We start from the raw sequence: 72,089 nt of genomic DNA, 5'->3' as shown, positions 1-72,089 counted from the left end.
AAAGCACTGTGCTATAAGTTTGTGAGAGTACAATAGAATTAGTAGATAAGATCCTTGTCCTCAAGGAGATTGCACTCTAGCAAGGCACATGGACACAAAATGAATTATGGAGAGGAGGAAGGAAGAAAAGGGTTTATGCACATGAATTAATAGTACCTAAGAATGAGGGGCTCACCTTCCTTCTACATCACGGGCTTTCCAGAACTGGTTGAATGAATTTAGTAAACTAGGGAAATAATATCAATGTCTTCTTTTTCAGTTTTTTAGTTTTCTTCAACTCCCTTCTACACTGCCCTGACTTGCTCCCTTTATCCACCCCACCCCGCCCCCCGCCCAGCCCCACAGAACTTAGGTACATATCAGTAATTTATTTATGTATATTCATGTCTGACTCCCCCTTTGTGCGCAGGGAATTTATCTATCTTGTTATTTTGAACTCTCCCAAGCACTTAGTATAGTATTGTGCACACAGTAAGTGCTCAAAAAATACAACCGATTGACTGATGGTGTCTGCTTACAGGACATTGCCCACTTGAAAAGCCAGACCTGGCCTTCTCCTCTAACCTTCCGGTTCTTTCTGAGAGTTGTATTGTTCTGGAGGTGGTATTACTGCCCAGGGCATACGAAGGAAAGGGAGGGATAGAGGTGACTTCTATTCCCCCGTCTCTTTGAAAAGGAATGGGACAGTGGCTGTAGAATGTTTGGACCATGTGAAAGACAGCTGTGATGTAGGTGAAGAGGAGAAGTCATGGAAAAAAGTGACAAGTGAAACATTGGAACTTTTCTTAGAGTAAGAAGGGAAAATAGAGTCTGGAGATCAGAAATTTAGAGGTGCAGTTTTAGGATTTTTTTTTTTATATATCAGAAGACCTCAAAACACTTAATTAAACCTCAAAGCTCACAAGAGGAAGGTAAAAACTATACTTAAATTAATTGTTCAGAAGGATAAAATAAAACTTAAAGATCCAAGGCTATCCAGAGACTCAGTGGCAGAATAAGACGTGAAACCTCTACAACTTGACTTTCTATCGCTACTCCAATGATGAGGCAGCTGTTTCATGTTGTTGCTGGTTTTTTCAAAAACTAGAAAATATTTTAAGTGCAGACAAGTAAGTAAACTTAAGGGAGAACCTTGGAAGCCAGAAAGCTCAACTCCTGGGATAGTTAGGAGGAAGTAGGCAATGATTTATCCAACTCTGAGTTTTTCAGCAAAATGGAGGGGAAAACTCATAGGAATGAGAGATAATTACCAAATTATAACTGCTAGTTATACTATATACATGTGTAAATCTAGAAATCACACTTCCGTAAATATTTCTATACAACATAGCAGAAAACACTGCCAATGCTATGTAACTGTATACTAAATACTAGGCACTATATATACAGCCACCCATCGTGTTCAAAGACAATACTACCAGTGGTGAAATTTCATCTTTGTGCTGTATGGACCAAATAAAAGTTTCTCCCACACGGTATCCATATCTGTACACTTACAAGGCAGCAACACCTTTTCTAGCCATATGATAGAGTAGGTCATTTCTGCTGCTGCCTCCCCAGGAATCAATCAAGCAATCAATACTATTTATTGAGCGCTTACTGCGTGCAGACGTCCCTGCCCATGGTGGTCTAGAACTGCATTTTGTTTTGGGTTGGAGCTGGAGTAAGGGAGAGGAGCCAAGGGGAAGTCCTACCATCTGCAGAACAAGTGCTTAAATTGGTTTTCCATTTTAGGTGATAGGTTCATTCATTTATTCATTCATTCATTCACTCACCAGGACTTATTGAGTGCCAACTGTGTACAGAACACCGAGCACTGAGGAAGCATACAAGGATGATAAATGGACATGATCCTTGGCCAATGGGGAGCCCCCAGTCTAAGAACAAAAGGGTAGGGGGATTGGCATCAGATTGAAGTGGTGAAATCAGCACAAGAAAATAAGAAGCTAAGAATAACAATAAAAATAATGAGTGACAGTATATTGTGGTCAAAGGGGAGGTTTTCACAAATGACACCACAATAAGGGGGCTGTCCATAGTCTAGCAGTCACAACCGGTACAGTCTTCTAAGTGTACTAAATTTGGGCCAGCAGTGAGCCTTATGCTTACCCCAGTCCAGTGGGAAAGTTCATAACCACCCCCAAGATGGTGTGGGGCATAGGAGGGTGGTATGTTTCTGCTGCCTCAGACCCTTCAGTGGAAGAGGAGTTGGCCAGGCCTCATGGCTGCCGCTGTGCCTTCAGCATGCCCTGCTCCAGGACCCCTCTGGTTGCCGGGGGGGATGGCAGAGGGTGGCATCTCTCCTGCTGGTCCATCACCTCCCATCCCCACAGCACATATTGATATATCTGTACATCTGTAATTTATTTATTTATTTATCTATTTATTTATTTATATTAATGTCTGTCTCCCCCTCTAGATTATGAGCTCGTTGTGGGCAGGAACGTGTCTGTTCGTTGTTGTACTGAACTCTTCCAAGTGCTTAGTACAGTGCTTTGCAAATGGTAAGCGTTTAATAAATATGATTGAATGAACGAATGAGCTGCCAAGTCTGCATAATAATGTTGGTATTTGTTAAGCGCTTACTATGTGCAAAGCACTGTTCTAAGCGCTGGGGGGATACAAGGTGATCAGGTTGCCCTACGTGGGGCTCACAGTCTTAATTCCCATTTTACAGATGCGGGAACTGAGGCACAGAGAAGTTAAGTGACTTGCCCAAAGTCACACAGCTGACATTTGGTAGAGCCGGGATGGTTGACACTTCTTTTTCTGCCTGTGAAGGTTCTACTCTCTTCTTTGACCTCAACCTCCCTAGGGACTCTGACCCCATGAGTTTGATTCTTGCTTTTTGGTAACTGCTTTAATACATCTCAAATTGGATTTCTCTCAGAGCAATGGGTGTCAGCCTCTAGCCTTCTTTAGGGCTTTGTCTCTATGTTGTCACGCACACCTTGTCGGAGATATCTTTCTTCATCTAGGTTGACTAGGATGAAATGGACCCTATTTATTCTACTGAAGCCTTAAGTGGGGCCTGTTTTGGATAATAATGATGGCATTTATTAAGCACTTACTATGTGCAAAGCACTGTTCTAAGCACTGGGAAGGTTACAAGTGATCAGGTTGTCCCACAGGGGGCTCACAGTCAATCCCCATTTTACAGATGAGGTACCTGAGGCACAGAGAAGTTAAGTGACTTGTCCAAAGTCACACAGCTGACAATTGGCGGAGCCGGGATTTGAACCCATGACCACTGACTCCAAAGCTCGTGCTCTTTCCACTGAGCCACGCTGCTTCTCTAAGGTCTTTGGATGACCTATCTTAGGCTTTCTTTGGGCAGAGAGTGGCAGGAAGCCATCCAACCTCTCTCTCCTGATCTTCATGTGGCAGACAAAATGCATTAGAAGAGAATGAATGGGCAGAGGTTGCAGATGTGGACTGTAATCATTGAACAACAACAAATCAATCAATGAGTCAATAAACCATATTTATTCAACATTATTAATGGTATTTATTGAGTGCTTACTGTGTGCAGAGGATTGCCCTAAGCCCTTGGGAGAGTCATCAATATAACATCATCTTATATTGATAAGAGAGTCGGTAGATGTGTTTGTTCCTTGCCCACAAGGAGCTTATATCTCTGTAAGACTCCTCACCTGTTTCATTAGCAATTATTGAGTGTGTTGGGCCATTGGAAAGAACATACCTCTGTGATTCAGGAAGCCTGGACCCTAGTCCAGTTCTTGACTGCTGAAGCTATGCCATCAGTCGTGAAAATTTTTGGCCAAAGAAGCTTCTAGGGCAGTCCACAAAATGGACATGGACAAAAAGGAATCCTGAAAAATAGACATCATGACCCAGAACTCTGCCCTGTCTTCTGCCTGGAAAAATTATTTCTCCCTTTATTGACACATGCCCTCACCCTCACCCTCCGGATGTGTAACTCCCTCCTCAAACACCCTGTATCCCCACCTCCCCCATTCCTTGCCCCTAATGATATGGCCATGTACTTGATTTCAAAAATTGACACCACCAGGCATGATCTCCCTAAAGTCTTCCCGGCCCCTTCCCTGTCCCTTCCCCTCCTGCACCTTCTTCAACTCTCCCATCTTTCCCAGGAGTATCTCTTGAGATCTCCTGGCTTCTCTCAAAATCCACTCCCTTCACCTTCACACCTTGTCAAACTCTTGCCCCTTCCCTTCTTCCCTCCCTAACTGCTCTCTTTGACTGTTCACTCTCGAATGGCTTCTTTCCCACAGCTTTCAAACACACCCACCCCGTCTTTCCTATCCTAAAAAACCCTCCCTTGACCCCACACCTCCCTCCAGTTATCATCCCACCTCCCTCCAGTTATCATCCCACCTCCCTCCTACCTTTCCTCTCTAAACTCCTTGAGGGAGTTGTCAACATCCGCTGTCTCCACTTTCTCTGTCTCCACTTTCTCTCCTGAAATTTTTTCTTTGACTCCCTCCAATCTAGCTTCCACCTCCCATCACTCCACAGAAACCATCCTCTCAAAAGCCACCGATGACCTCCTTCTCGCCAAATCCAATAGCCTCTATTCCATCCTAATCCTCCTCAACCTCTTAGTTGCCTTTGACGCTGTGGACCACTCCCTTCTGGAAACATTATCCAACTTTGGCTTCATTGACACCATCCTCTCCTAGTTCTTCTCCTATCTCTCTGGACACTCATTTTCAGTCTCTCCTGTGGGCTCTTCTTCTGCCTACCCCCAACCTGAAACTGTGTGGGTCTCTCAAGGTTCAGTTCTGGGTCCCCTTCTGTTCTCCATCAACCCACTCCCTTGGAGAACTCCTTCGCTCCCATGGCTTCAACTATCACTATAACTCTGCAGATGATACCCAGTCCAAACATCTACTCATTCATTGCATTCGGTACCCCAAAAGAAACATTAATGGCAAAAATGAGAGGGTGTAAGAGATTCATTCATTCATTCATCATATTTATTAAGCACTTACCGTGCACAAAGCACTGTAGTAAGCACTTGGGAAAGTACAGTACAACAATGAACAATGACAATCCCTGCCCATAACAAGCTCACAGCCTTGGGGGTGAGGGGTGGAGACAGACATCAACTCAAATAAACAGACAACAATACACCAGCACCAGAAATGTCTCCTTTGTGCAGGTGAGAAAAGCAGCATGGCTCAGTGGAAAGAGCACAGGCTTTGGAGTCAGAGGTCATGGGTTCAAATCCCCACTCTGCCAACTGTCAGCTTTGGGCAAGTCACTTAACTTCTCTGTGCCTCCAGTTCCCTCATCTGTAAAATAGGTATTAAGACTGTGAGCCCCCCGTGAGACAACTTGATCACCTTGTAACCACCCCAGCGCTTAGAACAGTGTTTTGCATATAGTAAGTGCTTAATAAATGCCATCATTATTATTATTATTAGTCCCGGGACTGAGGCTCATCATCTGTCGTTCACAACGGTAATGACATAATTTCTGTCCGAACCAAGGACTGGGGCCTTCGCTTCTTTCTAGAATTAGCTGAATTGAATTCGCAAACACTAGGTGGGTATGTAATGTCACTGGGATGGAGAGCTACCCCAAATCATCATTATCCGGAGGACTTGAAACATTGGAATCAATCATTCAGTCATATCTATTAAGCGCTTACCCTGAGCAGAGCACTTTACTGAGCTCTTGAGAGAGTTCAATATAACAATGTAACAGACATTCCCTGACCACAATGAGCTTACAGTCTGAAGGGGCGCATTTTTATAAGGCGTGTAGGAGCTTCATGCACACATTAGCACCAAGCAAGTTTTCTTTCTTGAAAAGAAATTAGCAGAAAGGCAGAGTCAACCTAGAGCCTTTCTGCTCTTGAACATACCAAATCTGTCCTGGTGAACAGAGCCTCAACCAGGATTCAGAAACACACAACTCTAACGCTGCTATATATGGTAGAGTAGGGCCATGGCAGATGGTGGGAAGTCTCTGTTATAGATAAAATCTTCATGTTGCAGGAGCTACAACTCACCAAAGTCAGTACACTTAGGACCAGAAGCCTAAGTTAAATAATGACTCCTTCCTTTACAAAGAGATGCAACGCTTTCAAATCAGAAGTAGATTTTGTTAAGATAAATTCTATAGTAGAAAATAGCCACATTTTAATTTCACCTGTTCTTCTTGGCAGATGCCAATCTGACCTTATCTAAGGTCTGTAAGGAGGCAGATTAGCAGTGAGTATGGCTAGCTAGGGAGAGGAAAAGATAGTATGGATAAGGGTGGGAAGGGTCAACCCCAAACAAATTTAGCAGGCCAAATTGGATTTTGGCAACCTAATTACATTTTTAAAGCTCTGCTATGTGAACTTCAGAAGGGCAGGGATACAGACTCCACAGGGGCCATTGCTCCGGTCTCTCCAGAACATAGCTGTGCCTCAGCCCAATCTTAGCTCTGCCACTCAGGATTTGTTCAACTGACTGCAGAAACAGTGAGCAACCAGGGAGAGCCTATCCCCTCCAGATCCTAAAGTAATTCCAAACGCGCAAAAGGGAACAGGACTCGGCTGTATACCTGACCACCAGGGAAAGTAGTAAAACTTCCTTCTAGCTGTGTTTCTCCTATCAGTCTGAAGGGAAATGAAAAGCAGAGTGGGGCTTGAATCTTACGGCATTAAATGTAATGTAAAACAAGAGTGTGTGTATGTGTGTTTATGGAGGTGGATAGCAGAGGAGGGAGCAAAAAGTTACTCTCTCTGTTTATGTTTCTGTTTTTTATATCTTCGTCCTATGTATGTCACTTCTGCCAGTTTCACTCTTCTCTGGGTTTTCCTTTTTATGCATTTCTTATACCCGCCTGCTTCTCTCTCGTTGGTACCCATGACTCACTGACTTTGTGTCCAGCTCTCTGGCTGCTTCCAACATTCTTCCCAGTTTTTTTCTCCCTTTGAACCTTTGAAAGACCCAGATCTTTAGTAGCCCTGCCCTCAAAATGAAAAGTTGACACCCACGTGTGGAAATTGAGAAGTAAAAGAAAATTAATTAGAGTGAATGCTGGTTATATGGAAAAGTATTTCTACTATCACACTGTCATACTCTCTTCTGGATTATCTACATATTCAGATCTGCAACCTCTGGACATTTGATATTCACTCCACCTCCAACCCCACAGCACTTGAGTACATATAATACATATGATTGATTAATTGATTGGTATCTGTAAATTATATATTATAAATTATTTATTCAAATTTTTGTCTCCCCCTATAGACAGTAAGCTCATTATGGGCAGGGACTGAGTCTGCTAATTCTGTTGTATTTATTGTTCATTCATTCATTCATTCAATCATATTTACTGAGCACTTACTGTGTGCAAAGCAATGTACTAAGCAGTTAGAAAGTACACCTTGGCTACAAATAGAGACAATCCCTACCCAACAACGGGCTCACAGTCTAGAAGTACTAGTATTGTACTCTCAGGCCCTTAGTACAGTGTGCTTAGTACAGTGTACAGTGTACTTAGTACAGCACATAGCAAGTGCAAAGTAAATACCATTGGTTGATTGATACTATTGCCTGCCTTAGACACTGTGGATCACTCCTTTCTTCTGGAAGCACTCATCTGGGCTTCTCTGACACACAAAAGACAAGTTCCCCTCCCAGTTCCCCTTCTACTTCACTGGCTGATCCTTCTCAGTCTTCTTTACTGGCTCTTCCTCTGCGTCCAATTCCCAAGAAAACACACACACACATACACATACACATATATGCTATTGGGTACTTCCATACTCACATTTCATCACACTTCATAGCACTTTTGTACATATTTATAGTCTACTGCTTCCTGCTGCCTACAATTTATTTTATAAACTTTCTTCCCCACTAGATTTAAACTATTTGAAGGGAAGGGAAGTAGTGTGGCCTAGTGAAAACAGCATAGGCCTGGGCATCAGAGGCCCTGGGTTCTTTTCCTGGCTTCACCACTTATCTGCTGTGTGATCTTGGGCAAGTCACTTGCCTTATCTCTTTGTGTCTCACTTCCCCCATCTGCAGAATTTGAATTCAATACTTGTTTTCCCTCCAACCTACTCTGTGAGTCCCATTTGTGTTTTGATTATCCTGTATTTACCCTGTAATTTAGAACAGTGCTCTGCAGATAGTAAGCACTTAACAAATATCAATTATTATTATTATTAAGAAGAAGAGGAAGAATCATGTCTACCAATTCTATTGGACTCTCTCAACCACTTGGTACAGTGCTCTAGAGGCAATACTACTGATTGATCAAAGTTCAGTTCTGAGACTCATTCTCTTCTCAATCTACACTTTTTCTCTTGCAGAGTTTAATTTACTACCTCTGCCTGTAGAGGATGACTCTCAAATCTACCTTAGTAGTCCTCATCTCTTTTCCGGGGTCTCTCTTTTCCTCCTGCCTTCAGAAAACCTCAATTTCAACCCCAAATAGAACTCCTCATCTTCCTTCCCAAATCCAAACTTTTCTATCACTATTGACAACACCGCTATCCTCAAGCCCATAACCTTGGAATTATCTTTGACTCCTGCTTTTTCAGGCTCCATATTCAGTCTGTCACAAAATCCTGTCCGTTTCTCCTCCACAGCTGCTCCTTCTTCTACATCCAAATTGCAATCTTGCCGGTCCAAGCGCTTGTCATATTCATTCATTCATTCAATCGTATTTATTGAGCGCTTACTGTGTGCGGAGCACTGTACTAAGCGCTTGGAAAGCACAAGTTGGCAATGTATAGAGACAGTCCCTACCCAACAGCGGGCTCACAGTCTAGAAGGGGGAGACAGACAACAAAACAAAACACGTGGTCAGGTGTCAAGTAATCAAAATAAATAAAAGTAAGGCTAGATGCACCTCATTGACAAAATAAATAGAATAGTAAATATATACAAGTAAAATAGTGTAATAAATCTGTACAAACATATATACAGGTGCTGTGGGGAGGGGAAGGAGGTAGGGTGGGGGGGATGGGGATGGGGAGACGAAAAGGGGGCTCAATCTGGGAAGGCCTCCTGGAGTCATATCCCAATTCGACTTCTACATCAGCCTCTTCTCTAGTCCATATTGCACCCTACTGCTTGGAACACTTTCCCAACACTTAATTCTGTAAGTCTCCCCATTCCTCAAAAACTTCCAATAGTTGCCAATCCATCTTCACATCAAGCTGAAACATGTGACAACTGGCTTTAAGGCACTCAGCTCTCTTCCTCCTACTTATCCTCTCTCTTCACCTACTAAACCCCCACTCACATGTTGTATTCCTCTCCAGGCAACCATATCACTGTTCCTCGTTCTCATTTCTACCACGGTTAAACTTTTGCTCTAACCCTCCTTCCTGCCTGGAACTTACTCCCCATTTACAAATGACAGATCACAACTCTCCCTATATTCAAAGTCTTTTGAAATCACATCTCCACCAGGATGTCTTCCATGAGTAATCTCACTCTACTTCCACTCCAACTGCCACTTTGGCATTTCTACATGACCTAAGCACTTAGGGTACTTGCATGCCCCTCCCTGACCATAAAGAATACATGTATATATGCTATGATCTCCGCTTTTCTGTAATTTATTTTAATGGCTATCTTTCTTGTTAGATTATGAGCTCCTTTTCAATCAAATAACCAGTCAATCAATAGTAACTTATTGAAAGCTCACTATGTTCGGAGCACTGTATAAAATGCTGGGGAGAGTACAGTACAATAGAATAGCAGATACATTTCCTTCCCATAATGAACTACTGACTAGAGGGGGAGACTGACATTAATATGAATGTCAGTAATTTATAATATATAATTTATAATGTATATAATGTGGTATTAAAAATATGTACATATCCTTGTGGGCTGCATTCATGCCTATTTCACTTGTACTCTTCCAACTGTTTAGAACCCAGTGCTCAATAAATACTGTGGATAGATAGACTGATTATATGGCAATATTGCCTGTTTCCTCTATTACTATTGCAAGATTTCACCTTTGTGTCAAAATTTAAGCCAGAGTGGGCCTGATTCTTCGACAAGGAATGTATTTGTCTGATCTCCTTCATGGAAGATGGCTTGCTCTCAGTCTCTGGGAGGCTTTGGAGGCAGAGGTCATGGGTTCGAATCCCTGCTCTACTACTTGACAGCTGTGGGACCTTGGGCAAGCCACTTAACTTCTCTGAGCCTCAGTTACTTCATCTTTTAAATGGGGATGAAGCCTGTGAGCGCCCCGTGGGACAACCTGATCACCTTGTATCCCTCCTAGTGCTTAGGACAGTGCTTTGCATATAGTGAGTGCTTAACAAATACCATCATCATCATGAAATGAACATATGTTCAAACCTCCTATCCCCCGGCTCCCACCATCTCTTTCCCCTAATGACCTGGCCACATAACTGAAATTATCAGGCGTGATGTCTCTAAAATCTTCCCTGCTCCTCTGCCATCCAACCTCTTCCTCCCCATTCTTCGACCCTCCTTACATTCCCTGCAGTAACTAGAGAAGAGATATCTCGCTCCTTCGCTAAATCTACCCCTTCCACCTGTGCTTCTGATGCCATCCCTTCATGCCTTTTTAAAACACTTGGCCCCTCCCTTCTTCCCTCCTTGACTAACATCTTCAACTGCTCATTTTTCAATACTTATTTATTTATTTATGTATATTTATTAATATTTATCTCCTTCTCTAGACTGTGAGCTTGTTGTGGGCAGGGAATGTGTCTATTTATCTTTATATTGTACTCCCCCAAGCGCTCAGTACACTGCTTTGCACAGAGTAAGCACTCAATAAATATGATTGAATGAAAGGACTTCCCCCCACCGCTTTCAAACGTGTTTATCTTATCCCTATCCCAAAAACCCCCACCATGCTTGAGTCCATGGCTCCCTCCAGTTATCACCCCATCTCTCTCCTATGTTTCCTCTCCAAACTTCTTGAGAGTCGTTTACACCTGTTGTTCCACTTCCATGCCTCCAATTCTCCCCTTAATCCCCTCAGATCTGACTTCCACCCCCTTCACTCCACAGAAACAGCCCTCTCTAAGGTAACCAACGACTTTCTTCTCGCCAAATCTAACAGCCTCTACTCTATCCTAAAAGTCCCCGACCTCTAGATGTCCTTGATACTGAAGACCACCCACTTCCTGAAACTTTACCCAACCTTGGGTCCACTGACTCTTTCCTCTCTTGATTCTCCTCCTATCGCTCCCTCTCAGTTTCTACTGGTAGCTCAATCACTCAACGGACAGGTGATGGTATTTACTGACCACTTACTATGTGCAGAGCACTGTACTAAGCATTTGGTAGAATACAATTCAAGAGAATTCATAGACACATTCCCAGCCCAAAATGAGCTGCTCCCCCTCTGCCTCCCACCCTCAGACTGTGGGGGTCCCTCAAGGCTCAGTTCAAGGTCCCCTTCTATTCTCCATCTACACACGCTAACTTGGAGAACTCATTCATGGCTCCAACTACCATATCTCTGGGGATGATTTCAAAATCTACATCTCTAGCCTTGACCTCTCTCCTTTCTGCAATCTCCCATTTCCTCCTGCCTTCAGGACATCTCCACCCGGATGCCCCGACGACACTGCAAACAAAACTTTGTCCAAAACTGAGCTCCTTATCTTTCCACCCTCACCGTGTCTTCCCTCTGTCTTTCCCATCACTATATACAATAGCCCATCCTCCCTATCTCACAAGCCTGTAACCTTGGTCTTATCCTCGGCTCATCTCACCCAGATATTCAATCTGTCACCAAATCCTGTTGGATCTACCTTCACAGCATTGCTAAAATCTGCCCTTTCCCCTCCATCCAAACTGCTACCAGGCTGATCTTACGGACTTATCCTATCCCGGCTTGACTACTGTGTCTGCTTCCTCGCTGACCTCCCTTTCTCCTGCCTCTTGCCACTCCTGTTCATACTTCACATACTTTGCTGTGTGGATAATTTCTCTGAAAAACAGTTGAGTCTAAGTCTCCCCACCCTTCAAGAACCTCCGATGGCTGTCCATTCAGCCCCGCATCAAATAGAAACTCCTGATAGCACTCAATCAGCTCGCCCCATCCTATTCCAGCTCAATGATCCCCTACTACAGCCCAGTCCACACACTTTGCTCCTCTAGGGCCAGCTTACTCACTGTGCCCCAGTCTCGCCTATCTTGCTGCCGACCCTTTTCCCCCATCTTCCCTCTTCAAATACGCCATACCACCACTTTCCCCCGCTTCAAAACATTATGGTCACATCTCCTCCAAGAAGCCATCCCTGATTAACTCCTCTTTTCCCTGGCTTCCTCTCCTTTCTGCCCCTTGGATCTGTGACCTTTGGGCATTTGATATTTGCTCCACCCTCAACCCCATATCACTTACGTACTTATTTTTAAATTGTAGATTATAAATTATTCATTTATATTAACGTCCGCCTGCACCTCTAGACTGTAAGCTCGTTGAGGGCAGGGAACGTGTCTGCTAACTCCGTTGCACTGAACTCTCCCGAGTTCTTAGTACGGTGCTCTGCATGTAGTAAGTTCTCAATAAATATCATCGATTGAACTACATCCCAGTAGAAGAGCCAGCCAAAGTCAAGCGAAGTAGTCTCATCTCTGCTCAGGTTCTCCCTTGGGCCACTCTTCCCCCCCCCCCCCCCCCCCCTTTGGTAGATGAACTAAACTGGTGCATAGGATTGGGTGGGGTGAACAATTTAGGAAAATGTGTGGTTTTGTGGAAAAAGCACAGGACTGGAACTCAGGAGTCCTGGCTCTGTCACTTGCCCACTGTATGACCTTGGGCAAGTCATGTAGCTTCTCTATGCCTCAGTTTCCTCATGCGTAAAATGGGAAGAAAATACTCATTTTCCTTCCCCCCTTAAACTGTGAGCCCCAGGTGGGATGGGGACCATGCCTGATGTGAAGTACCTACTCCAGTACTTGACACATAGTCAGTGGTTAATACTATTACTATTATTGTTGCTATTATTAGCATTAGTTTTCACTTTCTAACTGACTCCTGAAAGCACACAAAAGGACACCGGCTTCAGCCCAAGATCTTCCACGCTCTCCTGCTGACCTTTGGCCTCCAGGATTTTTGGACACATTAAATGCTATTTTCAATCACTGAGCAAATAGCATGAGCTTAAGATACATGTGGCCTATCAGATCATTTAGCTACTGCTGTATCTGGCAAAGTCAGACAATGGATCTTAGAACCAAATGTTCTAATTTTATCCCTCTGCGATAGAACCTAAAATTGTCTTGTGGCTGTTTTTCCCTTTCAGCTAAATTTCCCTGGTTTCCATTTGAAAATATCAGAACTTCAAAAAAAAAAAATCAAATAATCCCTTGAAATGAGGCACGGAGTTGAAATAAAGGCAGTAAGTTTCAATAGTTTATGCCAATGAACAAAAATGAGTATTTCCCAAAACTAATGGTGAAGAAACTTTGAAAAATGCATATTGTTGGCTTCACAGATATTTTTGGGTGCTCTTACAGTGACATCAGTGTGTCACCGACGTACAAATGTTTAAGAAAATGTTTAAATGAACATTACAGATTTAATAGACCAGGTAATCCATTCTGTGCAGCAACCCCTTCCCGCCCCCCCGGGCCCCTCCCACATAGAAAAATGACAAGGCCTGTGATGACGATGCCTGTATTCACAAAATCTTTATGGTAGAAATGAGTGTTTCTTAGTACCCAGAAGACACTTGTGTTCGTGAAATAATTTATTACGTTTCTCAATTCCCCTAGCTATCCTAGACTTTTAGTTCCTAATTGCTTAAAGGCCCACAAGTCTTTGGAGAGATTCACATAAATTTTTGCTGTGATTTGGAAAAGCGATCTGAAAATCCCCAAACCACTGTTTGATCCATCGGCAGGCGGAATGAATGGAAAACAAAGACGGACTGCCAAATAGGGTCCAGGGTTTCATGCGGACATTTCATTGGGGTTTGGAGGTAGAGAGGGGCAAGATTTTCTGACAGGAGACATTGGGTCCATGTAGACGGGTTAAGCTAAGCTTGTGACTGAGTTCTTGTCGTGTTAAAACCTGAGCTATGGAATCCCGAAAACGGGTTTTATCCTCAAACACCGTGGTATTATAGGACAGGCCTAAGGAGTAAAGCAAGTGCAATGCAAATCACACCCGGGCGCGTCTGTTAATCAATGTTCCAAGTAGAGTTCTCAAAGTTTGGAAGTAGTCCCCCTTCAAGGGAAATCTGGAAATGGAGGAGTGTTTAGGGTCACGGTCCTTATAAGGGGGCGGGGGAGAGGGATGAAGAGACGGAGAGAGGAGAAGAGGAAAGTGGGAGAGGGGAAATAGGCAAGCCAACACCCCAAATTCAACTAGACCCTGCTCTAATTAGGTTAAAGCGCTGAATTTCCATCCGCGGCTCCCCTCTCCATTCCTCCTTCCCACCCCTGAGGGGGGAGAAAAACCACCCTAAACCCTCGGTGGAGCCCTAGGCCGAAAGAAAATGGTTCAGGAGAGGGACGAGCTTGGGTGCGGATGAGCGGCCCCCTCCTCCCCCGCTGGGCTCTCCTTTCTCCAGCCAGCCGGCCAAACCCAGACAAGTTTATTTAACGCCCCCCCGGCACTGCCAAGCCACCGGCGGGCGGGCGGGCGGGCGGCGGAAAAGCCCTATTTGCCGTTCCTTCCGAACAATTAGGAGGAGAAGGGGCGGGGGGGAACCGTCCACGGCCAGGCCCGGCCTCCATGCCGGCTGAGGCGGCGGGGGGAGGCGGGAGGGAGCGCGAGGCGAGGAGGGGAGCGCGAGGCGAGGAGGGGAGCGCGAGGCAATGAAGGGAGGGAGGGAGCGCGCGCGCTTGCGGCGGTGGGGGAGGGGGCGGCTCGGTGAGGAGAAGCGGAGGCCCGCGTGCGCCTCTTGCTCCCCGTGTAATTTGCAGCCAATCAGCAGCGGGGGGCCGCGTCCCTGCGTCCTCCTCACCTCGGCGCCAATCACCCCCCCCTCCCCCCTCAGGCCTCCCTCCCCTTTCCCTCGCTCCCCTCCCCCAGCAATCACAGAGCGAGCGAGCGAGCGAGCGAGCGACTCCCCTGCTCCCTCCCTCCTCCCTCGCACACAGCGACTGGAGACGGACGAGGAGCAGCGCGTAGGGAGCGACCACCGCCAACCACCCACCGCTCTCACAGTCCTCTCCTGTGCCCCCCCTCCATCACCCCACCACTAACACCATCTCCTCTCCGCAACGAGAAAAAAAAATTACACACATCCGCAGGTATTTTTTTTCTGCAAGGGGGGGGGTCAATCCGTGTATTTATTCTGTCCCCCCCACCCACCCGTGTAGTTTGTTTGCAAGTATTAAAGTTCTAGTTGGGAGCTGCCAAGGACCCATCTGGATTTGTATTTCTTTGTGTTAGGGGGTGATGTGCAACTAATTAAAGGCAGGCTGGCAGTGTCTGCAATTCCTAAGGCTCCCTAAATAAAAAAGAGACTGGTAAGTGATTGTTCTTTCTCCTTCTCGGGCTTTTTGTTTTCTCTCTCCGAAATGTTTGCCGTCCGCTGGGATTGTAAAAGTAGATTGATAATGCGGGACTTGAGCGGCAAAAAGCGCCGCTGTATTAATTTATTAATTAATCTGCACCCGCCCCTCCTCCTGAATGTTAAATATGACCTTTGATCTCCGTGTCTCCGCTAGACCAGGCACGCAATATTAAGCAGGTCTGGCCACATCGGTTTAAGCAAAAACGGGATCTGGAAGTACAGCCGTCTGATTTTGGCTTAATTGTCGGGATGGAGTTATTCGTGTCTTTAGGCGTTTTGAAAAGGAACTGGGGGAGTAGGGGGACGGGGCGGGGGGTGGAGGGGGAAACGACCCAAAACAATAGCTGGGGCTCGGGCACCCTTTTCGCGTCCAGAGATGCATTCGTTGAGCGCTGATGACCTGGAGGGTGGGCACTCTCTCCTTTTCTCCAGTTTCTTCCGGCCTTATACCTTGGAGAGGGGAAAGGGAACCAGCACGAAGAGCTTCGGTGGACAAATACCACTTTAATACTTTTAAAAGACGGGGCATTGAATAACCGCCTTATTCGGAACACAATCAGGAGACGAAAATATTGATATTCCGTCTCCCGCCCCCCCCCCCCCCTTGCCAAATGGGTGGATTTTGAAGCCACGGTTGGCAAACTAGTTTTATTGAGTAGCTGTGATTATGGATATGCAATTACGATTTCATTCGGAGAGACTGAAGCTCTAAGCATATCCCGGGTGCGCTTTCCGCCCTCTTCCCTCCTCCCTTTTCCCCTCCCATCTCCTCCCCTCCTTCTCTCCTCAAGAATATATTTAGCCTGGAGCTTTTGGGGGGGCACCCTTTGTATTGCCATTAGACCTCTGAACAGAGCAATCCTCATTCAGCTTTCCCCTCATGCCCAAAATGGAGAGGTGGTGCTGGGTGATTAGGACTTTTTTGTGATTGAAAGATGTACATGTTGGTTCCTGATGCAGACCCGAGTGAGATTTGATTATCCTTTTTTTAATCTTCATATATCCCAACCGACCTTAACGGGGTTCCGTTTCACATAAATCCTCCTTTTTAATGTACGGAGTCGGTCGGGAAAGAAGTTTTTACACTTGTAAATTGGGCGAGAAATGGTTCGTTAATCTAATTATAAGCATAATTGCTGTAATTGATAACCATTTTGAACTATGCATATTTGAGACCAGATCTGTACTCGGCCTCATTTTTGTAATCTCCCAACTAGACATTTCTGTCCAATGGCCAATCTGAAAGACGACAAAAAAAAAAAAATGGCCCAGAAACCAATATTCTGGTAAAGAATCTGGAAAAATCTGGAAACAAAGAGAGACACCGTGTTGGGGGTTAATATATAGTATGTGTCTTTTCCTTTATTTCCCCAAAGGCCGTGAGAGACTTCTCCCCACTCTCATAAACCACGAAAATATCCCTTCCTCAAGCATGATAATGGCCTGTTTGCGAGAAAATGAACGCACATCTCGGTGAACATTCAACTTTACGTTCAGAGGAAAAAATAACTTTAAAACCCTTTTAATGTCCAGTTTACAGGAAAACGGCTCCTGGACCTTCATTTTTACCCCCCTTCAGTATAGGTGTATTTCCCTCCTTTTTTTACCCCCCTCCTGTTTGTTCCCGAGCATCCCCTTCATCTAGCCTTGGAGGTGGATAGGGCTGTCCAGTGGGAGTGACTGGGAATCTTTACACCTTAGAGCAGCTGCGGATTCTTGGAAGAAACCCTGGGAAATTTTCGCTCCTAAATGTCTGTAAAAAAAAAAAAAAAAGCCTAGGCCTACCTCTCCCCCTCCCCTTTTCATCTTGATAAGAGGAACACCAACCTTCTTCCCCCACCAAGCAACACCACCGAATGGCCCGTACAATTGAGACCTGTCGTTGGTCGGTTGAATTAGGACCCCAACAGAGCCAGCTGTGCTGGGATTCAAACTAATGACCGTCAGACCCAGAAGGGCACTGTGGCAGCTGGTAGCTCCTTTCCCCCGCTCTCCCCCTCCTCTTTGGTTCGTCTCGTCTGCGGGCGGTCTCCCGGTTGCCCTGCCTGTGCTTGACGGTTTGGCCTCTGATGGTGGGCAGACTTTCCCGGGACTTGTCTTGCTAATTTCCCGTCGGTTCTCTCCTCTCGAGCGCCGCGCACATCCGCCCCCCCCCCCCCCCCCCCGCCTTGTTCACACATTTCCCCATTTCTCAGGGCCTCCGGGTCGAGGACGGGTCGCCCTCCGCCCCCCTCGTCCGCCCGTCCCGCCGGGGGCCCTTTTCCCCCGTCCCCTTCTCGGATCGGTGGGGACCCCCCCTCTCTCCCTGGGCGGGGGGGTGAGGGTGGGCAGGGACGGGGGCGGCGTCCCGGGCCCTCGGTGCCCTCCCCGGTGCGTGACCGTGTGTATGTGTGTGTGTTTCGGTTGTGAACAGCTGGAGGAGGATGCCCAGGGAGCCGCTGCCCGGACGGTCGGCGTCGGTGGAGATGCGCCCGGAGCAGCAGCAGCAGCAGCAGCAGCAGCAGGAGGAGGAGGAGGAGGCGGAGTAGAGCCGTTGGCCACCATCCCCTTCCACGGGCGCCCGGCCCCCGCCGCCCCCGCCTTCCCGGCCTTCCCCCGGGCCCCGGCCCCGGCCCCGGCGGGCCCCGCGTCCACCCTGCACCCCTTCTTCCCGCCCTGCCCCATGAACACCAATGTCTGCGTGGAGCCCGGGCCGGGCCCGGAGGCGCCGGGCCTGCCCAAGGAGAGCCACCTGCCCGACGGGGCGCTCAACGGCCTTGTGGATTACAACTCGGAGATGGAGCGCTACCGCTCCTTCGCCAGCTCCTTCTACAAGAGCAACGGCGGCGCCTTCCCGCAGGCGGCCAAGATCGCGCGCATCACCACGCCCATCTTCCCCGGCAGCGCCGCCGCCGCCGCCGCCGCCGCCCGCATCGGCATGGCCCCCTGGAGCTGCGACAACGCCGCCACCGCCGCCGCCGCCACCGCCATGCTCTGGGGGGGCGGGGGAGGAGCCGGACCCGGAGGACCCGGAGGAGGGGCGGGAGGGGCGGCGGGAGGAGGAGCCGGAGCGGCGGCGGCGGCGGCGGCGGCGGCGGCAGGAGGCGGGGGAGGGGTCGCCGGCGGAGCCAGGAAATCCACCGCCACCTCCACCTCCTCCTCCTCCTCCTCCTCCACCGCCGGCGCATCCTCCGCCTCCTCCTCCTCCGCCTCCTCCACCGCCAGCTCCGCCGTCCACGGCGGCAGGACGGGCCTGCACCACCGCAACGACTCCCCCCGGCTGGGCAAAGCTGGCTGCCCGCCAGAGCCCGCCCTGCAGATGGCCAACACCAATTTCCTGTCCCCCCTGTCCCCCGACCACTGCAGACCTCTGGCGGGGGAGTGCATGAACAAGCTCAAGTGCGGCGCCGCCGAAGCGGAGCTCATGAACCTCCCCGAACGCGTGGGCACCTTCTCCGCCATCCCGGCGCTGGGGGGCATCTCCTTACCCCCGGGGGTCATCGTCATGACGGCCCTCCACTCCCCCGCCGCCGCCTCGGCGGCCGTCACGGACAGCGCGTTTCAGATCGCCAACCTGGCGGACTGCCCGCAGAGCCACTCCTCCTCCTCCTCCTCCTCCTCCTCCTCCTCCTCCGCCGGGGGGGCCGGCGGGGCCAACCCGGCCAAGAAGAAGAGGAAACGGTGCGGGGTCTGCGTGCCCTGCAAAAGGCTCATCAACTGCGGAGTCTGCAGCAGTTGCAGGAACCGCAAAACGGGACACCAGATCTGCAAATTTAGGAAATGTGAAGAGCTTAAGAAAAAACCGGGCACTTCACTAGAGGTCAGAGGAGACGATTTCTTCTTCCCCAGCCTCCCCCCGGCCCTCCTCCCTCCGCTCCCCTCTCCCCTCCAGTGCTTTTTGGCCAACTTCAAGATGCACTGCCCCTTCTCCGAAGCCTCTTTCGGGTTGTGAAGCCGGGCTGCTAAGAGGGGGGCTCTGCCTCCCCCTCGCCCCCGACGACACCCCTCTCCCGGCCCGTCCCTCTCCGTGCCCGGCCTCTGTTGGCATCGCGGCCAGACCCTCGTTTGGGCCAAACACTCACCCTGCCGGGCTCGCCCGCACTACCACCTCCCAAGGGGATCAGTGGAGTTTATGGGGGATGGTGGGGGGGGAGGGGGATCAGAGGATTCGGGATCCGCCCCATTCCCCAGCCAGCGGGGTCACGGCTGCTCCTATTAACCCTCCCCCCAACACAGTTCTGGGTGATGACCCGGAATCGCTCCTGCCCCCCACAGACATCTCAGCCTTTAGGGAAATAGTGGAACTGAACGTTTGACACCTGGATACGATCAAGGATTTCATCCCCCCCTCAATTTTTCTATCCCCCTTCCCTTCTTTTTGCCATCGTTCCCTCCCGGTTCATACCTACTGGATTTTTTTTTTCCACCTGGCCATCGTTGGTCGAGGAAACAGAAAAAGTACAAGTGCTAGTTAAACACCTACAGTTTGGGTTTTTTTTTTTGGAGTGGGGGGGATCCGTTCGGAAGAAAGGCAGAGTTCCAGGGTAGCTCGTGATGATTTGGTTCAAAGAGAATAAGCGGTTGGAGAGTTTAAATTCTGAAATGAATGGTTTAGGAAATGGGCTGAAGAAAGAATGGGCGCTGCGTTTTGATAAAGTGACCATTCTGTATTATCTTAAAATGGGGCTAAACACAAACAAGCGCAGGTTAGACCCACCTCCCATCTTATTGCATAGACAGTGCATTGATTTTTCCCCTACAGTCCCAAAACTGACAGTGGATTGGATATTGCCTAAGATGCAAAGCCAGATTTTCAAGTCGGTTAAGCAAAACAAAACAAAAAGATAGCCACGTCGGAAGGAAATGGGATTCGTGCACTGAACAAAGCAAGCACTGGTGCGGGGGTGGGGGGATCGAAAAAACAAACCACCAACATATAAAATGGTAAAATGAAGTGGGTGGTACGTTTAGCCAAGAGAGATGAACGGTCATATTTAATCCCTCGTTCTTATTAAAATCCTGGCAATGCTGGTTAGATGAATGAACGTGTGTGGCTGGATTGAGGAGCGCTGGCTGGCCCCAGTGGTAGACTGAGTTTTGCAATCCCAGATGGTAGCACCGGAGAGAGCGATCGTGCCGTTACATTTTAAGGTGATGACGGCTGGGAAGAGTTTTCTGTAGGAAGGAGTGAAGGAGATTTTAAGGCACCAAACCAAAAGAAATCTGGGTGGCAGTTTGTTGAATGCCAACTGAACACGCAAGTTATTGGTATTAATAAGATTCTTAAACTGGCATTTGGGTTTCTTCAAAATCAGCAGTTTACTGACATAATGATTCATTGTGTTTAGTCACATGAAAACATTTCATTTATTCCTCCCCGAAAGAGCAAGCCTCCCTTTTTAAAAGTTTGATCCTTCGTTCAGAGTCATTCCATTTTAACTCCTGTGAGTGTAGAGAATAACAAGTGTTATCAAATGTCATCTCCTTGCGTATTTTCTCAGGTGGCAGAAATTGGCTTCTGGATGCTGGGTTTTAGCTGCCATTTTTAGTTGACTAACTTCGTTCACTTTTAGAGAGACTGGTGAAGGTATCTATAGCAGAAGAGCCTGGGAATTTTTTTCTAAAAGAAACAACGTTAAGCCGAAATTTCCCATCGGTCCACAATTAATAAGGAATCAGTAACCTTTGAGGAGTTGAGCAGCATCCGTATAATTCATCAAGAGCTGATAAACTCTAGATGATGCCGCTGAAATTGGAATTTCATCTAGGCGTGAGGTTCAGCTTATCGCTGTAATTCAGCATGGACGGTGCATAGGTCACCGATTTCTATGACAGGGAGGCGATCCTGAGGAGTCTGGTTTGTGTAGCGCTTAGTTTTGCTTTGCCCACAGTGAGTGCTCAATAAATACGAGTGAATGAGTGAATGAGCTCTCTCAAGTCAAGTCTTAGGCCCCAGTTGCTGGGCACATATGTGTCTTAAAACAAGTTTTATGGATTTCCTTCCGTGTGCTCGAGGTGTGCCAAAGTCTTAAAAATTCTTCAGGCATGTAAGCAGGCATGCACAATGTTAACATTGTTTCACCATTGTGGCTAATAAAAACCATCGTTTTATTAGTCACATATGCACTTGTAGAGCCACCTGCCTCATCTCGCTTCATGGGTCTACAGACTTCCGGTGATTTTTTTCCATAATTGAAAAAAAGCAGATCCCTCTGCAACTGAGAAATCAGCAGGTCTTCTCTTCAATGCAGATTCACATCCAGTCAGAGAATGTGTCACTGTCTGTGGCCAGAATCTTGATTGGGGCCTGATATTGGGCAGGAAGACAGGAAATCGGTCATTTCTAGCTGGGTCATTTTTTTTTCTCCCCTCATTGAAAAAAAATGTAAATAAGGTATAACCGCGCGATTGCCTGAAGCACAAGGGCAGCAACACTATTTTGGTCGTAAGAAAACCAGCTGGAAGCGTGTCAGAGAGTGACAGGGCATGACTGAGTTGAAGCAGCAGCAGCAGTTGCAGGTGGGTGAAAAGTCTCCCCACCAGACTGGCTTCCCCATAGAGCTGGTCCTGTGGCCTCCGTAGGTCATCCCCCCTTCCGAGGTGATGACTCGGAGTTCAGCTGGGCCTCTTACCCAGAGTAGAGGGGCTGACGCCTCATCATGACAGATATCAGTGAAGTTCTGGTGTCCCCTCAACGGCTGGTCAATTTGACAGCCTCAAAACATGGAAAAAACTGGCAGCCGAATCAAATCGTATAAAAAGACAAAACGTTTGTCTTCCACGGAACGCATCGCCTCTCCTTGCCGATGCACCTTAAGGCGTGGTCAGATTCTCAACCTTAGTCAGTGAAACTCGAGTCCATTCACATTCATCCTTTTAGGTTCCCGACCCTTACATTTTGAATGAAATGCCTCCTCCCGTTATTCCTACCTTAATCGCATCCCTCTTTTCCAAAATTTCTCTATATTAATCCTGTTTTGAGACCATTCTCATGTTCCTTTGAGAGAATTACCTCACAATAATAGCCTATAGATGATGTACATAAAAGAATAAAATTAATTTCATACGCTGTTGTGCACTGCATATTTGCATACACACTGTTCATTTAGGCTCTAATTGGTTTACAAAAACATAAGCGGTATGTAGCCGTAGAGAGAAGTAGCGACCCCACATTCCTTTTCCAGTACTTGATATAGATTTCTGAAATCATTGACTGCTGAGTTAAAGGTCAATATTAAATTCCTGGATGTTTGGGCATGGTGTTGAGATAACCAGGAGATATCTTGCATTTTTTTCAGTTCTATGCCGCAGTCATTCAGGGGACTGCCTTTTCAGAGAAATCTTCAGCTTTTCTCTCCACCAACCGCATGTCCCAATCCAAGTTTTAAATATTTAAACCATCCAGCCTGACAAGAGCCACGGTAAATAGCTCTCCCAGGGGTAACCTCGGCCCCCGAATCTCTAAACGTTGCTCAGGTGCCATGATTGATCTCTGTGGGACAGCATTAGGGACCACACAGATCTGGTTTCCCTGCCATTAGTTGATTTATGGGCCGACATTAGCCAGCCGCTCCTCCGGAGGTTTCTCCCCCCGCCCCCACCCTTTGCTCTCCTTGCTCAGAGTTACGCACCGTGAAAGCATTTCAGCCTGTAGTACTCGAAACTGGGTAATGGAAGCCTTGGAGGAAGAGATGGAGCAGGAGAGGGTAAAGACTGGTAAAGCAGTAAAGGAACTGAAAAATCACGTTCCAGGTCCTCCCCGAACTCTCGTCCCCGCTGAGGGAGAGAGTTAACAGTGGGCACTATAGTCCCCTCAAGAGAGAGGGTCAGCATCTCGGGAACACCATCTGCTTTGAAATCCAGATGGAAATAGTCCAGGACACCCTTCCCACCTCCCGACTCTCACAGCGTCCATTTGCTTTTAATGTTGATCATCTTGTAAATATCCTAGCAGATCCTGAGGCCATGCATGCGACCGCCTGTAAAAAATGAAACACAGTGTGGGCTTCCTGTACACATTAGGCACTGTCCAGAGTTTACAGAATAAAGTTCCTGTCCACTAAGGGTGTGTAACCTGTGGTTGCAAACATAGATGAAGTAAACGTGTAGCGAGACGTCGGCATGCTACCTTCTGATACAGGTTTTCCATTTTCGTCGCTTTGGAGAGGCTACGATGCTTCAACGTTTTAAATTGAAAACGGGATCAAATGCAGTTGTTTTCCATTATAATTTCAACTTGAGGCTAAACAGCACAGTACCAGTGCTTCATTTGGATTGAAAATATTGCACCCCTATAGTTCAGTCTGGGTGAAACTGAAGGGTAGTTACTAGCAACATCTACAAACAGTAACGCAAGGACGTAACTCTTTGAAAGAAATCCAATATTTTTAATACTTCTGAAACCAAATTGGCCTGGCCCACCCTCCTAAACCTGTTGACGCTCAGATATCAGTGAGCCTTTTAAAGACAACTAGAAATGGTACAGTTATATAAAGCCAAGCATATCATTTACAAGCAGGAAAACTCTGCGAGTCTGAAATTTTTGGGATTAGCAAGAATTGAACTATTAACTTTTTTATTAAAGAACCGTGGGGCATGTAGTCAACTAATGAAGGATACTCCAAATTATATACTATTTTAAAGAAATCAATATTCACTTAAGAAGTACGATTGTACTTTTTTGTTCAAAAATCTGTTCCTCTTCTGTTGGGAGTGGACAAGCCCTTGGTCTATTCTTGGTTTAAATTTAACAACAGCACTTAAGGATTTATTTATTTTTATTTATTTATTATAGTATTAAGTGCTTACTATATGTCAAGCACTCTTCTAAGCGCTGGCGTAGATGCAAGGTAATCGGGGTAGACGCGATCCCTGTCCCACCTGGGGTTTACAGTCTAAATAGGAGGGAGAACAGGTATCGAATCCCCATTTTGCAGTTGAGGAAACTGAGGCACAGAGAAGTTAAGTAACCCACCCAAAGTCACATAGCATACAACTGGCAGAGCCAGGATTAGAACCCAGTTCCTCTGACTCCCAGGTTTTTGCTCTTTCCATGCTGCTTCCCAAGCATCCTAGATAGTTCTGAATGTACCTGTTTCATCTACTGTCAGGAGTAAATGCTGAAGTAAATACGGAGCCTTCAAACACTTGTAAAGTTACTGCCTGAACAGTGATCTTGAAAGGGTGTAGATTTTCTCCGTCTCAACTTCATGGTTGCATCCACCTTGGCGCAGTCACCTGGAGGACTGCGTGAATTAATCTGGATAATTCAGCCAAAGATGCTATTGAGGATGCTACTGGGGAGCGGAGGAGATGTAGGGGTGAATTATTCAGATTGGCTGTCTGAACTGATAAGTTGCCCAAGATAATTACTCTATTTTACACCTCCCTTGCCTGTTTAAACAGCCTATGAGTAGATTTGCACAAATACTCGGAGTGCCTCCAAATAGGTGCAATTCCTTAAATTATCAGTTCCACTTCATACAGAATATCCTTTAAACGTTCTTGGTACGGTCACCGTTGGGCTAACTAATCTCAGAACACATAGAAATCCCCGCAAAATGAGCACTGAAATTTTGACACACATGGTTAGAATTTCCATTCTCTTCCGCCTGTTTGCCCATCTTTAAAATTTTCCTTAGTTGTGAGAAATGACTGCTTAAAAATATGTATTTAATGCCAACCTAGAACTCAGACCAGCAGATATAATGAAGAGGTTAAGTATTCAATCACTGAATGGATTTTAGGGTGACCAGTGATAAAAGAGCCTTTAAGTTGGGCAATATCATTTTAGCACAATATGCCTTTTTTACTCAAAGCGTGGATTTTCAGTGTCGTCGATATCATATTTTGAGGAGCCCACCTGAAACTAATCTTGTCTTCTCAAAACCATAGTGTACTTGAGTACTAATGGCCATTTTAGTGGATATGGATATTGTTTCAGTGGACACTGCATTGTGGAACTTGGGAGCTCAAGTTTTTCAACACAGTCGATTCGATGGGATGGTGGTTTTTTCTGTTTTTGTTTTTTTTAATTCTTCAGTCCTATCTCGTTTCATCACATGCAGACACCTGTCCTGAAAATCCGTTATTCTGCAGGATAATCTCAAGCCTCCCCCCATTTGACATCGTATGTTTTCTGTTGATTATTGAGTTATGTTGCACCATACTTCAGATGCGACAGCCATTTAATAATGTTGAAGCTTTAGCTCTGCAGGGGCTAGAAAGATCCCCGCAGGCTTGTTAACTTCTACTCTCAAACATGACGGGAAATATTTTCTCTTCTGTGGAACTCCTAGGCATTTTCTTAATTTATTTTAAGACTATAAAAGTCCATTGTCAGATCCTATTGAATTTTTGCAGTTTGGGGAAGTTTCATTATGTCTTAATATTTAGTCAGCCAATGTCATATTGTACGCCTTTAACTTAAAGGAAGGCAGCATAGTCAGCAATCAGTTTTAAAAATTGGTAGTTTCGCTATCTACAACAGTACAAACTCAGATTAGCAAAATGTTTACAAATCAATTTGTTTAATTTGTATTTGTTCAATCTTAACCAGTTTTAATTTAATGATGCGATATTTATTTTGACCCCCAGACCTGGCCTGCACTAGCAAAATAAAGTAGTAGGGCCATTATTTGGATAATTCAGATGAAAAGCCTGTTTCTACCTGGACACTCCAGATCTTGGATTGCTGGTGTTTTGGTGTTGCTTGGATCGTTACCCGAATTCTCAGTTTAGACTTGGTTTGTGCCTGCCTGCAAAGACTTGAATCTCAGTTGAGTTCTTCAAGTCTGTGTCCATAGAAGCCAAGTGAATCGGAGAGTTAGACCGTTTTCTAATGAATTTGACCATGGTGTGCATGATCAGTGAAATCAATGGAAATCATAAAAGCAAAAGCATATTTTCCATAATATAATTATTCTTGGCCTGAGGTTTTGAGGAAATTCACCCCATGCTCTACACATCACTTTGCCTAGTGATGTAGCCAGGATGTATATAGAGGGAAGATCCTTAGTAGGGTTAGAAAGGTGTTCCCATCAGAGAGCATGTGGGGACCCTAGAGACAAGGGTAAGACTAACAGAGAAGTCCAAATAGGTAAGGGAACAGAGAGGTGGGAAGTGTGGGAGTTGGTAAAGTGAGTCCCTGGGTAGTTTTTAAAAAGCGGGAGCGTCATGTGAATTGGATTTGGATCTAGGAAAGGCGACAGAATGAGATTTGTTTGAACCCTCTTCCCGGACGAAAGAAAAGTTGGGGAAATCCATGAAGTTCAGACTGCTGATTTTGGAGGACCTTGAAAGAGATAGCTGTACTAGAGAAACCCAGAAGTGATGCTACCCTGAATTAAGCCTTGCCTAGAGACTCTGGAGAAGTTGGATGTTCATTTTGCCAAGTTTGAGGTTTTGTCCAATGAAAAAACATATGAGGGGAAGAAAGACTGAGTTTAGGGTTTAGCTCAACGTATTTGTCTTTGAGAGCAAAGTTGATTTAAGAGTGGCGTGACATCAGAATAAGAAGCCCCAGTCGAGTTATTTTTTTAGTTCATTCATTCACTCAATCGTATTTATTGAGCGCTTACTGTGCGCAGAGCACTGTACTAAGCACTTGGGAAGTACAAGTTGGCAACATATAGAGACGGTCCCTACCCAACAACGGACTCACAGTCTAGAAGGGGGAGACAGACAACTAAACAAAACATGTGGACAGGTGTCAAGTCATCAGAACAAATAGAATTAAATAAATGCTTTTAAAGCTTAGTGTATTTTATTTGACCGAAAGCCTTTCAGGTGTTCAGTTGGAAGATGATAGAGTGTAAGAAGAAGTGATCAGAGTCAAAACTGGCAAACAGATGGAATGGAGGAGGATCAGATTTGGACGTTAACCTGCATCAAAATTGATGTTTGGAGTAAAAAGTAGAAATGAGTCATCCCAGAGAGAACAGACAGTTAAAGAAGAGGGTCAAACTAGGAGAAAAGAATGCTGGACAATCTACTCATAATTATAATAGTAAGTGGATTATATCCATTATATGCTAAGCACTGGGGTAGATTCAGAAAAGCAGATCAGACACAGTCCTTTTCCCATATGGGCCTCACTGCGGAGGTTCTGGATTCCTGCTCCAGGGCTCCTAAAAGACAGAATGAGAGAATTAAAACCTCCCCGGAAAACAAGTAGGTTGAGCAGAGAAAGGGTTTCTGTCTACAGTCCAGAAATGTAGCACTAATTCCCTGAAAAAAAGAGGCAGTACCTATATGGAAAAAGATGAAAACAAGTGAAGTCTTTCAGCAGTGCCAGGAGGTGGAGCAAAAGAGGGTCTCCTTCTGCTAGAACTCTAGAGCTTCAATTGAAGAAAAGGAGTTGAAGTGATTTTGTTTATAATTATTTGAAGAACAAACCAATTTTATTGTAATTAGAAAGGTTAAGATGTGATTGATAGTAATGCCAAAGCAGCAATAGACTACTGGTTGGAGAAGCGGATCTGACAAACCCTTGGAGGGTGACTTTCCCTCACCTTTAGGCAGATTTGTATTTTCTCAGTGAAAGTAAGCACTGATTGAACTGAAAGCAAAACAAAAGAAAAAACAGTGGAAGTTGCCCCGAGGGAATAATGTAATCTTTCAGTGACATTTCCTGAGAATTTACTATGTGCAGAACACTGTACTAAGTACTTGGGAGGGTGCAGTTAAGTAGATGTGATTGCTGCCCTCAAGAATCATACAGTGTATCAAGGGAAATGGACGCTAAAATAAATTCCAGGTAGGAGAAGCAGCAGAGTATAAGAGTCTCTACCCAAGTGCTTAGGGGTTTTGGCATCAAGTGGTTAGTGACAGTGGGGAGGGAAAATATGATGGGGAGATGAAAAATTAGTCAGTGAAGACTTTAGAGGAGAATGTAGAGGCAGGATGGGGATTATTGTAATCAAGGTAACACCAAGACACCTTCATACACTAGCAATGAGCAATGAGAAGTCTCAAGGTTTTGAGTATTTTGCTTTTGAATTTACTTGCTATCCTGAAAAAATTACAATGCTGTTTCAAGTTAAAATAGCAATGAGCAATGAGAAGTCTCAAGGTTGTTACCTTGTAATCCGTGTACATCAGGCATGATTTGGCATGGCTTTATATCTCTAAGGTTCTTCGATGGCACCGGGGAGAAAGAGTTAGTGGTCTTCACTGAAGACCACAGCAGAGTGAAGACTAATAATAATAATAATGTTGGTATTTGTTAAGCCCTTACTATGTGCCAAGCACTGTTCTAAGCACTGGGGTAGATACAGGGTAATCAGGTTGCCCCACGTGGGGCGCACAGTCTTAATCCCCATTTTACAGATGAGGTAACTGAGGCACAGAAAAGTTAATTGGCATTCATTCATTCATTCATTCAATCATATTTATTGAGCGCTTACTGTGTGCAGAGCCCTGTACTAAGTGCTTGGGAAGTACAAGTCGGCAACACATAGAGACAGTCCCCACCCAACAACAGGCTTACAGTCTAGAAGGGGGAGGACAGATAACAAAACAAAACAGGTAGACAGGTGTCAAAATCGCCAGAACAAACAGAATTAAAGCTATATGCACATCATTAACAAAATAAATAGAATAGTATGGAGGAGACAGGGTTAGAACCCACATCCTCTGAATGACCAAGCCCGTTCTCTTTCCACTAAGCTGTGCAGCTTCTCTGATTAGACTTGATTTGATTTGATTCTCTGCTTCAACTTGATTAGGTTGTACGTACCCCAGCACTCAGTACAATGCCTGGCAAATAGTAAGTACTTAACAAAGACCCTTTAAAAATATAATCCAAGCATCAATAAGCATTTCTTGAGATAGCCTTATGGCCAAAGTAGAAAAAAATCAATTATTTCAGGAGGTGGGCTTTCCATATATATGTTTAAACGTAGAGAAAGGAGACAGAAGGGGCCAGAAGAGTTCATAATAATAATAATAATAATGATGGTAATTGTTAAGTGCTTACAATGTGCAAAGCACTGTTCTAAGTGTTAGGAAGTTACAAGGTGAACAGGTTATCCCACGGGGGGCTCACAGTTTTAATCCCTATTTTATAGATGAGGTAACTGAGGCCCAGAGAAGTTATCCAAACCTAGCTCTGGGCATCTGAGCCAGATCAGGGCTGTGCAAAAATTCAAACTTTCTGCAAGTTGTTTATAAAAGGACACTAGTCATGTCTGCAGGGGGAAGTGTGAAAGTGTGTTTTAATGTATTTTTTTTTCTTTTTGTAGAATGTAATCTGGGGTCCAGTCTTCACTCTAAGCACCAACCCACCATTAGTGGAATCTTGACAATAGTGGCAAGATTCTGTAAAGAGCCCCCATATCCAGTGCACTCAAATCAGACCCTGCCCGTCCGGCACAGGGTGTATCAGGCTTTTTCCACATCTTTTCATCCTGCTGTCACCCTAGTGGATGGGTGGGTACCGACTGCCAGGGGTAAAACGGATAATAGGGCTCCATTTCTCTCAGTAGTTGGGATATGTTTATACTGACCAGGAGGCTTGCACAAATCTCCCATCTAACTAGCGTGGCAAAAATGTGTCGCCTTCACAGCCTCAGTGTATTACTTTTTATCCATGATGTGTTGAATTACTACAGAAAATTCACATTTGAGCAAATCCCCAGGGACCAGCCAAATCCATTCATCATTGGGAGAGTTCTTAATACAGAATATGCATTAAAAGGGGCAAAACCAATCCAACCACAAAGATGCTTTAATAGGTAAAATAAAATAACAAGTCATGCAAAAATCACTTAATTGCTCAGGATAAAGCAATCCATGGCCCCTGCTCTTGAGCACCCTAAAGTGGCACTGTCCTTTGGTAAAGGAGAAAGCCAGAGCCCTTCTCTCCTGAGTCCTGAGTGCATGACTAAAGCTTTCCTGGCATAAAAGAAAGCCCAATCTGTAAAAGACCTGGAACTCAGGTCTTGGCACCGGATGGAAAGTTGGGTTGCCATCTGGCCAGTAACATGGAAGAGAATGTGAAAAGAACCAGGCCCTTCCTGTAAATGAAGCCTTGGGAGGATGTGGGCATTTATGGAGTTCTTTTGAGTATTTTGCTTTGAATTTGCTTGCTATCCTGAAAAAAATGCAATGCTGTTTCAAATTATAATAGCAAAGCTCTTTGGTGAGAGTGGCAGGAGTAAGTGAGAGGCCTTCAACATTTGTTCCTTAAAATGATTAGTTTGCTGTAGTTTGCTCCAAGCCACGGTTGCGTTTACTGTAGTAGTTAATCTTCCCCTGCCAAGTGTCTAACAAGTCAGGAATCATTAGTGCCTTTAAGAAACGGGCAGATTCTCTGAACTATTTTCAGAATTTTCACCTGTGGAGGCTTTAGATCCGAAAATGATAATTAATTATTATTAATGATGTGTGTTAAACTCTAAATATGTCAAGCACTGTTCTAAGCACTCGGGGGGATACAAGTTAATCAGGTCTGCTATGGCCCTACTCCACATGGGGCTCGCAATCTAAGTAGGAGGGAGAACAGGTATTGAATCCCCATTTTACAAAAGAGACAGAAGCCCAGAGAAGTGAAATGACTTGTCCAAGGTCACAACAGTAGGCAAGTGGCAGTGCCGAATTGAACCCAGGTCCTCTGACTCCCATGGTCTTTCTGCTAAGCCACACCGCTTCCAAATGATGATGCAGTTAGAGGTCACCTTGCTGTAGGCCACTCCAGTCATTCAGAAATATCGGTGATTATTAATGCAACCTCAAGTGACTGAATTAGCAAAGCGGGCATTAAGGTTAAACCATGACCCTGGGGAGATGATGATTGTTGCATTGTAAAATGGGATGGTCAGTTCAAAGTTAAGTGATGACATAACGTTCTCCAGTCTAGGGGAAGTTTTGGTGTAGAGGACCAAAAATATCAGTGCAAATTGGAATGTTTTCACTTCATACGAGGAAGGATGCACAAGAGAATGTTTTTGAAGGTTAAAATAGGTGATTATTAATGCAACCTAGGTGACTGAATGAGCAAAGCGGGCATTACTATTAAACCATGACCCTGGGGAGATGATGATTGTTGCATTGTAAAATGGGATGGTCAGTTCGAAGTTAAGTGATGAGATAACATTCCCCAGTCTAGGGGAAGTTTTGGTGTAGAGTACCAAAAATATCAGTGCAAATTGGAATGTTTTCACTTCATACAAGGAAAGATGCACAAGAGAACGTTTTTGAAGGTTAAAATAGGAGTAAAGGCCTGAATATTTGAATCTGGGAAAAGTACATTCTTATCTTATCCTCTAGATGCTAAGCTTGCTGTGGGCAGAGAATGTGTCTGTTAGATTGTACTCTTTCAAGCACTTAGTACAGTGCTTTGCACAAAGTAAGCGTTCAGTAAATTCAATTGATTGATTACAGAGAATGCATATAATAATAATAATAACTTTGGTATTTGTTAAGCGCTTACTATGTGCAAAGCACTGTTCTAAGCACTGGGGAGGATAAAAGGTGATCAGGTTGTCCTGTGTGGGGCTCACAATCTTAATCCCCATTTTACAGATGAGGGAACTAAGGCACAGAGAAGTTAAGTGACTTGCCCAAAGTCACACAGCTGACAATTGATGGAGTGGGATTTGAACCCATAACCTCTGACTCCCAAGCCCGGGCTCTTTCCACTGAGCCATGCTGCTTTATCAGACTGGGTTTTCCTTTAGTAGGCTGGAGATTAATAAAAAATAATGTCAGTTGGGAATAAAGAGGAGCAAGATGGAGAACTTTGGTGAGATTTTGATAAGGGCCTAATTTGCTGAAATGGCACTGTTAAGGATGACTAACAAAAAGGCTGGTTTGAGGTGGGGAATAGTCTTGAATCGGCACATCATCTTAAAGAGTTTGGGTTGCAGTCCAACTCCCTGGGCATCTCTGCACAGGTTAAACATCGAGCCTGGGGGGGAGATTTCAAAGATCCAGCCTGTGTCCTATTGGTATTATTGATGCATGACTCATTAATTAGCGTAAATTAGGGGAAGTGATACTTCAGTACAGAACTACTGTTGCAATTCAGCCTGGTAGAGCTAAAAAGCATTAGGTTTGTTGGGAGTTTAACTGAGAAGCAAACAGTCCGAGTAGGTTTTATCAAACGAAGAACTAAATTTGGTTGAAGGAACCGCCATTTAGAAAGGGTCCTTGCAAAGTCTATCCTGCTCTTTGTCTGTTTCAGCAGTGCTCTCTGAGCAGCCATTCTTAGGGCCTAAAAAATTCATCTCTGAAAGGTATGTTATTCCAAAAGGTTCTTGGAAAGGGTGTTTTCCCTATGTGATTATCTGGAACTCCCTTCTTGACAGCTTATTACTGAGGACCCTGATGACTCAAAGACCCACTGGTCATTTCTCTACCAATCTGCCTGGACTCTGAGAATTTCCCTGAGGTTGGTCAGACAAGTAGGGAAAGCTGGGGATGGGTACCCTGAAATGCCTTCTGCCCTTGTGGTGGGTGTTCTGACTTCAAGGTTCCTGCTAGGACAGCTCTCCATGCATTAATGTCATTTACCCTGCATAGTTCCCACTCGTAATAGGCTGGTGCCAAAGCCAGGGTGACCCTGAGTGGACTGAGGTCAAAACTGGCCATTTACACAGAGAAATCATCCTCGATTAATCTGTCGGGTTGTTATTTTGATGAAACAGTTTACGTGCATGAAACAGTTATAATTCATCCTTTCCACATTCTGGGAAAAAAAAGAACAATATAGCCAAGTGAAAGTTGTTTCCTTGAGACTGTGGATCTCCTGTTGAACAGAGTAGTAATAATAGTAGTAGTAGTAGTAGTAACAGTATTTATTATCTGCCCACTGAGGGTAGCGCAATGCACTAGGTGCTTAGGAAGTAAAATGAAGAGTGGTGCTATGTAAAAAGATTTTGAAAAAGAATGGTAAAATAAACAAATTGAGTACACATGGATGCATGAATGCTAAAGAGTTGACCGAATGGATGATAAGGTTTAGAATGCTGGGAATTCAGTCAGGAAAAGCTTGTTGGAGGTGGCGTGATCTTAGGAGGGCTTTCAATGTAGGCAGAGTTGAGGGCTGTCTCATGGAAGACAGAGGGTGGTTCCAAGACAGCGAAATAGCATGAGTGCGGGGACGGAAATGGGATAGCTGAGAGCAAGGTAGGTGAAAGATTGGCTTGGGAGGAATGGAGACAGTGAGTGGAGGAACAGCAGTAGGTAAGATGGGACAAGATGGTGGCAAGCCTTGAAGCCGATTGGGAGGAGTTTCTCTGTGGTGCAGAGAGACTGGGAAATCCAGGGGAGAATCTTGAGGAGAGGAAACGTGAACTGAGCCGTGTTTCAGGAAGATGATCGGAGAGGGAACTGGCTGGAGGCCAGGGGACTGGAGAGGAGGCTAATAGAATAGTTTAGCCATGGTGAGACCGCAGCTTGTACCAGGGTGGGAGCAGTTTAGATGGAGAGGAGAGGGAGATAGGAGAGCTGTTGTGCAGAAAACAGCAGCAAGATTTGGTGGTAGACTGAATGTGAGTTGAATTATAGTGATATGTTGAGGATAACACCAAGGTTGTTGGCTTCATGCATAAGGTGGTTAGTGGTGTTGTCAACCTAGATGAGAAAGGTAGGGAATAAGAGTGGGCTTAGCGGGTTAGATAATAATAGTAATAACAATAATGGCAACTTTGGTATCTGTTAAGCGCTTACCATGCATCCAGCACTGAATGAAGAGTTATGTTTTAGGCACGTTGAGTTTGAGTTACTGGCAGGGGATTCAAGTGGAGATGTCCTGATGGGAAGAGGAGATGCAGGATTGCAGGTCAGAGCTAAAGGATGGATTTGGACATCCTCTGCATAGAAGAGGTAACTCGGGCTACGTGATTAGATCAGCTTCCCAAAAGAGTGAATGTTACACAAGAAGAGTAAAGAGAGGACACAGAACAGATTTGGGTGATACCCACAGTAAGAGGATGAGAGGTGAACGAAGAGCCAGTGAACAAAATGGAGAAGGAGTGGTCAGAAAGGTAAGAGGAAAACCAGGTTAGTGCCGTGTCAGCAAAAGCAAGTTCCGATATGGTTTTGAGAAGGAAGGACTGATCTACGGTGTCAGAAGCAGCGAAGGGATTGAGGAGGATCAGATTGAAAGCTGGGATTCAAAATCCAATTCAGTTGAGTAGCAGAATCTAAGTTGCTGTAACAGTTTCTCCCACACATGGGTTGCATGGAGATATTTATGTTGCCTCCACAAGAGGATTTCAGCTAGTCATAGTAGTAATATTACCCGTATTTATTCAGGCCCCACTGTGGTCAGAGCTCTGTACTAAATCCTGGGAAGGAATATATCAGTAAGAGTTAGACACAGTCCCAGACCCCTGAAAGGTTCACAATATGAGATAAACCAGAAGATAAGCCAGAAAGATGCACTAATGAACACAAAAAAGCATAAAGGATAAGGACAATGATAAATATGAAAATATGAATGAAAAAGATCAGTAGGGTACTATGAGTAGAGGAGCCAAATTTTGGACCCTTCGTGGCTTACGGCTGCAGCCGCAGTTGCTGCCACAACATCACGAGGTTCTACATCTTGGGAAGGCCTCACCCTGCCACTGCTCTGTCCTTCCCTGCCCTGCTGGCCTAGAGCAGGCTGGGAGTGGATTTCCAGGATGCCATCAAAATCGGGGGGGTGGGACAGGGTGGTGGAGGAAAATCCCGGGGGATGGAGTCCGGTGGTCTGGAGGTTAGGGAGAGGCCAAGGCCTTGTGCTGCCACTGCTTCTCTCCTTCCTGTCCTGCTGGCGAAATAATGCTTCTACAATGTCCAGGGCCAAAGTATCAAGGATGCCCCAGGAAATCTGGACACTTGTGAAATAATCAAAGTTATGTTTACTTTTAAGGTGCTAATTATTTGGAATTGGTTTTATGTGGAATTTGAATCGAAAAGCGTCTGTTTTATATCCTCATTGGCCTGCTTAAGCGTTTTCTCTTTTTCCTTTTGCTGGGTGGTGTTGCTTCCTTCTTTCCATAAAAGAGGAGGGCTATTCCCAGGGTGCTCAAAGACTTGGCAAAAATTAAAAAAAAAAAAAAAAACCTTTCCCCAGACTCCCAAATGACCTCTTAGCATGGGTCTAAAATGCTAGCTGGCTATTTGTCATTAGGTGATTAACTCAGTCCTCATCCAGAGCAATTGATGCATTCAGCAGCAAATACTAAAATGACTTTGAGAAGACAAAGTTATTTACAGACAAATAAAGCATGGAGACAAAAGAAAATGTAAATATGTCACCACCCTTGTCAGTGTGATATAGATTTTTTTGACCTACTTTTGATTTTTTTTCTCCTGATCTGTCTTTGACAAACACTATTGCAAAGTCCTCTGCATAGTGGTTATTCTCCATACTGGATTGCTGGTAAATATACCTATCGTAGTAAGATTTTTCACAAGGAAAAAGTTTTACAGAGCAGGGTGTTTTCTTACTTTTATATTCCTTTCCCATCTAGCCTCCAAATGAAAATCACTGGTGCATGTGTACCTTAAGTGCACAAAGCTAAGAACTTTCAGTACTTATCCTTCAGTTTTGCATATCTGCAAGATGATTTGCTAATTTGATATGATTTTAGCTGGTATGCTGTACATATGTTTTCAATAAATTGAAGCAGAAGATAAATAGGATAAAGAGAAAAGGTAACTTAAGGGCCAAGAGTTGCAATTTTCCAGGGATAAGCAATTAAATGTTTTTCTCTGGCAACTGCCTCTACTTTTTTCCTCGGAGGAATTTGAGAAATGTAGAAGCTCTAACATCTCCATCCCCCTACCTGCCTTATTTGCCTTTCCCAGTAGTCCATGTTGCATTAACTTGGCTTGACTGGGCTCAGTCTCTCCTTACACAGTGAAGATGCAGAAACCATTGGTGCGTGTGTATGTGTCTGTTTGCGGGTATGTGAAGGAGACAGCTGAGCTTCCGTCCCGGGCCGTATGATCAGTGATCACACTAGATCGTAAGCTCATTGAGAACAGGGGTCATGTCCAGTAATTCTGTTGTCCTCTCCCAAGCACTTAGTACTCTGTTCACCATAGACGTTCAATAAATTATTTTGATTGCTGAAGCCAAAGACCCAGACAATATGATGTCTGCGCTGGTGGGGACAGAGGAGCAGCAGTGGCTGAGATTAAAGGGGCTGGGACCTAGAAAAGCGGGTCTCACCTCCTAAGCAACTCAGCGTACAATCTCCTACGACAACCAAGGCACCAAATTGTGGAAGTTTGTTTATTATCAAATGTTAAGTGAAAGAGAGTTCTAAAAGCCTTTTTAGTTCTTAATTTGATTTTGGAGATTTTTTAAATAAGGGGTTTTATGTGAAAACAACGATCAAATGAATGAGGCTAGTCTATGTGGCTTATGTGTCGTACTTAGGAGGCAAATGAAAATTATTTAAAAAAATAATTAAAACTAGTGAACAGTGGGAAGGGGCAAGAAATTGATTCAGGTGTTCCAAGAGATGTAATTTAGAAAGTTGTAATGTATTCTTGTATATTTCTATCTTCTTAAACTAGACACTGGCTTTAGCTAACAGTACAAGATAGCTTGGGGAATTTTACTTTAAATGCAGGTTAAAAGATGTGTTGGAAAAAAACTGTCTACAATTATATTTGCAGTTAGGTGAAAACAAAACATTCTGAAGTATTTTGTTTTTTGGTTTTTGCATATTCCTGCCAGCATTTCCTTGAAATGGTGATGCAGCAAGCATCTCTAAGAACTTCTATTACTAGGATTATCCTCAACATGACACTGAGGACATTTTAAATCAGTCTAGGCTTCTAGCTATAATGTAGATTTAAAAAAAAAAACTGACTTGAAAGTAAAAAAGGCTAAAGATTCTAAATAAATTTGTTTAAAAATCTTATTTCCTTGCTAGGAATTGTACCAAACCTCCCTTGATTTCAACAAACATAGGACGGCCCATTGTAAATTATTGTTTGTGTCTGCACAGGGATAGTGTGTAGGGGTTTGCTTTCTTAAGAGCGTTTTCCAGGAGAAAAATTCCCTTTTTATCTTCCATCTGCATCGGTTAATCCTAGCCTTTAGCGATCGGCCTAGGGTTTTCAGGAATTGGGCCGGGCAGTCTTGTTTCTGGAGTCCCAGAGCACTAGTCCTGTCTCAGGATCTGCCCCAGGATCTGACTCAAATCAGCATGCTTCTCTGATTGTTAGTTTCGATTTCTGGCTTTGTCAGACCCAATTTTCATCCCTCCACCCACACTGCCCTCTTAGAAGACAACAAGGTAGTTTCCTTGATCCATGGAGGGTGTTGAGGTTGAGGGGAGCTGCACAGGGATGCCAGAAGCCTGGAACACAGGTGGATTCTAAGCCATTCAGAAAGCAGTAATGAAGACACACTTGCCTAGCAAAGCCACTTAGTCTGCACAGTTATGCATCGAAGGAGCAGATTTTCTGCTCTAGGAAGCTCAAAAGATACATCTCTGACTATTTTCTTTCTGAGCTACTTAAAACAACAACCTTTCGAGGTACAGCTGTACAACCCCATCCCTCCCCCTGCCCACCGGGGGTTTATAATAATAATGATGATGATGGTATTTGTTAAGCGCTTACTATGTGCAAAGCACTGTTCTAAGCTCTGGGGAAGTTACAAGGTGATCAGGTTGTCCCACGTGGGACTCATAGTCTTAATCCCCATTTTGCAGATGAAGTAACTTAGGCACAGAGAAGTTAAGTGAGTTGTCCAAAGTCACACAACTGACAGTTGGCAGAGCTGGGATTTGAACCCATAACCTCCGACTCCAAAGCCCGGGCTCTTTCCACTGAGCCACGCTGCTTTTCTGCAACCTGAACTTGTCCCCCTTCCCTTCAACCCAGCTCCATTTCTCTCCATTCTTTATTGTCTTAACTTAGTTATTTTTTCTATAGTTGCCTCTTCTGCCACCTCAGGTACCCGGGTCTCTTCTGTTTCTGGTGGGCTCTATCTTTGGGGCCAAAAACTTGGAGAGCCGGGGTCAGGCCGGGGCAGGACGAGGGGAGAGCAACAGATGTATAGGAGGAGACATCTTCATCTCATCCCAACCCAGTCTAGTTCCAGCCACCTATTTCTTTGCAGACCTGGAGTGTGGTGGCCGCCAGACACAAGAGGACTCGGGGAAAGGGGTGGCCAGGCCAGCAAAAGCAGTGCCACCAGCCAGGCTCATTGCAGTTGGAAATGTAGAAAAAATAAAAGTTACAAGACTGGATTTAGAAAAGAGGAGAGTTGGTATGCTAAAGGTGAGGGGGGCGAGTTTGAGGTGTAGAAAGGATGCTCAGCAAAGCTGTGGGAATAGGGGAGATTAGGCAACGGGAGCGGAGATAGTCATTTTACTGCTGAATTTGCAGAAGCAGAGACCTGAATTTCTGGTATGTCAAGAGGAAGTATTTTCTGCCAGGCTGGCAAGGGCTACACCAACTTAGGTTTATGCTGTTGAGTCCAGTCAAGTTGAAGTCTAACCAAAACATGCGTCATTATCATTATGAAGCAGCGTGGCTCAGTGGAATGAGCACAGGCTTGGGAGTCAGAAGTCATGGGTTCTAATCCCGCCTCTGCCACTTGTCAGTTGTGTGACTTTGGGCAAGTCACTTAACTTCTCTGGGCCTCAGTTCCCTCACCTGTAAATTGGAGATGAAGGCTGTGAGCCCCATGTGGGATGACCTGATGACCTTGTATCTCCCCCAGCGCTTAGAACAGTGCTTGGCACATAGTAAGCGCTTAACAAATACCAGTATTATTATTATTATCATTATTACAATAATAATTGTCATATTAAGCACTTACTATGAGCCAAGCACTATGCTAAGCACGAGGGTAAATTCAAGCAGGTTGGACCAGTCCCAGACCCACATGGGGCTCACAGTCTAAGGGGGAGGGTGAACAAATATTTAATCTCCATTTTACAGATGAGGAAACCAAGGCCCAGGGAAGTTAAATGATTTTTCCCAGGTCACATTTACCTCTATTTAAAAGGAATGTTAAAGTCCTTTCTATCTGACAGTAGATTTACCCAAGACAAATTCAGCTGTTGAATTCTTTGTTTTGAGAACGAATGCTATCCCAAATTGTATATCAATTATATTATTATTTTATTTCAGTAAATATAGTTCACATCAATGATCTGGAGTACTTTGTAATATATCGATGATTATCCCTTCCAGACTGTGAGCCCGTTGTTGGGTAGGGACCATCTCTATATGTTGCCAACTTGTACTGCCCAAGCGCTTAGTACAGTGCTCTTCACACAGTAAGCGCTCAATAAATATGATTGAATGAATGAATCCCTCAAATAAATGCCTATTTAAAAATGAAGAAGTTTTAATAATGAGAGGTAGCAATAGTTTAGGTAAAATCTTGAATATAAAATGCAATCAAAGTTCAGTTTTGATGAGAATTATCAATTTTCAGAGGGCAATTATAAAAGTTGTCAAGGTTTGGATGTATGTGATTGGCTCTAATTTTCTTTACATCGGAGGATAGGAATCCATGGCTTGCAAGGTAATATGGCTCTTCATGGAATCATATGGGTATTGAGCATAGGTGCCCGCTTGCTGACTCGGCACCGAGAAGGCAACACCATCGATCAATCAATCAGTTGTATTTTTTGAGCATTTACCATGTGCAGAGCCCTGTAGTAAGTGCCTGGGAGAGTACAATGTAGCAGAATTGGTGGAGACAGTCCCTGCTCACAATGAGCATATAGTTCATAAGGGGAGACAAACATTAATACAAATAAATACATTTTGGTATAATAATAATAATAATAATAATGGCATTTATTAAGTGCTTACTATGTGCAAAGCACTGTTCTAAGCACTGGGGAGGTTACGAGGTGATCAGGTTGCCCCATGGGGGGCTCACAGTCTTAATCCCCATTTTACAGTTGAGGTAACTGAGGCCCAGAGAAGTTAAGTGACTTGCCCAAAGTCACACAGCTGACAATTGGCGGAGCTAGGATTTGAACCCATGGCCTCTGACTCCAAAGCCTGGGCTCTTTCCACTGAGCCACACTGCTTCTCTGGTATGTACATAAGGGCTGTGGGGCTGACACCATCCACAGCAGGAAGCTATGCAACAAGCTGCAGAGGAAGTAGGTGGGCCACCTCACCCCTTTGAGCCAAAAAGTGGTTAAGGGTGCCAAGGTGGTGACTCCACTGGGCCATAGGGTGAGCTCAAGCTGCTCCCAACCTCCCTCCGCCCCCAGCTTAGTCTGTCTCTCCATCCTTAGCAAGCAGTACTAGTGTCATTGAGGCAGGCCTGCTAAGCCAGGCAAGGAAGGAAAAGCTCAGCCCCCATGCAGGCCCAGCCATGCTGCACCCGGGAAGGGAAGTGGTGAGGCTGAGAACAAACTCATTCCCTGTGGCGGGTGCCGTGAGCACGCATCGCAGATTCCCCGAGTGCCAGATCCCGTAGCCGTTAGGCAGAGGAGGAGTAGGAGGAAAACAACCAGATGGAAGTTCCCTCGCCCCTCTGTTGTCTCCTGCTGGAGCTGATGAGGAGATTTTCCCCCATTCAGTCTCAGAGTAAACTGCGCCGGGCTGAGCAGGCCCAGGGCCAGCCCTCCTTCCCTGCTGGCTTCAGCTAGCTGTGGGCAAGAAAAAGGGCTGGTCCACAGCCTCCCAAACCCTCCCTCCCTTCCCACTCTTCTTTCCTATCCTTCTTCCTGTTCTCTTCCTCTCTTTTCCCTCTCCTTTTTACCACTTTCTCTTCTTCCTTTCTTTCATCAATCAATGGTATTTATTGAGCACTAACTGTACTTGAGTACTTGAGAGAGTACAGTACGACAGAGTGGGTAGATACGTTCCCTGCCCACAATGAGCTTAGAGTCTAGAAGGTAGACAGAAATTAATGTAAATAAATCATGTATAACATAATTCATAGATATGTACATAAGGGCTCTGGGGCAAATATCAAATTCCTTAAGGTCACAGATCCAGGTGCATAGATGATTCAGAAGGGAGAGCAAGCTGGGGAAAAGAAGGCTTAATCGGAGAAGGCAATGATCCTCTTCCTGTCCTTTCTCCTTGTTCCTCCTCTTGCTCTTCGTCCTTTTGTCTCTTCCACCCACCTCCATTTCTCCTGCCCACTTCTTTCCCATCCCTGCTGGCAGCAGCAGCTGCTGCTCTGGAACAGACACATGGTGCAGTGATGTCATCACATTAAATCGCATGTGATGTCACAAGAGGGCCATAAATTGTATGGCTCTTTGTACACCAACTGTTCAAAGCTTCATTTGGTTTGGTTTTTCTGCCCCAGAATGTTGCCAACCTCTGCTCTACAAAAAGAGATAGGTGTACAATATCCAGCCACATACTCTCATTCTGTATTTTTATAATTAGTACAAATACTACTTTTTAGTATGTCTTCAGCGGACTTTTTTTATCTGGACATATAACAAGAGGAACTGTTTTACTTTGTGTATGTATCTGTTTACATGTATCTACTCTGCACTTAGATCTGTGACCTTTGGGCATTTAATATTTTTCCCATTCAACCTCACAACATTTATGTACATGTGTACAAATTCTATATTTTAAATGCTTTATTAATACCGATGGTTGTCTCCCCCTCTAGACTATAAGCTCGTTGTGGACAGGGAACAAGCCTACCGACTACGTTGTATCATAGTCTCTGAAGCACTTAGTTCAGTGCTCCGCACAAAGGAAGTGCTTGATAAATACCAATGGTGATGATGATATGCAGCCCATCAGTATTTTGAAAATAAGATACCAACACAAATTGCAACCTACATGCTGTTTGGCCTAAAAAAAAAAAGGGGAAGTTGAGACTGTTGCTTCCCCCTATGAAAAATTGATTTTGTAATCTGTCTTCCCCACCAAATTGTAAACTCCTTGAGGGCAGGAATCATTCCTGTTGTACTCTCCCAAGTGCCAAGTACAGTTCTGTGTATGGAGTAAGCCCTCAATAAATTCCACTGATGGTCTAAAACTTTAATTCTTAAACTCTTGCCCATTTATTGGATAAACTTAGGCAACCTTTGCTTGTTTTCAAAAAGAGGCATGCCAACCTACCTACATCTAATTCTTTCAATGTACAAATGAGAGTAATATGTCTTTGGTCTTAAGATGTCCTTTTTCCACCGAGAAGCAGATTAAGGCTCAGAGGTCATTTCACATCAGATGTGTCATTTTCCAGAAGGCAGGTTTTGCAACCTCCCTTGTGGGAATAAGGCTGCTGTTTGTCGGTATCTGCACCTACATAGTGGTGAAGCTGCGTTAAACGATGCCCATCAGCTTCAATCTCATTCCTCTCCTCCCCTCTCCCTCCACTTCCAGAGATCCTGGCTTTCCTGTCACTCAGGATAATGATTCCCCGCAAGCATAACCAACATCCACAAACTTGCTGTAATCTCATCAAGAGTTTGATTCCCCAGCTGGGACTCCTGAATTTAGACCAACAGAATGTAGCTGGGCAGTGCGCTTAATGCTGCAGTGTTGGTGTGCTGAGCCCATGAATGACTGGAAAGAACCGTCCTTGGATGACGCGAACCTTGTCTGTTATGATGGTGAAAATAGAGCACTTACTCCCACAAACTGGGCCTAACCTTACTTGAAGAATTTAATTCAATTCACTATATCATCCCTGAAAATAAATTCGGGTCCATTTGGCTCAGGCCAAAAAGAAATCATAGTGGGGCTAAATGAGATGCTGGCTAAAAGTCTAATGAGACATTTCATTAAGTTGCCAATCAATCAGTAGTACTTATTGGACATCTTCAAGGTGGAGAGCACTCTACTGAGCGCCTGGAGAGTACACTAGAGTTATAAAGAACTTGCAGTCTAGCCGGGGAGATAAACACAATCAATCAATCAGTCAATCGTATTTATTGAGCACTTACTGTGTGCAGAGCACTGTACTAAGCGCTTGGAAAGTACAAGTTGACAAAATAATTTTCAGGTAGATGAAGAAAGTAAAATGGATCCAAAGATGAGTAAGTGCTTATATAATAATAATAATAATAAAGATGGCATTTGTTAAGCACTTACTATGTGCGAAGCACTGTTCTAAGCATTGGGGGGATACAAGGTGATCAGGTTGTCCCACAAAGGGCTCAAAGTCTTCATCCCCCTTTTCCACATGAGGTAACTGAGGCTCAGAGAAGTTAAGTGACTTGCCCAAAGTCACACATCTGACAAATGGCAGAGGCGGAAGTAGAACCCATGATGTCCGGCTCCCAAGCCCGTGCTCTTTCCACTGAGTCACGCTAATATGTACAGAAATGCTCTCACTTTGTGCGAGAGTGTAAATGCATGGTTAGCCCAGGAGTGCTGATATGGTTGGGAGATTGTGACTAGGAAGAAGAAAAACGAATTAGGAGGGTCTCGTGGGAGGAGATGTGATTTCAGGTGGGCTTTGAAGATGGGGAGAGCTGTGGTCTGGAAGATCTGAAGAGAGAGGTGGTTCCAGTTGGGAGAAGGGTCTGAACAAGGTCTCCGAGGCAGGTGAGATGACAACAAGGCACCATGAGTAGGTTAGCTTGAGAGGAATGAACAGTGTGAGATGGGTCGTAGTTAGAAAAAGAGAGCTGATTGAAGGTTGGGTCATCAGCGGTCAGGCGATTTTTGCTTGATGTGGAGAGGCATGAGTAACCATTTAAGGTTTTTGAGTACTGAGAAGTGAATTGCTTTTCCTGGAAATTTCCCAGTGGTTTGGTTTTCATGGGTTCCCTTAATTTAATGGTTTGAAAGCAGACTGGCTAGGAAGCTAATGGATTGTTATCGGTAAAGGTGAGCAAGGATAATGCAAAATGTGGGGAGCAAATAGAGCTTTTTTTTTGAAACGGGGTGTGAGATGGAATAATGATTCTCTAAGACTATTTGCAAGGCTGATAATAAACCATTAGCACTTGAATTGAATAATTAGATGCCAAAATAATGGCTTCTCTCTAGTGCAGTAATTTTGTAGGTTACCTGTGCCTAAAGTGTTGGGGCAAACAGTTCTTGGTTTTAGCCCTTGGGAGCACAGAAACACAACAGGAGCTTTGCCCTTCAAAAATATTATTCTATATGTTTAAAGGTCTGATTGACCTTTTAATCAGACAACACCTTCACTTCCAGCAAGTATGACAACTTGTAACAAAGTAACTCAGCTTCATGCTGCAAGGAAGTAAATAAAGGCCTACTCAAATCAATCCTGTTTTCCAGAAGTATCATAGTCAAAGTTTTATTGTATTTTTAACAAAGAAAATATAAGTGTAATAATTCTCGAGACAAATTGGTCTAGGTCTGAAATATGGTTTTAGCCTCTTTTATAAATTATAAATCTCTACATCTCATATGTCAATAGCTGTCATCTTGCAAATTGTTCTGTCCTGTTTGGGTGGCTTACTACACAATTAGTTCTCAGTCTGTCTGGAAGGAAGGTTACTTTTGTGTAGTACTGATACCTGTAAATCCCCAAACCATGTACAGATAAATATGCCCTTCCACCCACCCAGAGGATGACGATTGCTGGAGGGGAATGCAGTGAGTATCTTTTTGGCAAGTTAGAAGGCAGAGAAAAATGCTATAATTCAAATTGTGTTTATACCATAAGCAAAACTTTAATAATTGTAAGCTAATTGTAAAGCTTAGAGAAGCAGTGTGGCTCACTGGAAAGAGTACGGGCTTTGGAGTCTGAGGTCATGGGTTCAAATGCTGCCTCCGACACTTGTCAGCTGTATAACTTTGGACAAGTCATTTTAGCTTCTCTGTGCCTCAGTTCCCTCATCTGTAAAATGGGGATTAAGACTGTGAGCCCCACGTGGGGCAACCTAATCACCTTGTATCCCCCCCAGCACTTAGAACAGTGCTTTGCACATAGTAAGCACTTAACAAATACCATCATTATTATTATTAATATTATTAATGTCAGACTATGACATTCATGAAGAGGTGGAATGATGCAGAAAAAAAGTGACACTGACCGTTATGGGTTGGCAATGTGTCTGCCAACTCTGTTGTAGTGCATTTTTCCACGTGGTTAGTTCAGTGCTCTACGCACAGTAAGCCCTCAGTAAATACCATTGATCATGATCATTTCATTCTCTGGCACTACCCAGGGCTTGGATGCCATTAGTTAGATCTACTTTGAGGTTCCTTACCCATATTCAATGGGGAAATCTGACATTGAAAATCATGTTAAGTCCTGAGTGAGCACCGTATTTTGGCAGAAAAAAATCAGTTTCACAGCAGAGACAATGTGACTGTCCTTTTTCCTCCAATGAGGACTTTTTAAAACTGGCTTTTCAAGAACACATAAAGGGACTGGAATGTTTAGGCATCTTATTCTTGAATTAAGATACCTTTTTGGGGGCTGTTTAGTTAATCCTGGAGCTGACAGTAGGGTCTGGGACAGGCTCATGGTGTAACAGCAATGTGTGACTTTGTGCCTTCTGGAGTGGGAGGAACTAATCTTTCCCCCAGTGCAGTTTAGTAACACATACCCAACCCCCAACTACCCAGACTGCTCCCATAGCATTGTTCACTTAAACTCCCCACTTACTGCAGTCTTAGAGCAGCTCCATCCCCTTATTCTGGTCCCCTCTCTCTCCCCTACCCCTTCCTCCAGACAAAGAGGGATCCTCCAGAAAATATTTATCAGCCTTCCTGAAAAGGGCTTGGATAGGAAGGTAACACTGTGTTCCACATTGTTGAATAGTTTTAGGGTGTGCTGCTTTCCAGTGAGGTGTGTGTGTGTTTTTGTATGCGTATACACACATATGCACACACACACACCATAGGATGCTTCTGTTTACTAGTACGATTAGTTCCTGTTTTGCACTGCCTATAACAGATCCAGTAATTGCCCAACAAAAGTGCTAATAATAAATCATATAATGATATTGGTGGATATCATATCCCTTTAAAAAAAGGGCTCCCCCGGGAGGAAGAACTAACAACACTGGATTCTGGAAACATCATTACCTCAGTGAATTGGGTATATTTTGCATCTGATCAGGGGAAATAAGGCTTGGAATGATAAGGGAAAAAAGTTTTATTATCAACAGTCATATGAATGCATTTTATTGAACCACGCTTCGATTTTTTGGTATCTCGGTTCTGCCTTCTTTAACTTAATTTCTATGATTTTTCAAGTGTTAACCCTTTAAGCCAAGAGAGGGTGATTTCCTGCCTGGACTACAATAGACGTGGGTATGGCATGCTCGCTGATGTCACAATGTCTCAGGTTCAAAGAAGCGACCATTACAACAGGCTGAGATAGAAGGCTGGAGCAACTCCAATATATCTCACCCTAGTGGGATTTCTTTATTGTTCCCATAGTAAGACAATCCTTGCCCGTAATAACCTTAAAACACCTCAAGAGATGGGCAAGTCCTGCGCCGCTCTGCTTCTCCTTGCCCTTCCATTTGGACTTTCAGAATTCCCGAGGGAAGACAGCTGAACCTACTTCGCTTTCACATCCCTGTCCAAACATTTTTTAATGTCCATTTTCCAGTGCATATGTGATTGTTTTTAAACTCCCATTCACCTATCCAGGCTTATCTCATCTGATAAGGCTAGAGAATGCCGCCATTTGAATTTTTGTCATAAAATGGCCTTTTCGCTTTCCATTGCATGTTGAAATACGTGAGTCACCATGCTGAAGCTCATTAACTCAAAATATGGCTGAAGTCTAAAGGGAAAGAAATCTAATGTCTCATTGCCATAGAAAGAAAGCTTAACTTGTTTTCTTGCTTTTTTTTTTGTAGAGAACACCTGTTCCCAGCGCTGAAGCCTTCCGATGGTTCTTTTAAGCAGTAGAGTATCTTATTTCCAAGGCAGTCGGAAGTGAATGGCAAATTAAAGTCTTGTTTTAAGAAACTGCTTAGTCATCTACTGAAGAAAATACTCAGATACTATTTTCATTTTGTGTATAGGAGTTTCCTCAAAAACGAAACATAAAATCTGGGAGCCTGGGGAAGTGGCCAGTCTATTTACCTTCAGTACACTCACTCTTTCTTGGATGTAATTTAGCTATCCTAGTGAAGTTGTTGTCTATTTTTAAAGTGGCTGTAAAAAAATTAAGTTTGGGTAAACTCCTGCTGTAAAATCATGTATCTTCGCAAAGTAACATATCTATACTTCATTTTCAAATATATGTGTTTCAGTACTGTAAACTGTACAGATAGCAGCTTGTATTTTGTGTGTTTAGACACAAGGAGACAATCAGGTCTGAGCATCTAGGGAGATTAACAGTTTATACACAACAGTGCAGTTCTGCCAGTTTAATCAGGAGCAATAAATTCTAGCTTTAAATATTTTTTTTCCAGGTGTTCAGTGGCAACAGCAGCACTGTGTGCCCCACATCCTTCCGTAGAGACTTGATGCCAGGTTTTACAAGATTAAAAGATTATGACGCATCTAGCAATTACCTTGGGTGGTAGTGCTGTAAGAGGGAAAGACATTATAAAAGTTTCAATTAGTCTTTTTGAGCACTATACTAGAGTAGCAGTTATGCACTTGCATTGCTTACAAAAGAGCTGTTATTGAAGGTTATGCCTCCAAAGTACTTGCCTTTGACTGCACTGTTAAGGTGGAGTTCTTGCAGTGGGACATGCAGAATCAGTCTGGTACAATATGTTTTTTTAGGAGAGTGGAGTACCATATCTTAGGAAAGAACTCCACAGCTGATGATATTGGCCTTCCCATCTGGGGCAGTGCTATAGACCTTTTCAAGCAGGAAAAAAGAAAATTTTATCAAACAGTTCCGATTGTCTTCACTTCACCTCAGTGGTGAGGTTTGGGACGGTTCCGTCTTTTAGGGTCCGCTAGCCCGGGTGCATCTCGATTAAGTGTGTCCATTATCTCCCTCACGTCTTTGTCAGTCCATTCAGCCTCAGTGAAATGCCCCACCCTCATGTCTTTCTGGTCCCAACAACCCCTCACCCTCTCACTCCAGGGAACAGCCGTGGGCCCCAAGCAGAGCCTGCTCCAGCTCAACTGGCAGAGACATTTTGTAAGCGGCTGAAGTGACTGACACTCCCTCGAAACTTACCAGGTCGCCCCACTACGGTCGGGCCTCAATCTACCAGTCACGAAGGAGACAGCCAGGTCATCGAGCTAGGCACCTGGGTAAAGAAAACAAGCTCAATGCACGTTCCCGGCTTCTCTGTGTAGGGGGACGATCACCCCTAGGATTGGGTCATCACTGAAGCGGCCAGGTCATTGGAACCCCTCTGCCTGTCATTTGCTTTTTTTCAATCCATAGAGCTGCCTTCACCACCTGGAAACATGTTTCGAAACTGGGAGAGCGTCCACTCCTAAGGAGAGAATTAGAAGAATTTGGAGTCAGCAGAGTTGATCCGGGGAGCAGGAGAGAGGCACAGGAGGCATACATGCCGGGGGATGGTTTTTGTTAGTGTTTAACTGTCAGTTTGGATTGGAATGAAAATGATTGGGAGGTCCAAGGGAGAAGAATCAGGCCTCGGTGAGGGGTAGGGGAGCCAATGGTATGATGGGGCATTGAAGCTTTAAGATGCCAATGTAGAAACCATTCACAGTGTTCACCTCTCACAGGCCATGATACACGCCTATGCTTCAGTGAGGAGATGGCCCCTTTCGAATTACCGTACCGTGCACCGGACCACTCCGTTTTTAGAAGAGACAGTGAAACAATACACAGAAACGAAACAGAGCTTAGCATTAATTGATTTGGTTCATTTTAGATTACTCTGGTTAGAACCTCTGTTTTACAGTGTGGGACCAATGGGAGCCGTGGAAGTTCGTTGTTACCAAAAATGCTCATCAATTAAAACTGAGTGAAGCGTTTTTGCACAGCTGGCTGGTAAGCTTGCCGGGCATTTTGGAAAATTGTGATAGCTCTTACAGAAGTAAAACAAAATTCAGTTCAGGCTACATTAGGTGTACAATGCCTTTCAAAGATATTCCTAGCAATGTACTCACTGTCTAAAATACCCTAATGTTGCATGTCTTGATGTGGGGTTTTTTTGTTTGTTTGTTTTAAGGAACTGATGGAATTTGTATATTGTAAATGTGATGTTTTACATGTCAATTCAAAACTATTAGAGAAAAAGAAGCCTGTTGATTATTAAAATGAACATAGGTAAACTTTATTTGATTCCTGCATTATTTGATTCTGGATATTGTTCCTTTATGTCATAAGATTTTTATGTTTGGTAAACAATATTTATGTAATGTACGTGTATAGAGCATTCTGGTTAGTGATGTTTGAAGAAAAGATACCCCTTTTCTGACCTCCCTCCATTTCTCTCCTGTACATCACATATAAATGTTTGAAAAAGCAAATCATTAAAATGCTGAGTTTTAATGACTAAAGTATTGATTTTCTCACAGCCCCTGGTTAGTTTTCATTTACAAAGTACAAAAGCAAATGCAGGCGTAGAGTTTGATGTCTTCTAGGTGGGAACAATAAAAACTCCCTAAAATGAATTGCAAATAAAACCCCCACACAGAACAACTTTTAAACGTCCGGTGACACCTGATTAAGGAGCAATGCTGGCAGGAGACTTGTTTCCAAACACACCCACATCCACCTAACTCAGTGCCATCTTCCCGGATGAGAGGGGAGGTTAGACTCCCAGCGTGCCTTGCAGATTTTCTTGATCTGGCTCAAGGGGAAAATCACAATGAGTAGTGAGCACACTGTTTTCTCTTTCCCAGGACCCAGCCTGGATATTCGCCACTGATGGATGCCAAAACCATTACATCTATCCTGTGGTAACTGTGCCTCCCGCTGAACCACTTCCAGACCTCACTTCCTCTTGCTCTAGTCCACAGCCTCCAGCATCCCTCGGGCAGAGCAATACCATCTATCGGTGTTGGTCCCACATGGGAGGAGGTTGACACTTCCCCTCGTTGAGCGGATAAGGAAGGTTGACTCTCCTGCTCTTACATGGGAGGAGGAAAGCACTTCCCCTACTTGAAAGGATACAGAAGGTTGACTCCTCTGCTCTTACACACTCCTCCCCCTGCATTTGGGAAGAGGAAAGGGCAGAATATGAATTCATAATGTTCTAATGATGGTATTTGCTAAGTGCTTACTCTGTGCCAAGCACTGCTCTAAGCATCGGGGAAGATAGATATAAGATCATCAAATCAGACCACAGTCTTATCAGTCACCCTGTCACACATGGGGCTCATAGACCAAGAGGGAGGAAGAACAGGTAATTTATCCCCATTTCACAAATGAGAAAACTGAGGCACCGAGAAATTCAGTGACTTGCCCAAGGTTGCATAGCAGGACAGTGATGAAGCTGGGACTAGAACCCAGGACCCCAAATCCCGTGCTCTTCCCATTAGGCTGCAAGACCGTCTCTAAGAGAAAAAAACACTCCCTTCCGTTATGAATCCCTACCATGTAAGTCACACAGTCAATGCTAAAGCGTATAAAATCTTTATACTAGCTCTATCTGTAATCAAAAAGAGGAAAAAAAGAAGGCAGTTAAATGAACACACCATTCAGGGTCGTATACAGTCAGCAAAGCCGTAGTCGGTCTTTGATCATAGTTAGATGCATAGTGATATCAAGCAGTTGGTTCTCATGTAACCGCTAAATGTTTCAGATTTTGTTTTCATTAGGTTTGGCAGTCTCACACTGAGATCTACTTATTCCTAGTTAATAAAAGACAGCTACTAAGTTAGGAAGGATTCCATTTTCACAACTGTAGGGAAGTTGGAGATTTTTCAGAAACATGGGCCACAAAAATGTACTCCTTTCACAATCTTCTCCTATTTCTGAAATGTGCAGTTATCTATTACATTTTCTAATAGATATTTGTGTAAGGTGTATGTATGCTTGTGCAATTATGAAAAAACAGTTTTGGAAAACAGTGTATTTATTTAAAATATCACTTATGGGGCATGTACCAAACTGTAAAAAAAAAAGAAAAAAAAACACAGTCAATTTGCCCAGTAAAGTTGTTTTTGTGAAATATCCGTGTTGTTGAATAAAGGATTTTAGTATTCAAAATATCTCTAGTTTTCCATGGGCAGATTTTCGTTGGTGGGCTTTAAGTAATGAAAAGATTATCCCTGAAAACTAATCTTCTTCAGGAGCAAGAAGGTCATAATTCAGCATTGATTCTTCCTTAGCTGGATGACTCCTTCATACAACATTTTGGTAAAAATGTGTGTGCGGAGGTTTTTTTTCTTTCTCAGTCCATATATGAAAAATCTTTTGTGTATGTCTAGAACGTTGGATGTGACAGCAGAAAATAACGTTTCCTTTATTGAATCCCAGTGTTGTGCTTGTCATTGAGCTCATCGAAAATTGCAGAAATAGAGGTCAAATTGAAAATCAGCAACCTAAAAGAAAAAATATATATATTCACAGGAAGACCAGGGAAAAGCCCATTAACTCATTTGCAGGGAAGCATTGAGAGTGTCTGTGTTGTGGAGGGAAATTAATGATGTAGGTGCAAGAAACCTTTCTATGGATAAAAGCACAAAACTGAAATTTTATCCGTGGTCACCACATACTCACACACACTCACACAAAAATACAACAGTACTGAGATTAAATTATTTGTCATTTCATTATTTTTGCTGTTTTATTATTGGCATATCTTGGACTATGAATGTTGCTTATTATATGGTGGTAGAAAAACTGACCCTAATTTTACTGCTTCTCAGTACCAGCTTCTGATTTTTCATTGCCTCATAAACACTAAAATTTTTTTAAAAAGAGACTTTGCACCAAGTAATCCATAGTAAAGTTGCAAAAATCGGAACATCCAATATTTTAAAATAGTCTTGAGTGTAGAATGTAATGATCACATGCTAATGACTTTTTACATTTTTCACAGATTGATTTGTTTTATGGGCTTAATAAAATAGCCATTGCACCTAAAAAGGATTGTGAACAGTTCAGAAATAAATCAATCAGTTATATTTATTGGGTGCTTACTATGTGCAGACACTGTATGGAGCTTTTGGGAGCATACAATGTAACTATATAATAGAGTTGGTAGACACGTTCCCTGCCCACAGTGAGCTTACAGTCTTGAAGGGGAGACAGAGGTTAATACAAATGGATTAATTACAGACATGTACATAAGTGTTGTGGGGCTGAGAGGTGGGGTGAATAAAGTGAGCAAATCTGGGGAACGCAAAAGGGAATGGGAGTAGAGGAATGTGCCTTCAATAAAGCTTTGAAGGGTGGGAGAGTCTTCATATCTGTTGAATATGAAGAGGAGGAGCTCCAGGCCAGATGCAGATATGGGGGAGAGGTCAGCAGCGAGATAGATGTGATTGAGGTACAGTCGGTAAATTGGGATTAGAGAAGCAAAGTGGGCGGACTGGTTTGTAGTAGTGGAGCAGCCTCAGTAGGAGAGGGTAAGGTGATCGAGTGCTTTAACGCTGATAGCAAGAAGTTTCTGTTTGTTGCAGAGGTGGATGGACAACCACTGGAGGTTCTTGAGGAGTGGGGAAACATGGAATGATGGCTTTTATAGAAAAGTGATTTAGGCAGCAGAGTGAAATATAGACTGGAAAGGGGAGAGACAGGAGGCAGGGAGAGTAATCAAGGCAGGCCCAGAATAAGGGCTTGGATTAAGGTGATAGTTTGGATGGAGAGGAAAGAGTGGATTTTGGTGATGTCATGAAGGTTGAACTGGCAAAGGTGGATTTTAGCATTGTCATGAAGGTTGAACTGGCAGAGTTTAGTGAAAGGTTGAATATGTGGGTTGCATGAAGGAGATGAGTGAAGCATAATACGGTTACAGGACTGTGAGGTGGGAAGAATGGTGGTGCTGTCTACAGTGATGAGAAAAGGGATGGACTGGATTTGGGTAGGAAGATAAAGAGTTCTGGTTTGGATGTGTCAAATGTGATGAGACAGCAGGGCATGCAAGTAGAGTTGTCTTGAAGGCAGGCAGAAATACAAGTCGTCAGAGAGGGAGACAATTCAGGGCTGGAGATTTAGATTTGGGAATCATCCACATAGACGTGATAGTTAATTCCTAGGATCGAATGAGTTCTCCCAGGGAGCGGGTGTAGATAGCGAATAGAAGGGGACCCAAAACTGAACCTCAAGGGACTCCCATAGTTAGAAGGTGGGAGGCAAAGAAGACGGCTAAGAAAGAGCCTGAGAGTGAGCGGCCAGAGAGATAGGAGAAGAACTAGGAGAGGACAGCGTCAGTGAAGCTGAGGTTGGATAATGTTTCCAGGAGAAGGGAATGGTCGACAATGTTGAAGGCAGCTGCGAAGTTGAGCACGATTAGAATGGAGTAGAGGCCATTGGATTTGGAAAGAAGGAGGTGATTTGTGACCTTTGAGAAGGCTATTTTTTAAGACAGCGGGTGTAGACAACTCAAGAAGCTTGGAGACGAATGGTATGAGAGTTATGGGGTGATAACTGGAGGGAGCTGTGGGGTCAAGGGAGGGTTTTTTCAGGATGGGGAGACATGAGTGTGTTTAAAAGCAGTGGAGAAGAAGCCACTGGAGTGCAAACAGTTGAAGATGGTGGTAAGTAAGGGAGGGAGAAAGGATGGAGCAAGTTCTTTAAGGTGCAAAGGAATGGAGTCAGATTCTCAGGTGGATGGGGTGGATTCTGAGAGAAGGCAGGAGACCTTCTCGACTCAGAACAAGTCGAATACATTGGTTCCCAAGAGTTCTTAAATACCGTTTTCTGGTTTTCAAGACAGCCCAGTTAAGACAAGGCCTGAAAGGAGAAGGGTACTTAGTTTTTCTCCTGAAATCTTCCAAAGCATAAAATTTAGCCAGGTTTTAGTCATAATACGATGAGCTCTGCTGTAAGTCCAATGGGAAGATAGTGGTCCTGAGTTTTAGTCCCTGTAGACTACAAGCTTCTTGTGCATAGGGATCATGTCTAATCACTCTGTTAAACTGTACTTTCCCAAATGCTTAGTACAGTACTCTGCACACAGTAAGCACTTAAAAAATACCATTGATTGATTGATTTGTTGTTTCGGCTCTGCAAGTAAGGTGCTGGGCTATCAGAACTGAAGACTGCTGATCAAAGAATCCCCTGTGCACACACGGGTGGCAACTGGCTACTCTATGTGAAAGTGACAAGGAGCAGCATCAAACTCTGCTGTGGATCTAACGCAGTCATAAGATAGGTCCTACCCACTAAAAGGCTAGCGTTGTACCCATGCCCACCTAATCGGTTTTGCATTCTAGGCCCTAGCAGAAACGCGATTTTTAGGAACCAAGGGAGTTCAAGTTGTGGAGGACACTGTGAACCCCACTATCACAATAACCAGTGATAGGTTATAACTCATGGACCACTATCTTCCCATTGGACTTACAGCAGAGCTCATCATATTACGACTAAAACCTGGCTAGATTTTATGCTTTGGAAGATTTCAGGAGAAAAACTAAGTACCCTTCTCCTTTCAGGCCTTGTCTTAACTGGGCTGTCTTGAAAACCAGAAAATGGTATCTCTCTCAAAGCCTAATCTGCACGTCACTGATGCTGTGTCAAACAGCCAGAATTCCAGATAGGTGTCTGCTCTCAGTATGGAAGATTCTGACTGAGGAAGCATCTAGGGTATCTTAATAATTAATAATTATTATGATATTTGTTCAGTGCGTACTGTGTGGAACACGCTGCACTAAGCACTGGGGTAGATACAGGATAATCAATTTGGGCACAGTCCCTGTCCTGCATTGGCAGGGCTCACAATTTAAGGAGAGGAAGAACACGGATTTAATCCCCATTTTCCAGATGAAGAAACAAGTGCTAATGCATGGAGAAGTTAAGCTTTGTGACCTAATGAATAAAGCACAAGCCTGGGAGTTAGAAGACTTGGGTTCTAATCCAAGCTTTGCCACTTGTCTGCTGTGTGACCTTGGGGAAGTCCCTTAACTACTCTGTGCTCAGTTACTTCATCTGTGGGTGAAATGTGGATTAAGACTGTGAGCACTATGTAGGACACCAACCTGATTAGCTTGTATCTACTCCAGCACTTAGTACAGTGCCTGGTACAAAATAAGCCCTTAACAAATACCATTTTAAAAAAAGTTAAGTAATTTGCCCACAGTCAGTGAGTGGGCAAGCAGCAGAGCCAGGATTAGAACTCAAATCCTCTGATTCCCACACCCTGTGCTCTTTCCACTAGGGAACACTGCTTCTCGCAATTGATAAACTCAGTTGGAATTCTGAAAATAGCCAGCTAACTTGGGTGAGGAGAGCTAAGGTGACCATTGACGTGGCCACCCTGGCAAACACACCTGCCATAAACTCATTATGGGTAGGGAGTGTGTCTGCTGATTTCTCTTGTATTGTCTGCAAATAATAAGTGCTCAGTAAATACCATTGATTGATTGATTGCTGGTCTCTGGTACTACAGGTATCTCTCTGGCCATAAATGAGTATTGCATTTAAAATACTCCTTTACCCACCTGCTCACTGCCTGAGTGGGAACATGACTGGCTGGGACACGAGAGTGTGTGTGACACTGTGCAAACCACTAGCCCTGTGACCAATTGCTTTGTGCAGGTTTCTGGCCCCAAAGTCTTTGAACTGACCTCAAGTTTATATGTCCTTTATGATGGGAGATTCCTCTATACAATGACAAGAGTGAGAATCATGGATCTAGGGAGAATAGTAAGGGTAAATACAGTTGGGGTCCTGGTCTCTGAACTAATAATTATAATATTATTAATATTATAATATTAATATAATTATATAATAATTATAGTATTTGTTAAGTGCTTACTATGTGCCAGGCACTGTACTGAGCACTGGGGTGGACACAAGCAAATTGATTTGGACACAGTCCCTGTTCTATGCAGGGCTCACAATCTTAACCTCCATTTTACAGATGAGGTAACTGAGGCACAGAGAAGTGAAGTGACTTGCCCAAGGTCACACAGCAGGCAAGTGGCGGAGCCGGGATTAGAATCCACGACCTTCTGACTCCCAAACCCGTGCTCTATCCACTATGCCATGCTGCTTTGTTGTGTACTTTTTAATCTTACTGAAGTAGGAGACTGATTTTAGAAAAGCAAAGACTTTCTTTTTTGCATTCTATTCATCTTATCTATTTTTCTTGGGAAAAAGCAGTGATCTTTTGAGGTTCATATGGTTTTCTTCCCCTCACCCCACACAGAAGATACTTCAAAATGGAGCATTATGGATACATAAGGCTAAATCCATACAGGCACGTGGGTAATCAATACCCAAGAACTTGCCTTCATCATGAAATCCTTTCCAAATGCCAAGATCTAAGCTAAACCCTGGTCTTGAGGCCTTCACAATTCCGCTTTTTGGAAAGCCTTCAGAGACTAATTTGAACATTGCTATGTAGGCTCAAGTTCCTTAAAGGAAAATGATAACATCATTCATGTTCTGAGCATCAGTCATTATTTGTTTTGACTTCTGTCTGGATCGGAATTTTCATTCAAAATAAGCCATGTGGTTTCTTCAGGGACTGAAGGGTTTGTAAACCCCTTGAGCCCACCTAGAGTCCATTAAGTTGTACACTCCCAACTGCTTAATTCAACTCTGTACACAATAGGTGCTCAATAAATGCTATTGAATGAATGAAAAAGGGCAGTTCAACAGTTCCAAAAATGACAGACAGCCTTTATAAAACCATTTGATAATCTGGATATTGCTAAATACATCTCCTTCAAGGTTGTAAACTTCTTGTGGTCAGGGAACATTTCTACCAACTCTATACTGTTCTCTCCCAAGCACTTAGTACAGTGCTCTACAATCAATCAGTCAAACTTAATGAGCACTTACTGTGTACAGCACACTATACTGAGCACTTGGGAGAATGCAATACAACAGTCAGTAGACATACTCCCTGCCCACAACGAGCTCACAGTCTAGAGGAGGAGACAGACACTAATATAAATGTATAAATTCCGGGTGAGTGCATAAGTGCTGTGAGACTGAGGGTGGGTAAATTCATTCATTCATTCAATTGTATTTATTGAGCGCTTACTGTGTGCAGAGCACTGTACTGAGCGCTTGGGAAGTATAAGTTGACAACATATAGAGACGGTCCCTACCCAACAACGGGCTCACAGTCTAGAAGGGGGAGACAGACAACAAAACAAAAGCTGTAGACAGGTGTCAAAGTCGACAGAACAAATAGAATTAAAGCTATATGCATATCATTAACAAAATAAATAGAATAGTAAATATGTACAAGTAAAATGAACAAAGTAATAAATCTGTACAAATATATATATACAAGTGCTGTGGGGTGGGGAAAGAGGTAGGGTTGGGGGGATGGGGAGGAGGAGGGGAAAAAGGGGGCTCAGTCTGGGAAGGCCTCTTGGAGGAGGTGAGCTCTCAATAGGGTAAATATCAAGTGCATTGCTTCAGCATAAAACCTTCTAAATGGGTCATGAGTAATTGCACTGCCCCAATAATAACATTCATCACTGAACCACATATTGATTCATATATCACACAGTAAGCACTCAATAAATATGATTGATTGATTGATTGATTAAATCTGGCTGTCCTCAAAAATTCACCTAGGCCTTCAGGTTGCTGTATGATGTAATTATTGGCAGTATTAGACTTGAGGTGCTATGTCTGATCCTTTCCCCCATCGTTGTCAGAGTTGAAGCCAGATTGTGACTTCAGACCAACAGACCCAGTTCTAATTCAACCTGTTTCTCTGCAACGTATGCAAAGCCACAGCGAGGAATTTGCAAGCTGAAGTCAGAATATGCCTCAGATGAAAAACTCAACAAGATTACAAGACACTTCAGAAATCTTTCACTTTCCTCTCCATCCAAACTGCTACCCTGCTCATTCAAGCTCTCATCCTATCCCGTCTGGACTACTGTATCAGCCTCCTCTCCGATCTCCCATCCTCTTGTCTCTCCCCACTTCAATCCATACTTCACGCCGCTGCCCGGATTGTCTTTGTCTAGAAACGCTCTGGGCATGTTACTCCCCTCCTCAAAAATCTCCAGTGGCTACCAATCAACCTGCGCATTCAGGCAGAAAACTCCTCACCCTCGGCTTCAAGGCTCTCCATCACCTCGCCCACTCCTACCTCACCTCCCTTCTCTCCTTCTCAGCCCAGCCCGCACCCTCCGCTACTCTGCCGCTAGATCTCCTCGTCGGGCCTCGTTCTCGCCTGTCAATCAATCAATCAATCGTATTTATTGATATTGAGTTTATCGATGTCCCGCCATTGACCCCCGGCCCACATCATCCCCCTGGCCTGGAATGCCCTCCCAGTTCCAACATCCACCAAGCTAGCTCTCTTCCTCCCGTTCAAGGCCCTACTGAGAGCTCACCTCCTCCAGGAGGGGCCTTCCCAGACTGAGCCCCCTCCTTCCTCTCCCCCTCCTCCCCCTCTCCACCCCCCCACCTTACCTCCTTCCGGTCCCCCACAGCACCCTGTATATAGTGTATATATGTTTGTACGTATTTATTATTTATTTTATTGTACATATCTGTTCTAATTTATTTTATTTTTTAATACGTTTTTGCTTTGCTCTCTGTCTCCCCCATTCTAGACTGTGAGCCCAACTGTTGGGTAGGGACCGTCTCTATATGCTGCCAACTTGTGACTTCCCAAGCACTAGTTACAGTGCTTCTGCACACAGTAAGCACTCAATAAATACGATTGATTGATTGATTGATTGATTGATTGATTGGATCTTTGAGACAGTGGGTTTCAGGAACTGTTTATTCAGATGACTGTGCTCTAGAGGCAGATTCCATCCAGCACTATTGGTTTACTATAAGTCCAAAGAAAGAAATAATTATGTGCTAGTCCACTCTTGGGAAACACCACACAAGAAAGGTTTTTACCAACAACATAGACCTTAAAGCAGGCAATAAATTCTGCTACCTAAGTAGTACTCTTTAACGATTTTGACCCCTTCCTCACCTTCCTTCTCTCCTTTTCCATGCCCACTCTGATCCTCGGAGACTTCAACATCCACATGGATAATCCTAGTGACTCCTCTGCCGCCTGCCTTCTATCTCTCCTTGACGCGGCCAACCTCCTGCTCCACCCCACCTCGCCCACTCACCAACTCGGTCACACCCTCGACCTCATCATCTCCTAGCGCTGCACTATCTCCACCCTCACCAACTCTGAAATCCTTCTCTCTGCTCATAACCTTCTCACCTGCCTCCTCACTCACATGCCTCTCCCCTGTAAATCTATATTACTATCTCACAGGAGACCTCCGTTCTCTTCAACCCATCCATCTTTCTGAGCGCCTCACACCCCACCTAATCAATCAATCAATCAATCGTATTTATTGAGCGCTTACTGTGTGCAGAGCACTGTACTAAAGCGCTTGGGAAGTACAAGTTGGCAACAATATAGAAACAGTCCCTACCCACAGTGGGCTCACAGTCCTAGAAGAGAAAGGCTACGATGCATGGGCCGGGAAACGAACTCCGGGCCTCCTGAGTGGCAAGGGGTCGAGTAATTCTACCACTGAACCACCAATGCACCGGTCGCCTTCCCTCCCTCTCTACCCGAGTCTTGATGATCAGAATACTGCTCTCAACTCTACCCTCTCTACTCAGCTGACTCCCTTGCTCCCCTTTCCCTTTGCCACTGCTCGTACCACCTAACCCACCAGCCCTGGATCACTGCCACTGTCTGCCTCCTTCGGCTCTTATACTCGAGCTGCTGAACGCTGCTGGTGGAAGAGACTAAACACCAAGCCAACCTCGTTAAACTTCAAGTTTATCCTTTCCTGCCTTAACTCTGCCCCCTCCTCTGCCAGACAAAACTATTTCTCCTCCCTTATTGACACCCATGCCCATCATCCCTTTCAGCTCTTCCATACATTTAACTCCCTTCTCAGGCCCCCTGTTCCTCCACTTCCTCCTTCCCTCACCCCCAACCATCTGGCCTCCTACTTCATTAATAAAATTAACTCCATCAGGTCTGAGCTCCCCAAAGACACTCCTCCCCATTCTCCAACCCCCTGGCTCTCAACCATCTCCGCTACTCTCCCATCCTTCCCAGCAGTATCCTCAGATGAGATCTCCTCCCTCCTCATAAGTGCTACTCCGGCCACCTGTGCTTCTGACCCTGTTCCCTCTCATCTTATGAAATCTCTCGCCCCATCCCTCCTCCCTTCCTTAACTTCCATCTTCAACTTCTCACTCTCCACTGGTTCCTTCCCCTCTGCCTTCAAACATGCCCACGTCTCCCCCATCCTAAAAAAAACCCTCTCGACCCCACCTCCCATTCTAGTTATTGCCTTATCTCCCTCCTACCATTCCTTTCCAAACTCCTTGAACGAATTGTCTACACCCGCTGCCTCGAATTCCTCAATGCCAACTCTCTCCTCGACTCCCTTCCAATCCAACTTCCATCCCCTACATTCCACCGAAACCGCCCTCTCAAAGGTCACCAGTGACCTCCTGCTTTCCAAATCCAATGGCTCCTACTCTATCCTAATCCTCCTCGACCTCTCGGCTGCCTTCAACACTGTGGACCACCCCCTTCTCCTCAACACACTATCCAACCTAGGCTTCACAGACTCCTTCCTCTTCTGGTTCTCCTCTTATCTCTCCGGCCATTAATTCTCAGTCTCCTTTGCAGGCTCCTCCTCCCCCTCCCATCCCCTTACTATAGGGGTTCCTCAAGGGTCAGTTCTTGGTCCCCTTCTATTCTCTATCTACACTCACTCCCTTGGCGAACTCATTTGCTCCCATGGCTTCAACTACCATCTCTACGCTGATGACACCCAAATCTACATCTCTGCCCCTGCTCTCTCTCTCCCTCCCTTCAGGCTCGGGTCTCCTCCTGCCTTCAGGACCTCTCCATCTGGATGTTTGCCCGCCATCTAAAACTCAATATGTCCAAGACTGAACTCCTTATCTTCCCTCCCAAATCCTGCCCTCTCCCTGACTTTCCCATCATTGTAGATGGCATTACCATCCTTCCCGTCTCACAAGCCCTCAACCTTGGTGTCATCCTCGACTCTGCTCTCTCATTCACTCCTCACATCCAATCCATCACCAAAATGTGCCGGTCTCACCTCCACAACATCGCCAAGATCCGCCCTTTCCTCTCCATCCAAACCGCTACCCTGCTCGTTCAAGCTCTCATCCTATCCCGACTGGATTACTGTATCAGCCTCCCCTCTGATTTCCCATCCTCCTGTCTCTCCCCACTTCAGTCTATACTTCATGCTGCTTCCCGGGTCATCTTTGTGCAGAAACACTCTGGGCACGTTACTCCCCTCCTCAAAAATCTCCAGTGGCTACCAGTCAACTTACGCGTCAGGCAAAAACTCCTCACTCTCGGCTTCAAGGCTCTCCATCACCTCACCCCCTCCTACCTCACCTCCCTTCTTTCCTTCTACAGCCCAGCCCACACCTTCCACTCCTCTGCCACTAACCTCCTCACTGTGCCTCGTTCTCGCCTGTCCCGCCATCGACCCCCAGCCCACGTCCTCCCCCTGGCCTGGAATGCCCTCCCTCTGTACATCCGCCAAGCTAGCTCTCTTCCTCCCTTCAAAGCCCTACTGAGAGCTCACCTCCTCTAGGAGGCCTTCCCAGACTGAGCCCCCTCCTTCCTCTCCCCGTCTCCATCCCCTCTGCCCTACCCCCTTCCCCTCCCCACAGCACCTGTATATATGTTTGTACGGATTTATTACTCTATTTTACTTGTTCATATTTACTATTCTATTTATTTTATTTGATTAACATGTTTTGTTTTGTTGTCTGTCTCCCCCTTCTAGACTGTGAGCCCGTTGTTGGGTAGGGACCGTCTCTCTATGTTGCCAACTTGTACTTCCTAAGTGCTTAGTACAGTGCTCTGCACACAGTAAGCTCTCAATAAATGTGATTGAATGAATGAATGAATGAATGAATGAATACCCTATCCAATGATGCTAGGATGAAAATATAGACAACAGAAAACCGTCCAGAATTGTTTTTAGCAGAGTGGAAAAAAATTATGTGGCAACAAGATGGCAACGATTACAATCCAAGTTGGAGATCTAGAAGACTGTAGTGGTGTTCAACTTCTTATATGACTATGAGACCTAGAAAATCTATACAAAATCTCCTACAGAAAGCCTACTATAATAATGATGTTATTTGTTAAGCACTTTCTATGTGCCAAACACTGTTCTAAGCACTGGGGTTGATACAAGGTAATCAGGTTGTCCCACGTGTGTCTCACAGTCTTAATCCCCATTCTACAGATGCAGTAACTGAGGCACAGAGAAGTTAAGAGACTTACCCAAAGTCACACAGCTTACATGTGGGGGAGTTGGGATTAGAACCCATGACCTCTGACTCCCAAGCCTGTACTCTTTCCACTAAGCCACACTACTATAACTTCTAAGGCAGTTCAACTAGTGTTATCTTGGGACTACCCTCACTGTCAAATGGCATCAAAAGGACAAGTTACCAATAAGAAGGTCTCAAAATGCAGATGGCTCATTAGAATTACTTTGTTCATGACAAGGCAGCTCTGCTGACAAGTCATGTGAAAAGAGCAATCATAGCAGGAGACCTAAACAATGGATATATGATGAGTTGGAATGCAGTAGCCTCCAGGTAAGAGGGAAGAATAAGCTATTTAAAGATACAGTGAAGTGAAATCTCAGGCACTGCAATGGAGCAGTGGACTGTAGGTAGAGTCCTGCTGTGGACAGGCAAGTCTGGCATGCAACAATCGGGAAGGGGGTTGCTCTTGAACAAAATCATGGCAAAGATAGTATCAACCTCCTCTCCGATCTCCCATCCTCGTGTCTCTCCCCACTTCAATCCATACTTCACACCGCTGCCCAGATTATCTTTGTCCAGAAACGCTCTGGGCTTGTTACTCCCTTCCTCAAAAATCTCCAGTGGCTACCAATCAACCTACACATCAGGCAGAAACTCCTCACCCTCGGCTTCAAGGCTCTCCATCACCTTGCCCCCTCCTACCTCACCTCCCTTCTCTCCTTCTACAGCCCAGCCCTTACCCTCTGCTCTTCTGCCACTAATCTGCCACCGTGCCCCGTTCTCGCCTGTCCCGCCATCGACCCCCGGCCCATGTCATCCCCCTGGCCTGGAATGCCCTCCCTCCACCCATCCGCCAAGCTAGCTCTCTTCCTCCCTTCAAGGCCCTACTGAGAGCTCACCTCCTCCAGGAGACCTTCCCAGACTGAGCCCCCTTCCTTCCTCTCCCCCTCATCCCCCTCTCCATCCCCCCATCTTACCTCCTTCCCTTCCCCACAGCACCTGTATATATGTATATATGTTTGTACATATTTATTACTCTATTTATTTTACTTGTACATATCTATTCTATTTATTTTATTTTGTTAATATGTTTGGTTTTGTTCTCTGTCTCCCCCTTCTAGACTGTGAGCCCACTGTTGGGAAGGGTCTGTCTCTATATGTTGCCAACTTGTACTTCCCAAGCGCTTAGTACAGTGCTCTGCACACAGTAAGCGTTCAATAAATATGATTGATTGATTGATTGATTGATTGATTGATTGATTGAAGCACACAGAGGTGAAGTGATTTGCCCAAAGTCACACAACAGGCAAGTGGCGGAGCTCGGATTAGAACTCATGACCTCTGACTCCCAAACCCTGGCTCTTTCCGCTAAACCACCCTGCTTCTCATCAGTAGTAATAATAGTATATATTAAGCGCTTACTGTGTGCACATCCCTGTACTAAGCACTGGTAAAACAATAATAATTCTGGTATTTGTTAAGGACTTACTATGTGCCAGACACTGTAAATAGCCAAGAAAAACATGGGTAAGAGATAGACACAGTCCCTGGCCCTCCAGAGGTTCACAAAACTCAAAGCAAGGTGAGGAAGTGTTTGGCTACAGACACAGTAGGAAAGGTGAAAGAATATAAATTCCTCATTTTTAGGGAAACCACAAATCATGGCTTAAAATCCTTGTCCGACATTTCGTGGCAGCATAATGGTTGAAAACAAAAAACAAAAGGGCGAATGTCTGCATTTAGTGAGATGAGCCAGCAGCTCAGCCTTAGATTGTGAGCCCCTTAGAGCCAGAAGCTGTGTCTAATTTTTACCCGCATATATATCCCCATCGCTTAGTACAGTGCTTTGCACGAAGTAAGGGCCTAATAAATGCCATTACCATTACTACTACTATAAATTCAAAAAAATGTAAAAGACAAAGTTCAGAATGTAACAAGTCCTGTGGTAAAGGGGACCTATAGAAGCACCCCTACTTACTATTCTATTTATTTTGTTAATGATGTGCATATAGCTTTAATTCTATTTGTTCCAATGATTTTGACACCTGTCCACATGTTTTGTTTTGTTGTCTGTCTCCCCCTTCTAGATTGTGAGCCCGTTGTTGGGTAGGGACCGTCTCTACATGTTGCCGACGTGTACTTCCCAAGCGCTTAGTACAGTGCTTTGCACACAATAAGTGGCTCAATAAATACGATTGAATTGAATTGAATTGTAGGAGGCCTTGGGGTGCTCCTACCTAGCTTACCTTGAGTCCAATCACAACCAAAGGTTTCCAGAGTTCTACAAGATGTTGCTTGTTGCTGCAGTTCAAAACCCCTCTGTCCCCCACTGTACACAGGGCATGTCAGGAGTAGTGGCTCTGAGTGTTACATTGGGAAGGTGGCAAGGATTATCAGTGGTTTTGAGAAGAGTATTTGTTGTTATATTTATTAAGCACATAGTTACCTTGTATCTACCCCAGCACTTAGTACAATGGTTGACGCATAATAAACACATAGTCAGTTCCCCCATAATGTATTAATTGCTGAGGATTGTGCACAGGAATAAATATAAGATGAATAAATTAAATAATAATAATAGTATTTGTTAAGAGCTTACTATGTGCCGCGCACTGTTAGATACAAGGTAATCAGGGTGTCCCACATGGGGCTCACAGTCTTAATCCCCATTTTACAGATGAGGGAACTGAGGCCCAAAAAAGTGAAGTTACTTGCCCAAAGTCATACAGCTGACAAGTGGTGGAGTCAGAATTTGAACCCATGACTTCTGACTCCCAAGCCCGGGCTCTTTCCACTAAGCCACGCCACTTCCCAAGAACAGGATAAACAGTCCCCCAAACACACAGGACTCAAGATATAAATAGAGGTACATCAAACACCTAGAATAATTGTAGCAAAAGACAAAGCAACAATAATTCAGTAATCAAAGTTAACAACGTTAAACTAAGTAACCAAACACACTTCTTGAAGGGAGGGATATTCAAGCTTCTCACCACTCCAGCAAGAAGTTGTGATTTCTAAATAGCCACTCTGGGCTTCAGGGGCTGCAGCCCGACCCTTGGGATGAGGGACCCCTGCTATAGACAACCAAAAATAAATCCACATTTCTATAAATATGAAGGTATGTATATATATATATATATGGGTGGCTGAAGATGACACATCCAGGGAAGGCTGGGCTAGGCTTCTAGAGGAGTTGAATTTCTAGGAGGGCTTTAAGGTGGGGAGACACAAGGTGCAAAGGCAGGGAATGAGTAGCAGCATGAAGCAGCGTGGCTCAGTGGAAAGAGCCCGGGCTTTGGAGTCAGAGGTCATGGGTTCAAATCCCGGCTCCGCCACTTGTCAGCTGTGTGACTTTGGGCAAGTCACTTAACTTCTCTGTGCCTCAGTTCCCTCATCTGTAAAATGGGGATTAAGACTGTGAACCCCCCGTGGGACAACCTGATCACCTTGTAACCTGTCCAGTGCCTAGAACAGTGCTTTGCACTTAGTAAGTGCTTAATAAATGCCATTATTATTATTATTATTATTATTATTAATGAGTTCAGGAGCAGCAGGTGAGCAGGAGCTCAGGCAGGAAAGGCAGATGGGTGTCAACTGGGCCCATGAGCTCTGGACAACTGCATGGGCCCATGAGCTCTGGTTTTATAGAGGATCCAGGAACCTCAGTCTCTTCTTGTGCCCACCCAGAGCATCTCCATAGCTTTCCTAGTCCTCATTTCTGTGTTCCTTCTCCCCTGAGCTCTGAGAAATCAGGACAATCTCTGGAGACCAGAGAGACCCAGTGATACAGAACTGATTGTCAGGAGACCTGGGGATACCTGGAAAGTCTAAGTCTTGCTAATGTATGACTCCCATGGCAAATGAAAACCTTCAGGGAAACTCTGTTGTTCAGATTAATTTATTTAAATGTATAAAATATTAAAAATATATAAATGTTATATAATATTAGGTGTAGGTATATTTATATATATTTATTCATATTAATATCAGCTCCCGCTCTAGATGTGAGCTCATTGTGGGCAGGGAATGTGTCTGTTTATTGTTTTATTGTACTCTCCAGAGCGATCAATAAAGTGTTTTGTACACAGTAAGCACTCAGTAACTATAATTGAATGAATGAATGAAAGATTCTTCCATTTAAATTCAGTTTAAACCCTCCCCTGAGTGGTTTTCCAGGCAGGATCTGATTGGTAGGCAAAACTGCCTTTTCACTGGTCTCCATGATTTAATTGCTGGGAAAATCTGCCCATTGAGGTCTCTGCCCCAGTGATGCAATCCCTTGTAGTTTGGAAAATGGGAGATTGGGTACAGAGAAGCAGCATGGCCTAGTGACACCAGCATGGGCTGGGGAGTCTGAGGTCGTGGGTTCTAATCTCTCTTCCGTCGCTTGTCTGCTCTTTGATCTTGGACAAGTCACTTAACTTCTCTGTGCCTCAGTTCATCTGTAAAATGGGGATTGAGACTGGGAGCCCCGTGTGGGACAACCTGATTACTTTGTATCTACGCCAGTGCTTAGAACAGTGCTTGGCACATAGAAAGTGCTTAACAAGTACCATAATAATAATTATTATTATTATTACAGTGGATACTCAGCTCTCACTATATCTTGCGTCTCATGGTAGCAAGCTCTTTGTTTCATTCATTCATTCAGTAGCATTTGAGTGCTTAATGTGTGTAGAATACTGTACTAAGCACTTGGGAGAGTACAATACAACAATAAACAGGCACATTCCCTGCCCACAATGAGCTTACTTTCTAGAGGGGAGTGACAGATATTAATATAAATAAATAAATTATAGATATGTTCATAAGTGCTGTGGAGCTGGGAAGGGGGAAGAACAAAGGGAGTCAGGGTGATGCAGAAGGGAGTGGGAGAAGAGGAAAGGGGGGCTTAGTTAGGGAAGGTCTCTTGGAGGAGAAGGAGGAGGGGGAAGAGGAAGTGGGGAGGGGGAGGGGGAGAGAGGATGTGGGGAGAAGGAGGAAGAGTGGAGGAGTAAGAGTGGAGGAGAGAAAAGGGAGATGTGTCACCCCTGTCTCAAATAGCTCAGGAATAGGGATTGAATGTAGCTGAAGGTTAGGGGGTCCTGATCTGGTAATGGGAGAGAGTTTCCTTAGGTCCTGCCCACCCTGGCCTTCTCTCCTGTCCTAGAAGGGAAGATTCTCACAAGTACCAGGCCCTGATTGGTGAGCCATAGGAACCCCCACCTCTGTTGGCCCCAGATACTTACCAAAGCAATGAATGGCCAAGTTTTCTTTCTGCCCAAGCTGGAGGCATTTTTGTACTCATCTGCTTGTCTAGCAGAGGGAGTGCAGAGGCAAGGGAAGAGGGGAAATGTAGATCAGTCTTGCTGGTGGAGAAATTCATGACTCAGTTGGTGTTCGGTGTATATATCTTTCATCTTAAATGTTCCTCCATTATTCTAAAGAACTGAAATTTCCCTAAAAGAATTATGAAGTTTTTCAAAATACTTAAACACTGTTCTGAGAAAAGCTTCATGTTTTGGAAAACTTGGTTCAGTTTATTTACTGAGTGTAAGTCTAATTATGCAGGAAAACCTAACTTGCCTAACAACTAGTCTCACTGGCTTTGGCTCTTTTTTGAGTTGATCATAAGCACTTCCATGAATAGTCAGGGTTCTCCCATGAATACATTATGGAGATTTGCTCTTGCACTTGGATTTGTACCCTTTAAGCACTTACTATTCATCCCACTGCATTCACCTACATATCTGTAATTTATTTTAATATCTATCTCCCCATTAGACTGTAGTTTTCTTGTGAGTAGGTAACATGTTTACCCACTCTGTTATAGAGTACTCTTCCATGTGCTTAGTGCAGCCCATTGCACCCTGTTAGTGCTCAATAAATATGATTTATTGATTGATTGATTAATTGATTGATTCATATTGCTTATGGAGAGACTATCCTGCATTAGGAGAGTGATAAATGATCCTAGGTTTCGATATTCAGCCACGCTTCCTGATGGAAATTCCTGCCAAACCAGCTGTGGCAGTGTAATCCTCAACCAGCGTTCCAGAGACCTCAGACAGAGCGAATAGCTGTTTGGAAATTAATTGATGCTGATGCAGACCTTCCCTTTCATATTTCCTGAGATCCTGAAAATATTAGATAGGTACACAGTACAAGATCCTGGAAAATCTCAGAAAATCCAGGGAACTCGTTAAATGTAAAATAACCTTGTTCTGGGAAAGGTTAGTCACCTTGAACTTTAGAACGAATCAAGACAATAGTAACAATACTTTGGTCAATGTCTTTGCCATTAATCCTCAAGTGACTGATGAAGAATCTACATTGTGGGTCAATGAACTCCACAAGTCATGTCTGAGTTAATTATCACTTTTACACTAGTATGAACAGCAGAGCCAAATGATCTGAGTACGATCAACCTGTCCAGTGGAATAATCTTGGGAGCACATTATTGGGAGCAAATATAATCATTATTATCATTATTTTGATTATTATTCAACACTGTAAACAAAATGTAAATCTGGGAATGGGTTGAATATTTCCATTCCCTAACCTGCCTGAGAGGCTGTTTTCAAAAGCTAATCTGAATAAAGCTGGCCTTAAATTTAGAGCTGTAATTTGAGTCACTGCTTGATGATAGACTTTTACATGTTTAGTCTTGAATGCAGATTGTTTGCATTACTTGAACAGATTTGCTGTTTCTCTAATAACTGCATTGTGTGTGTCAGGAGGAATGCTGACTAATCTGTATCAGCAGTCACAACCTGCATTGCCAATGTTGTAAATTTGTAGCCTAGGAAGAGTTACTAATCATATTTTTAAACATTTACTGGTCTGGAGCACTGTACTAAGCGCTGGGAAAGAATACCAAGGGGGATAAAGACATGGTCACTACTCCTCAGGGGCTCACAATCTAAAAATAAAAATGGGGAGGAGGGACTGGTGACAGACACACAAGGAGAAATGAAATGAAACGCCAAGACAGCATAAAGGCTGAAAGCAAAGACCTGTAGGTTGCTATGACTAAAGGAGCAACATTTCAGGTTCTTCGCGACTCAGAGGCCACAGTTCCAACCGCAGTCACAGTGAGCTGTATTTGATAATCCATCATGTATTGCTTATGATTATTAGAAGTGGAGTTTTAAGGGAAAATACATTTGGATTGATTTAGTTAAGGGAAGTGGGTTTCTCCTTTCTTGTCATTATAAACATACAATCCTAGGGAAAATAAATCTGGTATAGGGTTCAACCAGCTTTGTACTGTATACTGTCCCTTCAGCTAGCACCATTTTATTTGAAAAAAATTGTTATTTTCAGACACATTTCACATTTTATTCTTGGTGTGAAGTATGTCTTACCTTTTGAACCTCAGAATTGCTGGGCTGAGCAAACTGCTTGGAGTTTTCCTTTAATGGACTAATCTGACACCTGTTTCACTAAAGCCTCTTTCTTTTTCTTCTTTCTCTTTTCTCTCCTTTTTAATGATATGCCATGAGTGACTTCACGGACAAGTGAAGCACAGCTTTTAGTGCCTTGGCCTGAGAAGCCCTAATAAGGCACCTAATAGTTGACTCTTAATTAGCTGTGATTAATGAGGACAGGGATAGCATGGATAAATAAAATCCATAGATAATCCAGAAACCTAATTTTAGCCATTAGCCTCTTAGCTTTTACCTTCTCTATCACAGTCAATTGGAATAAAAGTCCCAAACAACTGTATTTAGTTTCCAATATTTCCAGTCCCCCATCTTCTGGCTGGTGTGGGGGTACACCAAAGTACAGGAGAAAATTGAAGAATGAAGATCCTGGATAATACATCCCACTGAAAAATGCAGGTGTCAAATGGATTTGTGTTCCTATGGACATCCACTTTCACTGTCCCTTTGACCTCATGCTACATCTACAGAAGGCAATGCTCCATTTCAGGGAAGATCAAATCAGTTTTTTCAGGGGAAAAGGTTTTTGTTTACAAATGGTTCACCTGGCATGCTCCAGCCAGTCACTTTTGGTACCCCCACAGATTGAATTTCTCTCTCCAGTCCTAGCCAGTCCAGTCCTAGCCAGAGAGCACTCCCAGCGAAATTATATTAGTGGACAATGATGTTGCCAGAAAGGGCTACCAGAGTGTGTCTTGCTCCTGCTTTCTTAAAAATAATAAATAATAATGATGGTATCTGTTAAGAGCTTACTATGTGCAAAGCATTGTTCTAAGAGCTGGGGAGGTTACAAGGTGATCAGGTTGTCCCACGGGGGGCTCACAGTTTTAATCCCCATTTTACAGATGAGGTAACTGAGGCCCAGAGAAGTTAAGTGACTTGCCCAAAGTCACACAGCTGACAGATGGTGGAGCCAGGATTTGAACCCATGACCTCTGACTCCAAAGCCCATGCTCTTTCTACTGAGCCACACTGCTTAGTTAACTGAGTCTGTCCTCAGCCCCACAGGTAGGGAGGGGGAGAAGAGCAGGTCCAGAATCCAGGGTTACCCCTTTGGAGTTTCCTCCAGAGAGAATTGGATCCCCCAGAAAATATGGGACATGCTGCTCTGAATCCCTACCCACCTGCTCCGGCTTTCTAAGCAGCTCTTCCGTGGTTAACTGAGGTCTGCCCGTCTGTATGACAGTTGTCAGTGTGCAGTAAGGAAATGAGGGGAGTTGCAGACTGCAGATGGCTCAGAGGCACTAGCAAATCCCGAGAGTCTAGGATTTGAACAGGAAGAGCCATAGACACTGAGAAGACAAGATTAAGGATTGCTTCCTTTTCCTCCTTTTCCTCTTTCTCACGCCAGGAGCTCCAGGGCAATGTAGCTGTGCTGTCACTCCCTGTAATAATAATAATAATAATAATAATGTTGGTATTTGTTAAGCGCCTACTATGTGCAAAGCACTGTTCTAAGCGCTGGGGTAGGTACAAGGTAATCAGGTTGTCCCACGAGGGGCTCACAGTCTTCACCCCCATTTTACAGACGAGGGAACTGAGGCCCAGAGAAGTGAAGTGACTTGCCCAACGTCACACAGCTGACAAGTGGCGGAGCCGGGATTTGAACCCACGACCTCTGACTCCAAAGCCCGGGCTCTTTCCACTGAGCCACGCCGCTTCCCTGTCCCTAAAACCTTTCCATTCCTAGGATAACAAGGGCTCTCTAAAAACATCACTGGCTCTGATGTCAAAGAGCTGTGGTGCCATACCATGTAAGTGCCTGTGAGATGGTTTGGGCTGGTAGCAGTTCCAGGTTTGTAAGAGCCCATTCTTCCATTTTACCTCAAACTGGGGGTTAATTCGACCAGAGCTAGGGAAAAGACATTTGGCCAAATAAAATGATATGCTTGTCTGTGATTTTAATTAACTGTGTCCAGTCTGATAATCTTATAGATAATCTTTAGCTAGTGCTTGTGCTTGTGTGTGTGTGTGTGTGTGTGTGTGTGTGTGTGTGTGTGTGTGTGTGTGTGTGTGTATTTTTCTCTTTGTCTCCTCCTCACTCTCTCATTCAAATACCGGAATGAGAATT

At 44.3% G+C, this 72,089-nt stretch overlaps 1 protein-coding gene and 1 long non-coding RNA gene across 2 annotated transcripts; both read left to right on the top strand.

The window, feature by feature from the left end:
- Positions 1–15,067: 15,067 nt before the first annotated feature.
- Positions 15,068–18,024, top strand: LOC119935838. Its single transcript, XR_005453459.1, has 3 exons — positions 15,068–15,206; positions 15,349–15,425; positions 17,886–18,024. It is a non-coding gene; the product is annotated as an uncharacterized LOC119935838 (long non-coding RNA).
- Positions 18,025–18,104: 80 nt separating this feature from the next.
- CXXC4 (CXXC finger protein 4) lies at positions 18,105–51,375 on the top strand. Its single transcript, XM_038754947.1, has 2 exons — positions 18,105–19,271; positions 47,161–51,375. Exons 1-2 carry the CDS (start codon positions 18,135–18,137, stop codon positions 47,203–47,205), a joined length of 1,182 nt encoding a protein of 393 aa, XP_038610875.1. The 5' UTR covers positions 18,105–18,134; the 3' UTR covers positions 47,206–51,375.
- Positions 51,376–72,089: the final 20,714 nt, after the last annotated feature.

Source organism: Tachyglossus aculeatus, chromosome 12, assembly GCF_015852505.1.
Source record: "Tachyglossus aculeatus isolate mTacAcu1 chromosome 12, mTacAcu1.pri, whole genome shotgun sequence".
Lineage (NCBI taxonomy): Eukaryota > Metazoa > Chordata > Mammalia > Monotremata > Tachyglossidae > Tachyglossus > Tachyglossus aculeatus.
Note: the sequence above shows the minus strand (reverse complement) of the source record. Positions and strands in the feature narration are given on the sequence as shown.

What these genes read in the sequence shown, in the direction of transcription:
- CXXC4 (XM_038754947.1), top strand. Translation starts at nt 18,135, where the DNA reads ATGAACACCAATGTCTGCGTGGAGCCCGGGCCGGGCCCGGAGGCGCCG. An exon ending in AACCGGGCACTTCACTAGAG is followed by an intron (nt 19,272 to 47,160) that starts GTCAGAGGAGAC and finishes TTTTTTTTGTAG; the next exon opens with AGAACACCTGTTCCCAGCGC.